Below are 68,282 nucleotides of genomic sequence, written 5' to 3'. Positions count from 1 at the left end.
TCATTGATCAAGCTTGACTTTTCTTGTCATTTTCTGCCTAAGTAGTCCGAGATTCTACTACGTGTATTCTTCCTTTAGTTAAATGAATCGGATTCTTATTTCACATACCCTTTCATTACTAAATCATTCTTTTCTGAATAAACCAATTCTCACTTGGCTTCTTAACCAGGTACTACTAAGTTAATGATTTATTCTTTTAATCAACTAATTAATGTTGATTGTTAACTTATTAATCTTTATTGAGCCATAAATCATGTCTAGAATGCTTTGGAAAGAGATGAGAATAAAAATGCGAACTAAATGCAATTTTTCCAAAATATGCTGAAAATAGGGTCTTCGTTCGAGCGCCACTTTGGTCGTTTGAGCGGACTGTAAAATTTGAAAAACTTCTGGGAGCTCGATTTTCACACTCAAGCGAGACTTTCCTCGCTCGAGTGGACAGTGTGAATTCTGGAATTTTCCAAAATTATAATTGAAGTTCAGATTTGATATTTAAAGCCTCAAAACATGTATTTTTGGTACACAAGTATGGAGAACCAATGTATAATTTAGTAAACACTCTCAATTAGAAATCATTTATTCAAAATCATGCTCCAATTGTCCAAATTTAGTTCTAACTCATTTTCTCCGTATCAAGCCAAATTCCAGATCCAAAGTGATTAATCTCTCAATTAATCTCCATAAATTGAACATGGTTCCAATTTCTCATTTTTTTTTTTTAGTTACATAAAATTGACTTCAAGCTCTTTCTATTTTCCTTCAAAATATGAAATTAAAGTCGTAAACTCCTTATAAAATCATTCACATGTATGAAATTGACATCAAAATTACCAATTTTATATTCTTATAAATTTTCCAACTAATTTCCATAATCTTAAACTTAACTTAATTTGTAACCTCAACTTAATTCATAATTATAGATGTACCAAAATATGTTTAATTTAAATAAAATCTTAAATTACATTACATGCATGGATTAAAAATCTAATTATAAAATCAAAACTTTATCTAACATTAGGATTAATTCTAAATTTCCATAAACTTAATGTTTATAAAACATTTCCCTTTTCTCTTCAAAATGTGAACTTAAATGGCTCAATTTCTTCAAAATCCATGATGCATGTAAATATAGATTCAAATACTCATAGAATTCCCTCATGCATGTAACAATGGAACTTAATCTCATGCAAGATTACAAAAATTAAACTCAAAATAATTAATTTCTGCAAACATGAGCCTAGCTTAATTTTCTCCATCTTCTTGCAAATTCCTTCCAAATGATATGAAATTGAACCCAAATCCTTTTTTATTTTAGTTGCTAGATGATTTATCTACAAGATTTAAGTTTCAATACTTTACTTGGAGTCTTGATTTGTTGAATTTCTTGATCAAGCTTTGAGTTTCTTCCTTGGTCTTCAATTTCTTGAGTTTCCTTCAAACCCATCAACACAAAGCTTCCTCTCTCTCTCTCGGCCTAATTCTCTCTTCCAGCAGAGTGAAGGCCTTATTGAGTGAGTTCATTCATCTTCCTTTTATTATTTTATTCTATTCAATTAGTGGGGCACTTGGCCTTTTTATATAAACCATGTGGTGGTGTATTGATCATTTCTTTAACTAATTAATCTTGCATAAAATATTTAATTGAGATTGAACTTTCATTATAATTAGCTTAATTAACCATTTCTTAATTTTAATTAGTTATGTAAAATCTTAACCCAATTAATTATGACTAAGTACAATTCTCATTTAATTTAATTAGTCTAATTTGACTTCTTTTAGAGCCCAATTAATTATATTTAAATTTATCAATCTGAATCAGATTTCTAATCAAACTCCAAAAAGGCTCCAAATATTAAATTAAACCTATTTTCATCATAAATTTTGATTTCCCAAATCATTTAGGCCTTCAATTTCTGATCAGACTCTAAATTTCGTCAATTGAACTACATATTCAAATTAGACACTCCATAAATAAATTTAATTCATAATAATCTTAATTCCTAATTTGTATAACTTAATTAACTCCAATTCGGAGCCAATTAATCAAATTTTAGTTTTATAGATCTGAATCAAATATTTAATTAAACTTCCCATATGGTCCGATACTCGAAATTACAATAATTCAATTCACTATTTATACTTTCTTGAGCCATTTAGGCTTTCAATTTCTAATTCCAAAATAAATACTTAATAGAACCACAAATGAATCAATCTCCATAATTTTCGTAAAACCCACATTAAATTGGAATAATTGGCAATTAAATTTCAAATCTCCTTAATTAATTAAGTGTTAATCATTATACGCGAAGGGGTCGTTACAAGTTATCGCTGGGTTCTTCTTGCAACAATTGCATCACCTGGGCTGCGTCGGACTCAATGAGCACTTTGTTCAATCCTTTTTGCAAGATGACAGTGAGGCTCTTGTAGATAGCCCACAGTTCAGCTTCCAAGCTTGTTCCACTTTGCAAGTTGCCATAGTAGCCACACACCCAAGCACCTTTTTCATCTCTAATTAGCCCTCCGAATCCTCCAGCCCTTCCAATTTGCCTGCTGCCATCAGTATTTAGTTTTAGGCTGCCTGCAAGTAGGGGTGTGCGTGGTGCGGGTCGGTGCGGTTTGAGAGAAAAATAGAAACTGTATGGCGGGTGGCGGATTGATAAAAGTGTCACTAGAATTTGCCATTTTCCTTATCAAAAACCGGCGGTTTGGTTGGCAAATAATGACAGATTTGCCTTGGCGGTTCGGGCGAATTGGCGGTTTATAAAAAATATAATTCAAATTACAAAACTTAAATCAAAGAGTAAAAAAAAGACGAGAGATATCGTGATGTTAAGCATCTTGCGAAGTTTTCTTCTGATGCAGCAAATGTAGCAACAACATGATAATATCAACGACTATGCCATCAGTTCATTACAAGCATCTGTGGAAGCTACAATAATGAAATACAATACATAAAATTCCTCTCGAGCAGTAATATAATACTATATTCTAAGTTATAGAACAACAAGCAAACTTAAGTAAAAAAGAATTTTTAAAATCCTATAAAACATGATTTAATAGCGGTGCGGGTCGGTGCGGTTTGGAAGAAAAATAGAAACCGGCGGATTGATAAAAGTGTCACTAGAATTTACCATTTTTCTTATAAAAAACCGGCGGTTCGATTGACAAATAATAACGAATTTGCCTTGGCGGTGCGGTTCGGTGCGGTTTTAGCGGTTTCGGCGGTTTCGGCGGTATTATGCACACCCCTACCTGCAAGTGGTAAACACCAACTAATTAGTCTAAAGGAATGTTTAGGATTAGATGTGGAATGGAGAAATGCCTTGTTGATCTCTCTAGGGTAATCCAAGATAAATTTAACACTCTCTTGGATGGGGATAGATTTTTTCTCAAAAATCTTAGAGTTTCTGTTTTTCCAAATTTTCCATAGAGTAATGACAAAAATAGTTTGACAAGAGGTGTGTACATTAAAGTGTTTTTGTTTTGAAAATTACTCTTAAGCCATTCAAACCAAGATTTCCACATCATATCTAGGTACCAGTGTTTGTTAAACACGGCTAACCACACTTCCTTAGCCTTATAACAACCCCAAAAGAGATGAGAGATATCCTCAATCCCACAGTAGCTAGGGCATTGAGGGTCATCAGTCAAACCTCTCTTGAGTCTTATTTGGTTTGTGAGAAGTTTCCCATGGAAGACAGTCCATAAGAAGCCTTTGAGCTTCTAAGGCAATCTGAGTTTCCAAAGCCAGGCCCAATCCTCCTCCTGGTCATAAGTCTCATGGAGGAGATTGTAGACAGAGGATACAGTGAAAGACCCATCAGGTGAGCCTCTCTACTCAAGACTATCCCTCTCAAAAAAGGAGGGTGAGGGTTATCCCAGAATCACAGAAGCAAAACAAGTTAGGAGATTTCTTTATATGACATCTTCATCCCAGTTGCCATCAACTGTTAACAGGTCACAAACCCTGCTAAGGTTGGTAGATACAGGGGAATTAGGTTGGTTAATGGCAACCACAAGATCCTCGAAGGACTTGGCTCCACACCACCAATCTTTCCACACATCCACAAGCATACCATTTCCAACCTTCCATTTTACACATTTCCTCAAGATATTTCTGGTAGCCATGATACCTCTCCATAAATGAGAGGCTTTCATCCCTTTCTGCCAAGCATGAAAGGGGATGTTTTTTAAGTATTTATCTTTCAAAACATCATACCACATGCCTTCTTTATTGCTAAGTAGGTGCCAGCCCAACTTAGTCAACAAAGCCAAATTCTGAACCTTGGCCTTTTTAATGCCCAAGCCACCATGCCTTTTTCCTTTGCACACAACATCCCAATTTACCATATGAGTTCTTTTCCTTTCCTAGGTATCATTCCATAGGAAATTTTGATTCAGTTTGTCAATGACATCACCCACCTGTTTGGGTAGTAACATGGTTTGCATAGTATAAGAAAGAATGGCAGAGCTAACAGATTGAATGAAAGTGGCTCTGCATGACGTAGATAAGGTACTGGCTTTCCACCCAGCCAATCTTTTTTGCATTTTCTCCAAAATTTCATTGAAACTCCTTCTACTCACTCTACCATGAATGAGTGGAACCCCCAGGTATTTCCCTAAGTCAGCAGTTAAGAGAATACCACATTTGGTACTTAACTCTCTTGCCTGCCTTCTCTCAATATTAGGGGAAACATACAGTTTTGATTTGTGGGAATTGAGTCTCAAGCTAGAGATGGCACAAAACTCCTCTATGACTTCCATGAATACATTACAAGTATTCATAGAGGCTTGGCCAAAAAGCATGAGGTAATCCGCAAAGAACAAATGAGTAATGCTAGGCCCACCTCTGGTAAGCTGAATCCTTTTCCAACTCTTGTTGTCAACTTTAAGACTTATCATATTAGAAAGTCTCTCCATGCATAAAATGAACAGGTAAGGGGATAGGGGGTCAATCTGTCTCAGACCTCTCTTGGGTTTAAATTCCTCAAGAGGCTCCTCATTCCAAATAATAGCAGTAGTCACATTAGTAACACAGCACATAATAAGATCAATCAAATTATAAGATCAATCAAATTGTAGTCAAAGTTGAATTCTTCAAGAGTTTGTTTTAAAAAAATCCCAAGAGATTTTATCATAGGCCTTTTTCAAATCAATTTTCAAGATCATGCCCCCCTTTTTTCCCTTTTTTGATGCGCAAAGAGTGAATGATTTCTTGAGAAATAATGATATTATCACTAGTATTCCTACTAGGAATAAAACTACATTGATTAGGCCTAACAATTTTCCTCAATAAAGGTCTAATCCTACTCACAATAATTTTGGAAATGATTTTATAGGTCACATTGCAAAGGCTAATGGGCCGAAACTGTTTAAGATTCTCAAGGTTCTCAATCTTAGAAATTAAGGCAACAAGAGTTCTATTAACTTTAGGAGGAATATTTCTAGTAAGAAAGCAGGTTTTCACAAAGTCACACACAGAATGTCCAATGGTAGACCAGTAGATATGATAGAAGAGAGCATGAAATCCATCTCTACCAAGGGTTTTAAAGGCATAGATATGCTTCACAGCCCCCCAAATTTCCTCATCAGTGATAGTGCTAGTAAGCTGGGCATTATCATCACCAGTAATTTTGCATCTCACCAGATTATTCCAATGCTCAAGAAAGACAGGAGGGGAATAACTGAACAGGTTAATAAAGTAATTAGTAATCATAGACTTAAGTATGTTGGGTTGCTCAACCCAAACACCATCATCATTCTTAAGAATCTCAATCCTCTTCTTCCTTTTTATGGCCAGGGTTGTGAGATGGAAGAACTTAGTATTTCTTTCACCCTGAGTGATCTAGTTGGAGCGAAATTTTTGGAACCACAAAAGTTCTTCCTGGTATAAAACTTTGTTGTATTGATTAACAAGATCCAATTCAAGATTATGGAGATTATGGGAATAGAGTGTTGCTTGTGATTTTTGTATGCCCTCAATCCTCTCAAGTAGCCACCTCTTCTTACAAAAATATGTTACCAAAAACATCATTGTTCTAAGTACTAGCATCATGGGCTAAGGTGTCCAGTTTACTGCTCAATAATGGGTTGGTTTTAGACCAACTATTATCCACCATTGATTTGAAGCCCGCATGAGAAATCCAAGCAGCAAGAAATTTAAAAGGCTTGCAAGTAGGCTTAAAGAGAGACATACCTTGAGTGAACACCATCATAGGAGAGTGATCTGAATATGTGCAGGGCAAGTTGCAAATAGATCCTTCAGGAAAGCTAGTTCGCCACTCATTGTTGCACATAGCTCTATCTAATCTAACCATAGTGTTAGCCCATCCCTTTTTGTTGTTAGACCAAGTCAGTCTAGGTCCTGAACATCCCAGGTCCATGAGGTTACAGTTTTTTTTATCTTTTTAGTGAATTTCCTGCTCATCCTTTGATCCTGACTCTGATTATTCTTTGGATTACCAGATAGATTGCGTTTCTCATTAGTGTTGAAGAAATCATTGAAATCCCCAGCCACTAGCCAAGGTTAGATCATGTTTTGAGAAATAGCTTCCAGGTGCTCCCATTGATCTTCCCTCTTGTTGCTTTGTGGGCTTGCATAATCTTGTCTAGATATAGTTGTCACGATTAGTTGGGAATTGGCCTTTACTACTCGAACATTAATAACGTTAGGGTTCCATATCATCCATATACCTCCATTGCGCCCAGTTGGATCCACATGTGCAGAGGTAGTAAATCCCATGCAGTTGAAAAACATTCCCATAGACTAAAAGTCTACCTTAGTCTCCATAAGGATAAGCAGTTCTGGTTGATGGATTCAAACTAATTCCCGCATATTTCTTTTGAACCTTTTGTTACCTGCACCTCTTGTAACAACCCTCGTCACTGTTTACCGATTAACCACTGATTACTGCTAAACTGAGACTAATTATAATTGCTAACTGAATTGATTGAAGTACTGAACTAATTGACTGAAATCTGAAACTGAATTAATTAAGTATATCTGTTTAATTGTATGTCTATCTGTTGACTGTTTGATTATCTGTTCATGCATTTGTGTTTAAATTGCGAATTGAAGGCCTTATCGGCGGCCGAATCTGAAATTGATTAATGATTTGTGATCCTTAGAATTAATGTGATTTTATGGCATATTCAATTAAAATGTGATTTGGTGTGATTAAATTAGGTTAAGTTAAGCCAAATTGCATGAGTTGACTTAATTACCATTTTGCCACCATTGAGTGGGCCACTTAGCCAACATACTTGAGCCTTGTTATACATGTAAACAAAACATTTTATCAGCCATTTCCTTTGTTATTGCCGACCAAGAGGGAGAGAGGGAGAGAAATGAGTGTTCTTGAGAGTTGGCTTAGAGAACTTGAAGAATTGAAGGACAATTGTCTAATTAAGCTTCTAGTCTTGTGATTGAAGACTTAGGTAAGGAAATTCAACCTCTTATTGTTGTGTTTAAGTTGATTCTTGCATGGTTCATGTCTAATTGAGGAGCCAAGTCATGATTTAGTTCTAACATGTTGGATTATAGCTCATTCCATGCATGCATGTTTATATTAAAGAGTTTTAAGGTTGTAAGTTCATCATTCCCCACATGCATGTTCATCTTTTGATCATAAACCATGATTTCATCTTGTCTTTGAAGAATTGGCTCATTAGAGCATGAAATTGAAGCTTTGAAATGGTTTAAATTCATTCATGTTATGTTTGAATTATGTTCATGAAAATAGGTTTCAAATTGAGTTGAATTGATCTTCCTTTTGGGCCTTGATTTTACAAATTGAGCTTTGAATCATGTTATTCTATGTGTTTACAAATGTTTTCCAGGGAAACGGGCCCAAAGGAATTGATTTTAATGCATTTGAACTTGGAAGTTCAAATCTGGAAATTCCAGATTTTGAACTCACGCTCAAGCGGGGTGACTGGAGCTCGAGCGTGAAATTTGTGCTCCCAGTACTTTGTACTGTTTTGATGTCTGCTCGAGCGGAATAATTGACGCTCGAGCGGGACATTGTGTTTCATGCTCGAGCGGGTGTCGAGCGCCCAATCAAGCGTGATTTTCACCTATCCAGCACTTTTGACTGTTTTGCATAACGCTCGAGCGGGTAAGTCTACGCTCGAGCAGAGACCTTTGTCTACATGTCCGCTCGAGCGGAGTAACCTACGCTCGAGCGTGACCCCTGTTTTCTGAAAATTCTGAAAATGCTTTTAAAGTGCATCTTTGCATCCTCATCTCATCCTAGGCATTATTAGGCCTAGTTTAAGGCATCTTAATGAGGATATAGATGTAAAACACACCGAGGCAAATTAGAGATTAAGTTATTATCTTTCCCAACTGTGTAGCTTAGCGTGTGTTCAATCTGTAATTGTGTAGGGTTGGCGACTGGGGATGCGCTCTAGCTTTATTGTAGCCCAGAACTCTGTGAGTAACAACTGTGTAAAGATATGTTCAAAATGATTATCTTCTGAACAATTGAACTGTACCGCTTTCTGAACTGATACTGTTAATTGAATGAATGTATGTCCTATATTCTGAACGGTACTGTGGCATCCTTAGCAACTACTGTTTACTGTTACTGTTGCGGAGATCTCTGTCGGTTCCCTTGTTGGAACCACTACTGTTACTGATTGATGGCCATCATTTACTGTTCGGTCTTTTAAGACCTACTGTTTACTGTACTGTTTAATAGGGATTAGGTCCCTGAACTGAATGATTGTATATATGTACATACTGTTCTGTATTGTTCATGTATATGTGTATGAAAGTCTTTTTGGCATATAGACTGTCACAGCTCATTGGACATTGTTTATTTACTGTATTGGCTTCCGCCAGCCCCTGTACTCTGTATTCTTGTTTTACTGTTAAGCAGGCCTTTGGTAATCTCGGATTACTAGCCGGTTACGGTGCTAAACCCATAGGGGCGGGTTTGGGTCGTGACACCTCTACAATTCCAAATTAGCAAGTCCATGGAAGGTATATCTTGGTTAGGGAGTGGGTTTTGGTCCTCAAGAGCCATATATCCCCGTACTGTTTTGAAGTTGCCGTCCATCGATTTCAGAGGGGATATCGAGATATAATGTTGGTCTTGATTTGCATCTACTTGCCTCCATGGTTGTATGCTTACCTTTACTTGCTCGTTCCACCATTCGGAGGCGATGAGGTGATATACTTCTTTCCCTGGTGTTAGATACACCAAAACTCTGTTCTGACTTAGCCTGTGTTGTATCGTTGGGAAGTTCTACTCTACCTCTTCCATTTTTTTCTGGTGGGTCTCTGTGTTTGGTCCTGGTTGTTCTAGGTTGGGGTTATTTTGGTGGAGTTTGGTTAGTGGTGGTGCACAGTTAGTTTTCTGGTAGTTGGTGGTTGGTGAAGGTTGAGTGATTTGATGGTATGTGAGTAGGGTAGCTAGAATAGATCACAAGTTCACCTTTCTCCAGACTTGCGAGATGATTCTGAATCTTTATGTCAGCCATTTGTTGCTTGCCCTTTGTTGCTTGCCCAGTCTAATTTCCTTTCGTTTTTTATCTGTAGCCATGTCAGTGCTATTTCTCTTATCTTTTGACTTCATAGTTGGCCTAGTCTTGTACTTAAAGCCTATTTATGTGTGGGCTTTGCCTCTTATATGTTCCTCCTTCCCATCATGGACTTGGTTGCCCTTGGCGTGCTCTTCATTTTCTGTGAGAACTTCAAATCTGTTATTATTTTGGGTACTTGCCCACTTGGTCACATTTGGGCTCTTAGGCTTTCTTTGTTTATTAGACACAATCATCCAAGGCCCATATCTTACATTGTGTGCATCCTTCGGTTGTGCCTTGTTCGTTGGGTTTGACCTAGTGTTGGGGTTTGTATTTAATTTCTCACTGTCTTCTCTGGTTGAAGTTTGGCCTATCACAGCCGGTGTGCCTCTGGGTTGGTCACTGCAAGTTTCCCGTCGATGCCCAATCCTGCCACAAGAAAAACATAGTGAGTGTAGGTGCTCATATTCGATTCTATATGTATATTTACCTATAGAGAAATGTGAAATCAAGGGTTTTCAGAGACCCATCTCCATACAAACTCGAGCATATTTCCCCCTTGCCGTATTGATGTCGATCTTTAGGGAAACACCTAACACTTTTGCGATATGGTATAGAACTTTCTCATTTTAGTATTCGATGGGTAGATTAAGGAATCTCACCCAGATCACAGTGGTGTCCTCTTCGGCTTCATCAGGCTTGAAGTCCTGCTACCATTTTCTTACCGTTACGTAGTGATCCATCATAATCCAAGGACCACCAGTGAAGACTTTCATGTAATCATCTGCCATATCAAACTTAACTATGAAAATCCATTGCCTATGTCCAGAGCTTCAAAATCAACCTGCAAATCCCAAAGTTTCGTCATTTTCGTCATAAACAACTTATAACCTATTGTTTTCCCCAACAATCTCACAATCAGACATTTCCTCCATGGTCCTTTGATCTTCTTGAGAAGGGCTAGAGGGAGTTTTGCTTTTGGAATTCCTTCTTTGTCTTCCTCCATGGCCTCTTCTTTCTTTGATTTTTCCTCAGTAGGGGCTTCATCCCCATTAGATGACAAATCTTCCACATCACTAACAAAGTTTTTCTTATTTTCACTCTCATTAAACCATGATCGGAGGAGTGCTTGCTTGAAAGATTTTACTGGCTTTTTATTACCTCCATTGATTTCCATTTGATCTGTGGTTGTGCTTGCTTCAATTTCAGTCGGGCATCTTTTGTTCAGTTGATTGGCACTGTTGTTAGATACCCCTGTTTCAATTTCCACCAATAGAGGGTCATTCATGGTTTCATCATCTTGAACGATGGTGCTCTTGATCTTTTTTGTGCTTCAGATGAGATAGTCTTTCTCTTCACTGAGCACCTATGTTCATCCCATCGATCCCCCAAGCTCAAAGCTTCTTCAACTATCATTTTTCAGAGTTTTCTTCGCTCGCTTTTTTCATAATAAGACCACCATATTTACCCCCCTTGTGCCTAAGAGTATGAATCAACTCTTGTGTAATGATAATATTATCATGAATGCTCTACTTGGAATGAAGCTGTTTTGATTAGGGCTAACAAGATCATTAGGGGCTGTGTTTGGTCGACCAAGATTTAGACAAAATTTTGTAAGAGACATTACAAAGACTAATAGGACGAAACTGCTTAATATTCTCAGGGACAAAACTCCTTAAACTTTTAAAAATGATAATAATAAATCTTTATTTCTCCTCTCTCCAACTTCTCAAATCACCAAACAAGTAGGAGAATATTTTAGCTTTGAAAAATTATAATAATGAATATTTAAATGAAATTAAAAAAAAAAATTAGGAAAACGTAGCATGCGTTTGATTCTCTTTTGAAATCGTGATTCCAATTAAAAATTTTCAAAACTCATAACCAAACACACAACTCAAAATTAAAATACTATTTTTAAAACACGTAACTAAACACATAACTCACAACTCAATTCAAAACTCACAACCCAAACCAAACTCTTTTCAAAACTCTATTTTAAATATTTTATTTTATTTTCAAAACTCTATTTTTTTATTTTAAATATTTTATTTTATTTAATAAATATTTTTTTAAATATTTAATTTTAAAAAAATTTTAAAAAAAAATTGAATCGCCATATATATTTAAATCATAACAAATTATTTGGTCAATACTTAAAAAAATAATAAAAATATTTTTTTGAAAAATAAAAAAAATATTTTTTCTCCAAAAATAAAAATAAACAAAATATTTTTTGGAAAAAAATATAAAATATAAAATAATTTTAAAGGACAAAATAAAAAAATTTGAAATTTTTTTTAATAGAATTTTGAAAAGAGTTTGATTATAAGTTTTGAATTGAGTTTTGAGTTATGTATTTGGTTATAAATTTTGAAAATAGTTTTTCAATTGAATTTTGAATTATGTGTTTAGTTACGATTTGAATATAGAGTTATGTTTTGAGTTTAAAATATTTACAAAATAAAATAAAATATTTAAATAAAAAATTACTTAAACATTTACAAATAATTTAAAAAATAAATCTAAAAAATTTCAAAATACAACTCAAAGTACAATTTAAAACTCTTTTCAAAATTCAAACACTCTTTTGAAAACTCATAATGTACGGGGAGCAAATATTCCGCGGAGCCCGTACTCCTTTCGTCCAAGCTCCTTGTCTATCCGATCAACCTACGAGCACAACGACGGTGAGCTACCCGACGGTGTGTGGCCGGAAAACCCCTCCGACAGTCAAGTTAACACACACACTCAGAGAGAGAGAGAGAGGAAAAGAGTTTCTCTCACCAGATGAAGTTCCATACCCAGCATGGGGGCGCAGTCACACTTATATACTTTTTGCGCTCAACTCTGCACCCATTAGTCTCTTGACACGTGGAGCTGCTCTCCCATCTGTCAACACAAACCTAGCGAACACCACCTAACCAAACCGCCAGACAACATCAGCGGGAACTCGGTAGCCCGACGGCATCTCCTCGGCCTTTCACGACCGTGCTGCGTAACGAGTCTGAGTGCTCCACTAGCCGAGCTCGGTAGCATTTTGGCAGAACCGAGTTCAAGACAGGTCGAGCCGGCGAGCAAAAGGCCTTTCCCGCCGAGCTACACGTGCGAACCATGGAAACTAGGTTGGCAGGCAGTCATCTCGTCCAAGTAAGCTCGGTCTAAACACGGGACCTCGTCCTTGGGGCTAGGACTCGACCAAGCAAGACCAGCTCCAGGGAAGTCCCAGTTAGCTCGGCCTAAACAGGTTGCCTGAGCCTCGACCGAGCAAAACCCACTCTGGTATGGTCCAACTAGCTTGGCCCAAACATGTTCGGCCCTGTCGTGTCCGGCTTCTACCACGACCCAAAGCCAAATTATGAAATCTCCCTCATAATTGCCCCTTAATTCTGTCCGCATTTGCGTGACCGGAATTACATTACAAGACCGGGCTAGACTTTTCGCTCGGTAGTCACTTTGCTCGGTCGGCGAGCAAGGTCAGCTCGGCGACTTTCTTCTTGGCGAGCAAGATCAGCTCGGTAAGGAACTCCAAGGTCGGCGGGCAAGGTCCACTCCGCGACTTGCTTCTTGGCGAGCAAGATCAGCTCGGCAAGGAAATCCATGGTCGACGAGCAAGGTCCGCTCCGCGACTTGCTTCTTGGCGAGCAAGATCAGCTTGGCAAAGAACTCTATAGTCGACGAGCAAGGTCCTCTCGGCTACTTACTTCTTGGCGAACAAGATCAGCTCGGCAAGGAACTCAAAGGTCGGCGAGCAAGGTCAGCTTGGCGACTTTCTTCTTGGAGAGCAAGACCAACTCGGCAAGGAACTCCAAGGTCAGCGAGCAAGGTCCGCTCGGCGACTTACCTCTTGGCGAGCAAGATCAGCTCAGCAAGGAACTCCAAGGTCGGCGAGCAAGGTCCGCTCGGCAACTTACTTTTTAGCGAGCAAGATCAGCTCGGCAAGGAACTCCAAGGTTGGAGAGCAAGGTCAGCTCGGCGACTTTCTTCTTGGCGAGCAAGACTAGCTCGGCAAGGAACTCCAAGGTCGGCGAGCAAGGTTCGCTCGGTGACTTACCTCTTGGCGACCAAGATCAGCTCGGCAAGGAACTCCAAGGTCAGAGAGCAAGGTCAACTCGGCAACTTTCTTCTTGGCGAGCAAGATCAGCTCTGTAAGGAACTCCAAGGTCGATGGGCAAGGTCCGCTCCGCGACTTTCTTTTTGGCGAGCAAGATCAACTCGGCAAGGAACTCCAAGATCGGCAAGCAAGGTCCGCTCGGCGACTTCCTTCTTGGCGAGCAAGATCAGCTCGGCAAGGAACTCCAAGGTTGACGAGCAAGGTCCGCTCGACGAATTCCTTACTTCTTGGCGAGCAAGGTCCACTCGGCGACTTACCTCTTGGCAAGCAAGATCAGCTTGGCAAGGAACTCAAAGGTAGGTGAGCAAGGTCAGCTCGGTGACTTTCTTCTTGGCAAGCAAGATCAGCTCGACAAGGAATTCTAAAGTTGATTAAAACCATCAACAAACCTCTTGCCGAGTAAAATCCATCCAGCAAGGAATTCTAAAGTTAATAAAATCCTCAACAGACCTCTTGCCGAGTAAAACCCGTCCGGCAAGGAATTTCAAAGTTGATAAAATCATCAACAGACCTCCTGCCGAGTAAAACCCATCCGGCAAGGAATTCCAAAGTTGATCTTTCCATCCAAATGATTGTTAGTTGCTCCTTGGACTGCACTAAATCCGCTTACCGAGGCACAAATACAACAACTTTTAGGAAAATGGTCTACTTGTTTCATTGCGCCATTGGCAAAAAGGGTTACAAAAACACAACTAGGAACAAAACTTTAGATTGCCAAAGTTTGATGTTCTGGAAATGGATCGGCCATTTACATTCCGCGAGTTTTATGCCCCTTTTCCTCGGCTTTCTTATAGACATCTTCCAAAAACCAAACACCCTATATCTCTTCCATAGCAGTTTGCATGGCCATCATCTTCTCCGACTGCGTGAACCTTTCGCACTACTCTCTTATTCTCTACTACCGGACTTGTCATCACAGTAGCTGCGGCTGCATCGTCTTCGACTCGGATGTGCTCATTGATGCGCTGCATTAGTTGGCCCATATATGTCGGCTGATTCATGGTAAGCGAGTCCCGCAGCCTATGTTCGACCAAGAGACCGCGCTTATATTGGTTGATTGCCAGGTTGATCGGGCAATCTAAAATCTCATTGAAGGTTCCCCAGTACCTGGAGTTGTATGCCTTGAGTGTGTCGCTCGACTCCATTTTGACACTGAGAAGGTGGTCCACCTCCTTTGGCATTTTAGTGTTGGTCTTGAAACGAGTCACAAAGGCTTCCGCCAACTGCTGCCACCTTTCGATGCTTCCCTCCGGCAGCCTCTCAAACCATTTCAAGCCTAGCTCGCCCAAACTTGACGGGAAGATAAGGCACATAAGAGCGTCATTGCACCTATGTCCGGCCATGACCTGGGGGAAGTGGCTTATATGCATGTATGGATCGGTATTTCCATCGTAGAGCGTAAACTTAGGCTGGTGAAAGCCCGCGGGAAGCGGTGTGGTTTCTATCTCAAGAGAGAAGGGGGTGGCGTTCAGCCTTGCCAAATCAGTGTCTAGAGAGAGAAGCACGATTAGGTGGAGTGGCGGCATTACGACCTCCTCGCTGGCATGACCCCCGTAAATAGCCGCTGGAGCACCGGCACCTTTTCGGCCTCGTGTCGGCGAGCTCCCTCCTTCAGGACATCCCTTAAGTCCTCGGAACGGACGGAGTAAGAATATCCCGAAGTGGTCGCCGAACGTGAGGGACAGTAGGTACTATCTTGCGTGCTAGACTTCTCTGCAGGCATGTCTAGGTCTTCACCCCTATAGCTTCTGGTGATAGATAAGGAAGGAGTGCGCCGCTGGCTTTAGCTGCCTGAATGGCGGGGTTGGGTGCGGTCATTGTGGTCTCCCACTCCAGCAACACCTTTCTCCTTGACCTGGCATTTGAAAGCCTCCATCTCTGCCACCATCCTCTAGATGACAGTGTCTTGGTCCCTTAACTTGTGCTCCAAACGTCTGGCGTGCGATTCTCTTCGTCGCCGGTGTCCGTCTGGGCTCCATGAATGACCAAAACTTCTAGCGCGCTTATCTCGCGCATCTCTTGAATGTCTTCTTGGGGAAGTCTCCAGGTCCGCCATGTTCTAAACGACGGGGAGTCCGTCTCTCTGTCTGGCTGATTCTGGGGTAACACCGTCGATGGCGGACAACGGTATTTCATCATTGTTTGCCATGGAAGACGATTAGATGAACTTGGAAGACAAGGTTTTGTCTATCAAGTTTCCCACAGACGGCGCCAATTGTACGGGGAGCAAATATTCCGCGGAGCTCGTATTCCTTTCGTCCAAGCTCCTTGTCTATCCGATCGACCTGCGAGCACAACGGCGATGAGCTACCCAGCGGTGTGTGGCCGAAAAACCCCTTCGACGGTCAAGTTAGCACACACACTCAGAGATAAAGAGAGAGAGAGAGAGAGAGAGAGAGAGAGAGAGGAAAAGAGTTTCTCTCACCAGATGAAGTTCCATACCCAGCATGGGGGGTGCAGTCACGCTTATATACTTTCTGCGCTCAACTCTGCACCCATTAGTCTCTTGACACATGGAGCTGCTCTCCCATCTGTTAGCATAAATCTAGCGAACACCACCTAACCAAATCGCCAGACAACATCAGCGGGAACTCGACAGCCCGGCGGCATCTCCTTGGCCTTCCACGACCGTGCTGCGTAACGAGTCCGAGTGCTCCACTCGCCAAGCTCCTTCACAGCTGAGCTCGGTAGCATTTCGGCAGAACCGAGTTCAAGACAGGTCGAGCCGGTGAACAAAAGGCCTTTCTCGCCGAGCTACATGTGCGAACCATGGAACCTGGGTTGGCAGGCGGTCATCTCGGCCAAGTAAGCTCAGTTTAAACACGGGACCTCGTCCTTGGGGCTGAGACTCGACCGAGCAAGACCAGCTCCAGGGAAGTCCCAATTAGCTCAGCCTAAATAGGTTGCCTGAGCCTCGACCGAGCAAAACCCACTCTGGTCTGGCCCAACTAGCTCGGCCCAAACATGTTCGGCCCTGTCGTGTCCGGCTTCTACCACGGCCCAAAGCCAGATTATAAAATCTCCCTCACACATAACTAAACAAATTTTCTCTTTTCAAAACTCAACTCTTAACTCCGCACTTAAATCACAACTGCATATTCAAATTATAATTTTAAAATTAAATTAAATGGAGCCATGGTTCGAAAAGATGTTATTCATCCCTTACAAGATAAGTTATAAAATGTAGAAATTTTTCTATCACTTGAATTGTGAATTTATGAATGAAATCAATAAAAAGTATTTCACTAATTATGGAATTCATTTTTTAAATTTTGAAAAAATATTATATATCAAGTATTATTGGAAATGCATTAAATGTTTTTTTAACAAATTAACATATACACTGACAAAAACTAAATGATATACTATTACACTTCACATTTCTTAGAGTCTATATTTGCTACATTGACCTCCCTTAATAAGAAAAACTGCATAAATAATTTTTTTTTTAAATAAGGAATTAATCCGTATAATAAATTAAAATTTTAATTATCAATTATTTTAATTTAAACCATGGTACACTCATTAAAACTAATCACAAACAACCATCATTCTTGTGGATTAGAACCATATAACTACTATGGGTTTGACTTTTCTTAAGTTGATTATCTTGATTTAAGAGAGCGTTTGAGTTTAGTATGCCAATTTTTGGATTGATTTCGATAATCTGAACCGTTCACTTTTTAGAACTCTTTGAATAGAATATTTATGAAAAAAATAAAGATGATCAGATATCGGTAACTATAATTTGAACCAAATTTCTATTATAAAAAAAGGATGCCTATTTTTAAAATTATATTGTCGTCCATTTTTTAATAACAAATATTATTCAAGCATATAGTTACCGATATCAAATTATTTTAATTTTTTGTATAAATATTCTACTTAATGAATCATAAAAAAATAAACGATTTGGATCATCGAAATTGATCTCCAAATAGACCTAAGATGACAATTTGAAAAAAACCACACTTAACTACGATTGCCACCACCTCCTAAACCATGAATCATCGTCACCACCAACCCTCACTACCACCCCCACAACCTTCACACTCTCCAACTCCTTGTTAACCACTATCATGCCACCCCCACAACCATCCAACTACCCCAACCCCCTTCGACTACCATTCTGCCAATTTCCACCACTACTTCACTCTCTATCGCCATTTAACCACCATTTCACCACCCTTATCACCATCCAACCACATCCATTTTTTGCTTGCAAAGTAGTTATCATTTCATATGATTGTTATTAGGAATGGCAATGTGAAATCAGCTCGACGGAAACTCGAGCCACCCCACCTCGATAAGCCAGGTTTTTCCCAAAAATTACCCTTCATAGGACCGGGACTGGTATTAAAAAATAGAAAATTTACCCTTCATAGGGCCGGGACTGGTATTAAAAAATGGATCCCCAACGATTTTCGAACCGGAGACGGTGATAGGTTACCTCTGCCCCGCCTCCGCCCCAAATTATCCCCGAACCATCCCTATATATATATATATATATTCCTCACACTCACTTCACTTCTCTCACAAATCTCAACTCTCTCTCTCTCTCTCTCTCCGTTTCTACCATTCCGCCGCCTAGTTAGAACAATAGCGTCGAATCATCGAGCTACATGTCACGGATCATCAACGTTCCTTTACCCCCTTGCCTCAGATTTGCTCCGATCTGCCCCCTTCGCCTCAGATCTGCTCCGATCTCCTCTGTTGTTTGATCGCGTTGTTCATTGTTCTCATCGAGCTACTGTTTCAGAGGATGAAACCCTAGGTGAAGCTGCAATCCAAGCGTTAACAGGAAAGACTGACAAAGACGTGCCAATGAAAAATGATAATTAATATTACCAAAATTGTGATGCTCATAGTGCTTGTTATTGTTGTGGTAGATTTGGATCTATGGAGAAGATTTCTATTTTTTTTAGTTATTGTTAGATTATTGTTGTGGTAGATCTGTTGCTGCTATTTTGTTTTTTGTTTTTCATTTTTTTTTTCTTTTTTGGCCAGGGAATTTTCGGGATGGGGGAAACCCAATCCCTGTTAAGAAGCGAGGACATGGACGGTGATGGGTTTTCCCGTCGGAGATCAAGGTCAGCGACAGAGAAATTTTCACCATCGAGGATTGGGGACAGGAAGTGTTATCCCCAACCCCACCCCGGCCCATTGCCATCCCTAATTGTCATCGTTGCATTTTTCATCGAATTCCCCTTCCCCATTGCCATGCCACGCCAAACCCATCCTCGAGAGAAAAAAAATTATTCTGTCTCTTTAATTTAGAAAAAACAAAACAATGCTACAACAGTTCCAGCAATCAAATAAAACCATATCTTGCTTCACATTCATTTACCATTTACAAGGCTGCCGTCTGTAACCGAGTTTTGTCATTTGAGTTGAGAGCATCTCCAATGATTCAATATCTAAATAACTAGCTATAATTAGACTTTAACAATGAATAGTGATAAAAGACTACAATTTAACAACGTCGCTCTGCAAAATGTTATTTCTTCTATTTCTATTATGCAATGCCAAATTTAAATGTTGTGTCAAATACCAAGACTTATCAAAATTTATCTAGCAGCTCATATAGCCAGCTATTCGAGAAGAAAAAGTTTAACTTCCTGTCATATTTTAGTAATAGCAAGTTCGCAACCCATATAACTAGCTCTAAGAGAATGCCTATAGCAAACACACTTCTCAAAAAGTTCAAAAAAAAAAAAAAAAAAAAAAATTAAAATCCACTTGTACATATTGACAACTGTCACAAACATGGCTTATCCCTGAGGCACTTATCAGGTGCATTGGGCAACATCTCTCGCTCCATTGTAGCAACAAGGCAAGAGTTGGGATGGTCCTTTTCCCTGTTTCCTGTCACATAGGATACCATTTTTACTCGCTTTCTTCGTCACTTTCCTCCAAGTCTAAATGATTAAAATTCTTTTCAAGTGGTGGAAGGCCATCTTCAGAATCATCACAAGAGCCCTCATCTTCACTTCGAGATGCTACGTCTGCTCCTGTTGCAGTAAGAAAAATGAAAATATTTTCAGTTAACACGATTAGCAACCATATCAGATTAGCGAGTGAAACCTTTATGGGTTATGGAAATTTATTTTACTGGATAAATAAACATATAATGAAGCCATGTCTACTGTGAAAATACTTAGAGAAGTGAAAGGTTAATTTCCAATTACAGTATGCCTATGCCATTGACCAAGAACAAGCCTATATTCCAAAGAATGGGTGAACGGATCAAAGTCATGTAAGGAAATGCCAAACAATTTATCATATTAGCTGATAATATAGTTACAATTAACAAAACCATAAGGTCAAGCTAGTTGCACTTGACAATATCAAAAATGGTAGGCCATCAAGAAGAAAATGCTCCTTATATGCAACTACTTCAGATGATGAGGACGACAAGGAAAGAAAAAAGCTATATGATGCATAACGCAATCACAAGAAAGTCCAAAATGATAAAATTCACTTTTAATAAACAAAAACCAACAGCTCTGATAAGGAACAACAATGCAGTGCTGCAAAAATAATATAAGTAAAAAGGACTGGACTGAGAGTGACTAACGATATTTTGATCAAAACTTTAGCAGAAAATATGGCACTTGATAAAAGAAATTGGGAAAAGGTTGATTATCTGGAACAGGTAATTTTGTGCAGCTTCTGCTTATGGTTTAAAATGCAAAAATAGTTTAAATAAGTCAAAAAAAAGTTGATTATCTGGAAGAGGTAATTTTGACTTCTATTTCTAATTATTTTCAGCTTAAAATATACTGAACCAAACATGCCTGACTTTGGTAGAGTCCTATCTGCCCTTAAGTGTATTAAATACATTGGTTAGGGGTAACAGAGGACTAAAAAGCAAATCACTATTCACCAATATTAATTAATCTATGGGAGATGCTAAATGCACCCAAGAATTTCTCTCTACATCAATCATACAAGAATTTCCCTCGTCAGGTACAATGGTGTCAATGCATGTGGTGGGTGTAACGATAACTTATGTGGGTGTATTTAGAAGCTAAAGTACAAGAATTTCTTTCATAATGTACAAGGGTCTCAAAGCTTGTGGTGGGTGAAACACTTAATTATATGAGTGTATTTAGAAGCTCCCTTAATCTATCTCCACCCCAAAAACTCAACTATCAGTCACGAAAAACTGGAGCTGACAGAAAAGAAATTCTTTTGTGATGTGTAAATGGAGAATTTTTCTTGAAAACAACAAAGAAGTACCTTCAGCAGCTGAAGGAACCTTTGCAACCGATTGACTTTGTTGGGATAGCCAAGCATTCTGAACTGAAATCATATCAGCACTGTTTTCACATTCAGAGTATGCCTTCAGAATTTCCCTGCAATGGTCAAAAGTTAATACAGTGAAAAAGATACAAAAGCAGCATGCATATAATACTTCTGTTAGGAAGCATTTGGACCTCATGTCGAAACAAATCATACATCAAGTTCAAATATTGTTCCAAATAGTCCATCTTGTCTTTAACTTTATTCAAAATTAATATATTCCAACTAAATAAAATCATCAAACTCTGCACCTTCAAAAAAAGTGGGGATATTCCACCCTGGCGTTTTCACTCTGCTCAATGGTTGAGACATGTTTTAAAGAATTCCATGTCTGTACTTGTGCACATGCACAGAAAAGTCACACACGCATGCACGATGAATAGGTGAAAGAAACACAGACAGTAAGATTAATGGTTAAGAAGAAAGTACAAAATACCTGTTCAGGGACAAGAAAGCATGACCCCACTTGAACTTACTTAGCAACAAGTTCGCTGTTTCCTCCTCCCCACTGTTGAAACGTATGAAAGCAATGTATCACTAATATGTTACTAACAAGTTCCACATAGTATGCTACAACTTAATAGTTAGTGAGATGAAGCATCCGATAGTGATGACCCACACAAACTAGATGTACTATCAATATTGGATATTATTTAAGCATTCCCTAGACCTTGATTTAGCGGGAGCCTTGTGCACTGATCGCCCCATTAGTTTTTCTTGCTAGAGGTTTAATAAATAAAAAATAAAATGGGAGTATATATTTAGAAATAATACCACAAGAGAATGCAAAATACACATCCATGCTGATATATGGATCGATGCAAGCAAGTTTTTTTTGAGCAGGATGCAAGCAAGTTTTTTTTGAGCAGGATGCAAGCAAGTAGAACATGCATATGAATTGATACACAGAATTGCACATCAAGTAAAGTTAGTGGCTGGTGTCAAATTTGTCTATCCTCCAAATGTCAAGACAAAGGGAAATTACTAAATTGTCAAAAACAAAGGGACATTACTAAGTCATTAAAGCTTCACAATTCCTTCTTCCACATCTTGGAGTTGAATGACATATTTATGCAATATTACATGTTTCACTTTGTCCAAAATATTAATGTAACACAACTACACAACCGAGGCTACTTCTCTTGCTTTTGTAAGACTAGGGGATGGAGCGGACACCTGTCAATTAGTGCATCAAGCAAATAATATAACCAACCCAGGCCATGGTTTGTGATTTCATGTCCAGCAAGGACACCTCACATATTTGAGGTGTCCGCGTGATATGGTCCACCATCTGACTGATTGCCCTGCTAATGAAGGGTCACAAGTGCTAAGCCAGCATAGTATGCATCTTTATTTTCCCAACAATCACAGATTACTTCTAACTACTACATAAGAGTCTATTCAGTACCCAGTGAGCACCCAAATAAAGAAAACTCGCACAAAAACGGATAAAAAGGGGTAAATTCTGGTACCATATTATTAATGCTGCAGATAATGCCTCAACACAAGACAGCTGACATGGTCGACCGTAGTTGACTGGATTCGCCGCTACCAACCATGGTACTGCAATCCCAAATGATTTGTCAACTTTCAAGAGACAGTCTAGGGGAAAAAAAAACAACTCAAAATAACAGTTCTGTACCAGATCATGGTTCTAAGAATAATATCTTGTTTATGTATAATCTTAGGAAGCACAATGTGACAAGAAAAATCCAAAGTTTATGCTTTGTGTAATTACTGTAGTATCTTAGTAGCATTTTTGTATATGTACCCAGGCTTCTCTGACAAACAAAATCACAAATGTAATCCTCCGGCAATGGTATGAAACAAAGCAAGGAAGGCATATAGTGTTTGAACTTAACCAAGTTGTTCCAGAAGTGTGTCAACATTTTACGTGGACGTGGGATATGGAGTTCAACTGCATTTTCTTGAACAGAGTTTGAAAACATTGTTTTTTGAAGGAGTCAATTTGTCTTGCCAGATACTGCAAAATACATCACAATTAGTTGGGCTTACATTTTGTCAACTAATTGTGAATTTGTGATGGGCCAAACTGCTCTCCTTTTTTTAGTCTCCATTTTCTGGCAATTATATCTTAAGGTGCTTGATGGGAATCAGCCTCGAAAAGTGTATGCTACAAAACCAAAAAGGGTTTTTGATTTTTTCAGGGGTATTTAGTAATTTTTAGATCAGGGGTACCTCCTCATTTTCAGATATGGGGGTAATTTGTTGTTTTGGGATCAGATTAGGTAGCTATTTTTTAGGAGATTTCTTAAGTCCTTTTCTTAGTTGGATTGAGTTTGAATCCCAATTAGTTTTGGAAGGAAATGGAAATCTCAAGTTAAATAACAGGCTAACATAGTTTTATGCTTTTATAAACTAGCCTTGTGAAGACAATTTTAAAAGTTTTTATAAGTGAAATTTCTACAAGTTCTGCTTTCTTCAAATGATGAGATCCCATTTAATCATTCTAGGTGAGACTCCTAGAAAACATTAGTGATGTTCTAAGGTTTAACCCCCCTCCTTTGTCTCTTCACTCAGATCTAACCAGTTTCCAGCAAGTGTCTATGCCAACAATCAGCCACATCCAACCTTTTTTCTTCAAACAATAACACTGAACCTAAAGGTTAACCCAGGTACCTTTTAGTATTTAAAGCCCTAAAAAATTACTAAACGCCCCGATGCACAGATATTCCCAAAATTCCCCTGCATATCCAGAAATAACCCGCAAGCTAAACCTTTTATGCCCTACAAGTACTTATGAAACCTTCTCAATCCTAAGTGTCACTCACATCCCTATTCTGGCACAGTTTACCCTAATTCACATTCCGAAATCTACCCTACCAAACCTCATTGTGGTTGCTGCTTAATATAACTAGTTGAAGGTTCTGTCTAGCATCAGTGCTACAACATATAAAACTTGGACTGCCAGGTGGGAAGGAACGCTTTGAGTATGAGAGCAGTAAGTTCTGGAAATAACACCGAACGGTGTACCCCACCCACAGCTCCCAACACCACCACTGCGCAATGGCCTTTTCCTTTCCATTCTTGTGCATCGTACCTTAATGAACTTAACTATCTATGCTTTCTTATGCAAAACCCACATGAAAAAGGACATCACCTAGTGTTGGTTCCCACATAGGTGCTAGGAGGTGTAATATTGGATGACCTAACCTTTTTATTATTTGCAAGAAGTTGCTACTCTTAATACAAGGGATACCAAGTGGATAGAGTTTTTATAAGTGGTGGGTGATCTTAATCGCTACATAGAGATATTCAATGAAGGATGTGAGGGATGTGAAAGAGTAGATGGAGGTTTTGGATTTGGCGAGAAATTATGAAGGTAGTTCTATCCTAGAGTTTGCAATGTCATACGACTTTGTAATAGCAAACACGTGCTTCAAGAAGAGAGACGACCACTAACATTTAAAGATTGTAAAGGAAATTGTAAAGATCGTAAAGAAGAAAGAGTCTTGCTTTGCTACACAATACAGATTACAAGTATATGTATTAGGAAAGTGAAGACTAGCTAAATAGACTTGATAAAGGAAATTGTAAAGATTGTAAAGTAATAGTAGGAGAAAGAGTCTTGCTACACAATATAGATTATAGGTCTATGTATTAGGAAAGTGAAGAGGAAGAGAAGGGCAAGTAGGCATCTGCGAATTAGATGGTGGGATTTAAAAGGTGAAAATTTAGCACTATTTAAGAACATAATGATTAGTAAGAACGAACAAAATTGAATGAAGAAATTAATTCTATGTGGTGTGTGTAAGATGGCTAGTTGTATGAAAAAAAGTAGCAAAAGAGGTTCTCGGCACCACCATTTTGATTAAAGCATCTCAATCTATAACTCATTGTTCAATTTTTACATGACTAAGAATTTAATAAAAGCATAGACAATTTATTAATCCAATACCATGTAAGACAAAGTATGGATGCATACAGTTGAGCTAACAAAATACATAGAAAAGCATAGCCATGTGAGAATAAAATAAGACTAATTCTATGAGTAAATTGAAATTCATACAGAGTCGAGGAGCAGCACAACGCAACTTTGTGAAAGGTACATCATCCAAGCGTGCCCATGAGCAATCCACAACAGCTAACCCTTTCCGCTTAATTAGGATATAATCTTCTTTTGAGACACATTGACTCCCAGCAGGACTGACATCATGATTTTAAAAGAGAAATTAAATATCAATAAGAATATGTGTGTTATATAAAAGCTATGGACTTAACAAAGCACCACACAAAGATATCAGTATCTCTCCATATGTGCATTGTAGCAATTATCAATCTATTTTTCTCAATTATCTTGGTCAATCTAGGAAGATTTAAAGATTGACACAGTCAGATGTTAAGTCAGATGTTAAGTAGCACAGACATGGACACATGACACAAGTAGCACATACATACACAGACACATAAATTTTCATAAAATGCACAATATAAGACATGGGGGACACTACACATATACAAGATATATAATTATATATATTTGTTATATGTCATATATAAGGATAGATAACTATTACTCCCTCCATCCCAAAATAATAGTCCCTTTTGGAAATTCCAACTTTTTTGGTAGTACAATTATTGCACTTTAAAACTATTGATTTTCAAAAATTACCCTTTGATAGTACATTTTTGGGGAATATCAATTGCCATAATTGTACATTTTGTGTTGTTAATGAATTTAAAATAAGGGCAAAATAGGAAATTCATATTATTTTAGTCCTTGATTTTTGAAAATTGACTAATATTTTGGGACAATGAAAAATGGAACAAGGAACTAATATTTTGGGACGGAGGGAGTATATATCATATATGTAAATATTTAAGTCCAAGATAATAATTTTTTATAAATATGAATTGCTTTCATTTTCTCATTGGATTCCAAGCTATTTTACTAAAACTTGTAATATGTTTCATGCATGTCTAACTGCTGGGAAGTGTTCAACAAGTGTCGTGTCGTGTCGTGTTGTGTTGGTGTCCGACATGGTATCCGACACGACACGTTTCCTTCTTAGAAGTGTTTGTAATTCTTATTAGATGCTTTCAACTACAAATCAATAGATTGTTTTCAGCAAAGATATGATAAGATGGTAAATAGGTTGAAACATTCCAGTTTTCTTGAAGCTCTTAGAATGCAGGTGTCATCAAGACATAGGACTATAGAGCCCATTATCATTGGTACATATCCAACTGTTGGTAGAAGTCATTACATGAAAAGACATGCCGGGGACTTAACTTACAGAAGAGAAACAGTTCTTTTCTATCCAAATTTTCCCCAGAACACATGTTTTATGTTTGAGAACTACATAGATCTAGGATTCTCCACATAACAACAATCACATGATACATTACTGTACAAGAGGACCACAAACATAATAAGGGAAGCTGAGATAACTCTGATAAAAATACCTCAACACAATGCCTCCAAAACCATTGTTGACACGCAACTCCTGCAAGATATTATTAAATTCATCATTCAGCAAAACTAATAATTTGCAGAAAAATAAAAATAAAAATAAAAATCTGATCTCTCTGAATGTCATCACTTGATTAGTGGCAGGGGTCATTAAAGAATTCAAAAACTCTCAAATATAGCAGAGGAGGCCATAAGACAATACCAATATTCTCAAAAAGGCCTTTCATCTTTTAAGGGAATGCGTCATAAAACTTATTCATGATATCACCAAATTTGTTCGCCCAATTCTCTTCATACTTTTAAAGTTTCTTTAAGGACTCTATGTTTGGACTCCCCAATCACTATTCTAAACAGACTTTTTGGCACTTTGTTAGGAAATCATTTCACCTTTTTTGCAATGGTTGCTATTCTAAACTGATTAAAAAGAAAACAAAGACCAGAAGAAGAAGAAGAAGAAGAAGAAGAAGAAGAAGAAGAAGAAGAAGAAGAAAGTATTAAGTCTACATCTTGGCTATCAGAAAACAACAATTATAGGCGTCATGAACAATTTGTTCACACTCTTTTTTAGTTTGCAAAAAAAAGCATGAAGGACCCAATGGTCGAGCCAAACTACGTTCCCCAAACAATTTTAGCTCTCAAGTTATCGACAACTATGAAGCTTGAACAATTCATTAAGTCGTCATACCCAAAGTCACAAAATCGTGGTGCGGGAGCAAAAGAAAGTGAGTGTGTGTCAATTTTTAAAATTTGTAGAGTTGAGCATGCCTTGAGAGCATCTATATTATATCAATTTTAAATTTTAATATAATTAAATATTTATATTTTAAAATAACATAGCGTGTTATTGTTGGCATTTATTATATTTTTATGTTATAGGCATCTAAATTTTACTATTTTTGATAACAAAAATATAAAGTGTATACATAATATTGTAGGAACATATTATAATGCATGAGTTGTTAGTTCAGTGGTAAAATTATTCTTCACTGACAGATCTCAGGTTCTACCCTTGGACCAAGCATTTTGCTCAGCGCACCAAGTGAGAAAGGTGGTTCAACATATGCGGCGTGCAACAAAGCGTGTATATATGTCACATTTTCATTGGTGTATTATGAGTTTATGGATCTAATTATATGAATTTGCAAATTACAACAATTAAATCCGCGAATATAGCAAGAATTTGTGCTCAATTCACAAATTCGCAAACTAATCTATGATCTGCCACCCTAGGTAGATAGATTAGGCGACCTAGGTCACACTTGTGTCCGACGCATGTCAAACACAAACACAACAAAATACGTATTGGGCATGCCACATGGTATGTCCATTTCTTTTTCTTTTTTTTTTCATTGGACACATACGAGGACACTAAGAAAACATGTGTGTCTCATGTCTAGACATGCCACAGGACACTTTAGGTTTATTATATTTTCATAAAGATTGTTTGGTGGTCAATCTATAGTATTTGGAAACAATATGGGGGAAATTGAAAGAATGAGAAAGAGCAAAAAAATAAAAAAAAATTAAAATAATCTCTCTCATATGTTTTATCTTTGATAATATATATAAAAGTAAAAAATATATATAAATTAACTTTTCAAGCCTCCTAGCACATCATTCTTCTTCATCACCTTTGATCAAATCTTCCAAAAGTAACTTTGATTACTAGCTCCACACTCCCCTTTCACTGCAAATTAACATGGGCCAAAAGATTCCTACCTTTTGGACAGATCATTACCAAGGGGCGGCATGAGCCTAAAGAAAGCACACCGCCATCCCTTGAATCACCATTGTTTGAGAGCAAGACAACCTCACCAAGTTCATTCCCCACGCTCTCCACACCTCTTGCAAGGACTAAGCCTCCCATACCCTCCACTACAAACTCATCACAATCACTTTCAATTAAAGCCCACACCATCTATTCATCCCTCTATAACCTTCCTCTAACTTCACCCCTAATTCTGACTCGGCCCCCTCACAATCAAAGCCATCATGTCAAACTCAGACAATTCAACTTACATCCTCAAGTTCCCACACAACAAGGGGTGTAAGAAAAATTGATTAGAACCGAACCAATAGCTCAAGACAGACCGAACTTTCAATTTTCGATCTGTTTTGGTTTTGAAAATTTAACATCGATACAAAACGAATTGACCAAAATATTATATATAAATACTTTGATATTTTAATCGTTTAAATATTAGAAGATAAGTGACCAATAATACACGTTTTATAAAAAAAGTTAGGGAGGTGAGGCATTTATAGAGCAACTTTCACCCTTTTTCTTCATTTATTCCCAATGTAAAATTTTGGGACAATTTGAAAAAAAACAAACAAACAAACAAACAAAAAAACCAAGGTTTGAGCCTTGTAACAAAATAAACCCAGACTTTTTTAATTTTATCAATTTAAATCCTAATATTTTGATTTGTTTTCAATTTAAACCATTTACCTATTTTTGTTAAGAAAAACTGCCAGAAAAATGTATTTTAGTCTTTAAAATCAATGTAGGTATACATAAAATGGTTAAAATACCATTTTCATTCAATTTAATGACTAAAATACCCATTTTTCCATTGATTTTACTTAACGAAAATAGACACATCGTTTAGATTGAAAACAAATCAAACGTTTGGGGTTTAAATTGACAAAATTAAAAACTTAGGGCTTATTTTGTTACAAGGCTCAAACCTTAGGAGTTTTTTTTTTGTAGTATTCCGTAAAATTTTACAAGTTTTTATAAAATATTTTAAACACATTATATGAATTCCTCCTCTATACCAGTCTATTCCTCCTCAACATAACCTCTAGTTCCCTTTCTAATCCGAGTAGGAGGAAAAAGAAGCCCAAGACTATATAGTTGGTCCTTGGTTTTGGAGGAAATGTGATTCGAAGAAAAATTAGAAAATGAATTAGGCCCAAAACTATTCATGTCAATAGGACAAGTCTTGAACTTGGCTAGGTTGCCATAAATCTTTGGGCACCTCATTTCCAACCATATGGTTCACCACACGCATCTTCTTCATATCTCTATTTGCACTTTTAGGGATGAACCCAACATCACTTGTTGAAATTAGGCCTTGTCTTGACTCAAGCCTAGCCGTATCATCAATTATCCATTTCTCTGAACTAACCAACTCTAATTCTCTAAAAAACACATCCCTCTTTTGTCATACCAAATTGACGGAGTAGTGTTGTGGCCATGCCTTAGGGCTTATTTTAACTTGCAGATAGTAAGCCGAGCAACCATACTTTGCGCCGCTAGTCACATAAGCCCCAACGAATACTAGTAGATGTCATGGTACCCCTAACAGTCTACCACGTGGAGGGTAAGAATTTTAACGTAAAAGATGACCTGGCTCCCACAGGCTGACCACGTAGCAACGATGACCCATATACCCACAGTTGCAACAAGAACTAGAGTTCAAGTCTTAATTTCAATTCTTCTGGATGAAAAATACAAAAAACAAAAAGAATCAAAGCATGGCAATAAAATTAGGATATGCAGATGCCTCCTCAAAAAGTTATTAAGCTTTTGTAAAAGAGGACTGATTAAGACCCCCTCAAAACTCCCACCCCCACCACCCCCACACACACGTGGGGGTTGGGGATTGGGAGAGAAGAAAAAAAAGAAAAAAGAAAAATGGACCAATCAAAAGCAAAGGGGGTCAAAGGGAGTGGAGGGAAAGAGGGTCTTAAACATTTTTGTTTGTAAAATGTAAATATAAAACAACCCTACGTTGATTTTGACCATAGTTGTTAAATTGGGATTCGAATCATGAATCGAAATAGACTTGTACCAAATTGCAAATCGAATCGAATCGAATCGTGAATCGTAAATATTCAGTCACTTTTTAAATTTCATAGAAAAATATATCTACGTGTTTAGATATTAAATATATATAATAAATATGAAATATTTAGACTTAAATCAATGATAATATTATTTTGAATGATGATCACGTTGGCTTAAGTAAAAAGTTAAATCAATGAAAATGTTATTTTGCATGATGATAACGTGGTCTAGGTAAAAAGTTAACACGGGTTCCCATGTTCACCACTTTACCTTTTCCCTTTTAAATATTATTTCTTATCAACCATTCTTAATAAAAAAAAGCAAACAAAGACAAACTTTTAATTTCCAAGTAACAATAACTCAACAACAATATGGGTGTTTGGGAAGTTACTATTTTAGTAAGTTTTTTGTGTTTAGAAAGATGATTAGATTTTTTTGTAATTGGATGTGATGTTTGTGAGAGAAAAAGTAAAGTGATTATGGGTTTGATGTGACATTTTGTCTTATTAGCTATTTTAGTATATATTGTCTTTTTGTAAATTTTAGCCAAAAAATACCCCAAACCCAACTTGCCAAACAGCCCTAATGTTTTTAACCTTTTACAAGGTTAAGAAACCAAAATATTGAAACTTAATCAAAAATCTCACTTGATGCTTTAAAAAAATTCCTTTTGTAAATGCAAGCACTTGGATAAATTGAATATTTGAGAGTAAATTGGGAGGGAGAAAGTCAAAAGATGGCATATAGTAATCCTAAAAATCTTTAAAAGGTTGTGTGAACCCTTTTCCAACAATAAAAAACCAAAAAAGAAAGCCAAATATTGATTTTAGCAAATCGATTCACGATTCACTGATTCAGTTCAACAATTCATAGCTATTTGCGATTCATGCAACCTGTTCATATTGATTACCCACTGAATCAAATCAAATTGAATTGTACAATTCTAATAACAGAGATTTTGACCCATCAGATTGCTACTTATCTAGCAGCAAAATACATCCCAAAAGCAGCCAAATGTGAGCCTTATTTTAGATCCTTCCATGTTTGGAACAACTTGTATTTCCAATTTCTAAACCCATCTTCAATTACCACTTTTGAATAAAACTCGAGCCATCAATCTAAACACTAAACTGATGGTAGCTACGAATCCTTCAAAAACAACAGTAAACCAGCAGCTAAAACCAACCTAATCATGGCATAACTAACTTACTCAGTTTTACCAATTTGTGGCATCTAAAATATTCCTGCTACTAACCTTAGGGATTCAACTCTGCAGCTCTGCGAGCTATATGAAATCATTCAAGCCCAACCAGCACCAATTTTCAACCTAAATTAAACCAGCAACATCAACCATTCCAAGTCACTATTGTTTTCTTAACATTTTGAGCCTTGATTACCTTATAGCTCCATCCCTAACTTTGGATATGCAGTTCCAGAACTCGGGAATCATGGAAAATAAACCTAACATTATCTAGCATCACGACAACAAATTATAGACAATAGTTGCCCATATGAAAAGCCCACACTAGCCAGTGTACGGAGAAATAAATAAAAAATATCAACTTTTCTCCATACAAAACCTCTCCTTGTCTCTCCCAACACCCTCTCTTGCACTGTCAGCGTACTTTATCTGGCTTTTGAGTTCACTTTCTTCCCCTTCAATTACAAACTCAATAACAATTTTTGGCCTAGACAATACCTTAGTGCAATTCTCCAAGCTTGCTCCTCAAACCTGAGCAGACTTAACCAATAGGCAACCAGAGTCTGACACATTGCAGACCAAAATCAACCTTAACATACATCTAGTTGTTTGGGATCATTGAACACCCAGTATCACATAAACAATAATTCAATTTATGATGTCCTCTTGCTCATTGCACCATGGCAATTTGTCATAAACAAAATGGATTGCTCTTGTGTGGAAGCTTGTAAGGCAATTGCAGCATTCCTGTTGAGTGCTATCCTTACAAGACAAATCAAGAACTTTCTTTTTTTTTGCTCTTTTCTGGAAAACCCACTCCAGTCCAGCAGTACTACTATATAAAATCTGGAAAAGCCCGTTAATTATGTACATGCATAAACAAAATACAATTAAAAAAAAAAAGGAGTTAAACTGAAACATTTTTGGTGGGTTAGTGTTTTAAACAGATACTTTCTTTCAACAAACCGAATCTTGAAAGCTTGCGTCCTGTGCACCTTTTTGCATCGCATTGCCCAAAATCCTGAATCAACAAGGACATGCCAATTAGATTCATAAATGTGAATGAACCTTAATTATAAATGACAGTTCACACAGTTCAAGATCTCAACATTAATTATTCCAGCCTTAAATTGAAATAAACCTTTCGATCAAAATACTTGTTTAAGGCAAACAACATGTAATCTGTCATGCTTTAGTGATAGATCTGATGAAATTTGCCAAGACCAGTAAATTCTTTTAATATGTGCCCGGAGTCTGGAGTCTAAATCTTAGCACGCAGGTAAAACAGAGGAAGAAGAATGAAGGTAAAAAACATCATCGTTATTAAAGAACAATTTATTTACATATAAACCATTGTTAGAATCTGAAAGGCAATAATAACACAATGTTTTTGCAATATAAATACAGGACTTGTAAATTTCAAAGTGTCATATTAAATTGGGTAAATTACACTGACCACCCCTAATGTTTATAAAAAGTACAATAAACCCCACAATTTTTACACCAACATTCTTTTTAGTATGGCTAGAGCAACGTGAGCTGATGCAGATGATGTGTAGACACAGGATATCCATACCACTAGTGAATTAATGGTGAAAATGGGTAAAAATTATAACTTTAAGGAGCACGATGTAATTATGCAACAAATTGTATGGCTCAGTGTATTTTTCAAATCACAGAGAGGTCACTATAATCCACCCTATTACATTTTACATCCCCAAGCCAAATACACCAAAAAAATCAAATACATACCCACATTGCAAGCTGAATTTTGGGAACCATTGCCTCCTCTTCAGTCGCTGTAACAATAAGAAACTTGTTCAATGCCGCATAAATTTTTTTATAAAAAATCAAAAAATAAATACACTAATTGCCACTGCAACAATTTATCAAACACCTGGAATGCCATGTATGTATATGCATGAATCCTATCGATGTGAGTGATTTGTGATGATTTCTTTACCTGGTTCAGTTGGGAGAGACTCCACATCGTCCCTGGAAAAGTACATGAGTGGTTAGTGAGTAGTGAAAGAGCAATCTTCTCAAGAGTAGACCATGTGGGTCGGTGTGAATTGAGAAGGAAAATAAGAATTTACCGTGGAAGTTCACGGGTGCGACTAGATTGTCCTCGATGTGACTGGTTGTTTCTGAATCGCTTTGGCTTGTTGTGACCCATTTTTAGGGAAAACACTCCAGGGTAGTTATGTCGATTAAGAACAACGCAGTGAGACTCGGAATAACGCTGCAAATTACACGGCAAATTGGAGAGACGGTGGCTTCATATGAACTTGGCGTATTGTAATTATGGCAAATTATACTGACGCCCCTTGGAATTGGTATATTAGCAACCCTCGCCTGTTGAATATTATATTTGCTATTTGGCATTAATTATCACATTACACGTTGCCCCTTCTCTTACTTTACTTTTTTTTATTGTTATTCATTTTTAAGAGGAGTTCCTAATAAGTAAACTTATCGTCTAATAGGTCTTAATATTTGTTTCTTGGGTATGGCTTCTGTCCAGTTTGATCCAGTCCGTGCTGTTGGGCCCGTGGAGGCTCACCACAGGTCCCGTTTTGATAATCTGAACCGTTCAATATGTAGAACTCGTTGAGTACTATATCCTTGTAAAAAATTACGTTGATTGGATATCGATAACTATATGATCAAATCAGTTTCGTATTAAAAAATTTGGACGGTGAACAAATTAACGGTTGACAAAAAACTGTTTTGATCACATAGCTATCGATATCCGATCAACGTGATTTTTCATGATATATAGTACTCGATGAGTTTTACACATTGAACGGTTCAGATTATTAAAACGGAATCCGTGGTGCGCCCCCATGGACCCAACAGTACGATCCAGTCCGATCCCGGACTGGACAGAAGCCATACCCTTGTTTCTTATATCTCTCTAGAAAACCATCTAGCTATCTCATTTATTTCTTGATCATCCTAAATCCATTGGGATTTTGATCCCAATATAATCATTGAAAATAGATAGCTCGTCAAGGGTTACGTTATGTGCGGTGGATATTAGGTTTTAACGCTATTGATTTTGAAGTTTTTCCTATATTTTCTCTTCGAAACTTGAGGTAAAGAGTTTCTTTGAGTTATATATGTGGTGTTACCATATCTTTACTTATTTTGGTATGCTTTTAAGCAGAGGGTTTGAGATTTGAAGTGTTGGGCTTTGGAAATGTGAAAAAGTTATTTTTTTTAATGATTTTATTCAAATAAATTTGTCTTGTGAGCTTATAAGACTCTTAGGAGTGAATGAAATAGAATATTTTGAAAATGAGATAAAAACCCTATTTGTGATCAAATCTTAGATTTTGGAAAAATTTTGAGAAAAGTGAATTTTGTTAAAAGGTTTATGCAATTGATGGAAAATTCTTCGAGAACGTGATGAATTTTCACATGGTGTTGTGTTGATTAGGGTATCTGTGGAATTGATGAGTTTTGTGTTAAGAAACTTATATGGATAGCATGATTCTATATATGTTTGAACTAAGAAAGAAAAATAAATATTGATTGTGAATATGGAAATATATTGTATGTCACATGGATATGGATTTTTAATATGATTTGAGAAATATTGAATATTGCATCTTACTTTGAGCAAATGTTGAGTATTGTGAAAATTTGTACAATAAACCTATATAATTACATCTCACTTCATTCGTTTGTATATCTTTGAGTATTGTTTATTACGACTGTGTTTTGGAAATTGATTTTTTTTTTTTTTTTGTGAGAGAATGATTGTTGACTTTAAAATGTTTTGGAGTAAATACATTTGGTAAGTCCAGATAAAGGATGCAATTGGTATTGTTAAAATTGGCCGGAGTGTCTATAGTGAAATACTAAAAACACGCACAGAGTAGGTATCGCGTGCCTTTCAGTTAGGAGTCGATAAAGTGGGGATTGGTGTGGCTTGATATGTCTACTTGTAGATACCAGCATAGGGATTATCTGCCGCGTATGTTATATTTGAAATTCATTAAGACAATGAGCTTTTTGAAATGAACATTACATATAATTTTCAGAAAGAACAAGAAAACTGCTTCGGACCACTAATAGACAACTAATGACATGGCACTAGGCGTGGGCGTGGGTCGGTTGTGACCATGGAACCTTCAATCCGCAATCCGTCCGCCAGATTGGCGGATTGGAGAAAATCAATCCGCATCCGTTCGCTAATCCGGCGGATGTGGATTGAACGGATTGGCGGTTTGGCGGGTGGATGCGAATCGGTTTGGCGGTTTAAAATTTTATAAATTTTCAACATAATTCACCTTGTGCACTTCCTAAAAAAAAATAAAAAATATTACAGTCAATGACTTAAAAAAATATTACAATTATTGCATGCCTCATCCAAAGCAAAAAAATTTGAAACTTTAGAATATCACAATCACAGCATGCCTCATCTACATAAAGTATTACAATTTGTGATTCTTAAAATATAAAAACAATTCAAACCACCAAAACCATGAACAAAACAGTAGTAGAGATTGTATGTCTCTGTATTGTTACATCTATATCTATTTTTGAAAACAAAAACCAACCAACATATATCATATTTGCTATTTATTATTTTTAGAGATAGATTTAAAAATCAAAAAATATAGATAAATAATACGTTTATTTTTTTCAATCAAAAATAAAGATTTTCAAGTTGATTTTTTTTTTCAAAATAATATTTAAATTGTTTTTTAATTGAAAACATAAACATAATATTTAAACAAAACTAAAACACACAAAGTCTTATAAATTACTAGGGGTACACGCGGTTTGGCGGTTCGGTTGCGGCCAAAAGAATCTCAAATCCGCCATCCGTCCGCTAGATTGGTGGATTGGAGAAAATCAATCCGCAACCGTCCGCTCGTCATCGTGCATCCGTCAAAAAATGCGGCGAATCGGATCGGATCGGTCGTTTTTTGCGGATCGGTATATCTGCTGCTCACCCCTATGTGGCACCATGTGGACCCCACTACTGATGTGATAGTTTGGTCTTTTTTTTTTTTTTTTTTTGTTCTTTGCACTGTCAACTCATTAGAGCTGAATTAGTGCTACAAACTAAAAGAACAATTATATGGATTTTGGGAACATGGCATTGTACGACATATATATTGCAAGACTGCTTAAACACATACACTCTATTAAGATCTCTTTACTGGGTTTTGTACTCACCTCTCGTGGATTTGTGCACAAAATGATGTGATGATCCCGTCTAGCCAAAGGCGTGTGAAGTACCCTTTAGAGCATGAGGTTTTTTTTTTTTTTTTTTTTTTTGTTTATTTTGACAAGCCAAGGTTTTACTTGTATGGGTTTGATAACCATCTTTTGTGTAACTGAGTTTAAGATTGGAATCGTAGCCTTAGGGCATTCTTTTGTGTTGTTTCTTTGTACTAATCGTCTCGCATGCTATAGATTCAAACTTTTAGAAGATTGAATATGTATTGTACGTGGACTTGTTTTGTAAATCTCTTATGTGATATCAAATACAAAAATAGAGACTTGACCAATTGAATTGAGATTGTTCTGAATATCTAGGATAATTATTATGTCTGTTATTTGGGAACGTTACATGCAATATTGAAGCTCAACTCTACCATGGCTTTCTCTTTCTTAGGTCATGTATTTTTCTCTAACTCCATCTTTATATTCTTTATCATCTCTCTAACTCCATCTTCATAACCCACTCAAATTCATAGTTTAACGTTGGCGCCTACGTCGTCACTTTTGCTGTCGACGGCCTCAACGTCATCAACGACATTGCTGGAGCTTATAGTGAGAATCTTCCTATTATCTGTATTGTTAGCGGTTCAAATTTGAATGATTATGGAACCAATGCTCCACCACACCATCGAATTTATTGATTTAGTCAATATATAAATCCATGTTATTTTTTTCTATTTATCTATTTTTCTCTCGCTAGATCTCTTAAGTTCTTGAGTTGGGTTATTTGGTGATCTAGTGAAGAGGTAGTTCTTGAGGATTTTGGAATTTTGAGATTTTGTACTGACAGAGGATTTTGGGATTTTGTGTAGATAGATTTAAACAGGAAGGAGGAAAAAATTGAATAGATAATAAAATTTGGATAGATATTTCAATAGATAAGGGAACAAATTGAATAGATAGGGAAAAAATTGAACAAATAAATACAAATTAAATTAAAAAAAATTAAACAGATAAAAAGATTTCAACAGATAGGTTAAGGGATTAAATTAAAAACAAAATGTTCACTAAAATACCAAAATGTACTACTCACTATAATATTTTACAAAAAATGTACTATTCACAAAGAAAAAAACTCACGAGACTTGATGGCTTACACATTTTTTAAAATGGATCTTCCACCAAATATATATATTTTTGGGTTTGTTTTTTGGGTGAAAATAGAGCACCCATTTTGACATTAATAAAAGATGAATTACAATAACATCTTATAAGATTTTTAAAAAAATACATTTTTTTTGTAATTAATTAATTAATTTACAAATTTGATTACATTGATATGATTTTGATTCAAAAAATATTTAGTCTTATTACAGTAAGGAATTCAATAGTTATATAGGTAGATAAATGACATTATTATACATTTTACAATAAAATATATTTTAATTAACTTAATAATTGATTATGTAGTTAGAGAAATTTGAAAGAACAAACTATAATTTTTTTTATTTTTTTTTTAGAAAGGACAAACTATAATTTAATTATATGGAATTTGTAATTTAAATAAATTTTAGGGCAAATTACACTTCACTCCCCTCAACTATTACTATTTTTTACTTTACCCCTCAAAACAAAAAATTGGTACAATGTATCTCTTCAAAATTTCAATCAAATCCTTATGTTTATATTCTATTAACAAAACAGATAGAAAGTATATTTTCAATCAAATTCTTATATTTATATTTTATTAACAAAAACAGACAAAAATATGTACATATCGTATTTGTGATGAAAATACTATTTAAAAATCTATCATAAATATGAGATGTACACCTTATATTGTGTCAATTTTTTAGTTTAAGAGAATACATTATATTAATTTTTAAATTTTAAGGGTATATTTATAATTTGTCTAAAATATATTAAGAATGGGCAAAATTTATCATTTTGGCCGGGAGTCGCTGCAGGCAGGCTTCAAGGTTTTCAGGCAATACACCATCCATTTCTCGGCAAAGCTTTCTACACTTGTCTTCACTCTTCGCTCACCTCTTTTTACGAAGCAACTCTACAGAGAGAGAGAGAGAGAGAGAGAGAGAGAGAGATAATCCCCTTCACACTCACAACAACAATCACACTTCAATCGTCATTGAATTCTCATTACTCTCAACGCCAGAACAACATGTTGCGAAGGTACGCTATAATTACATACACAAATCAATGCATATACGTTCCTACATATGTATATCTGTATGTATGTGTGTAATTGTAAATAGCTGAATCATATGTATCTGTTTGAGGGTTGTTCTGTGATTCGGTCCATTAGGGTTTTGCATTCTCAATTGATCCCCATTCGTTGTGTGCTTGACCCATTGGAATTTTGTTTTGGCTTTCGCAGGTCTATTTTGGAGCTTTCGTCCCGTCAATCTTTTAGAAGGAACCCAACTTGGGTTTCAACTCAGGCATGCTATATTTCTTGCCTTATCACATATTTCAAAAGAAACCAAATTAACTAGCTTATTTGATTTTTTTCTTCTTAAAGTGGAGAAAAATGGGTTCAAAAGCTGATTTTGGGTTGATATATATTGTATAATATGTTAATGTTGAACACTCGCTTAACAATGTTACCTATCAATCATCATGTTCTTTTAGCTCAATTCATGATTCTCTCTCTTTTTATTTGTTTGCTTGTTTGTTTGTTTTTTCCCCAGTATGCATTATCTCAATTCATGATAATTGTGAAAGTTTATTGGGTTGATCACTTATCCGTTGATATATGTTGTGTTTAGACCATCTCCAATGGTTACTCAAACCTGTTATCAAATTTGAATTTGTTGAAACTTGAGTCATTTTGCTGCTCCAACAGTTGCACCAAATAAGTATCAAATTGAGGACTTTACTTTTCTGTCATCAAACTGAGGACCAATGTGCCTTTTATCAAATCACCGTTCATTACCGTTGCCGGACGCCCACCGGATGACCACCTCAAGGCAATTTTTATTTATTTATTTATTTATTTTTTTACACTGGCCGGTTGATTGGTCGATCGGCCGGTGTTCTGATAAAGTTCCAAAATCCTCCGTTGGAGCACTTGATATCAAAGGAAGCTTTTACTCAAATTTGATGAAAAAATTGATGCACTGTTGGAGATGCTCTTACAATCTTGTATTATATATATATATTATTTTTTATTTCATTTGTGTATTTATTATATTACGAAGACATGTGGGCAACTAGGGAGATATAATCATATAACTTCATAAAAACAAGGGTCTGGACAAAAAGTCTGTTTCTTATTGTTCTTATAGAAATGCAAATGCAATAGATAAGAGCGTCAAAATTGAACTGTTCACCTAGTTAGCAAGTATAAGGAATCCTTTCAGTATAATGCGACATCTATTTGTAACTACTAGATACCTGAGAGGAACATAAACTACCTGATCATAGGTCAAGACAATTGGCTGCAATACACGTGTGACTGTGGTAATGAACCAGAATGATCAAATGTAGTGGAACTCTAAGTTTTGGTATCAAAAGCTTGTGCAAGCATCAGAGGAGTAGTAATCATTTCGGTCATGTAGTACCTGATGGTAAATGTTGACCATTGTTCTCAGTCCAAAATCAGTAAACCGTGGAACAGAGGGCAGCTGCATTGATGGGTATTAGTTTAGATCTGCTGATTTTTTTTTTTTTTTTTGAAGTAAGTGAAAAAAAAGGTTGCCCATCAATGCAGTAAACTTTTTTGCTGCTGTTATTATTATTATATTTTTTATTTTTATGTTTTTTTCTTCCTCTGTTTTTGGTATATCAGGGGCATTTGAAATTATGAGCCAGATAAGATGGAAGCTATTCTATCAGTCGTGCAACTTCACCTTGTTATATTATATATTTATAGAATCAATATATTTCTTACATTGTCATTTTCTTCGCTTTTGGGGCAGATACCCTCACATCTTTCTTTTAGGAAGCCATATTCAGTTGCATCTGAGCAAAATGCGCCCCAAGGGTCTGGTTCAACAGGCAAGCCACCTGAGTCGGGGAGTTATTTCTCAAAAGTTATCATTGGAATTCTTGCATTTGGTGCTGCTGTGGCAGCTTATCGTTTAAATGAACAATCTGTTGAAGCACAGCGTCGTCGTCGTGCTCTTGAGTTAGTTAAAATAGATCCAGTGGACCTGTCAACAAATATTAAAGATTTGAAAGAAGATAAACCTTTGGGGGAGCAAAATGTGATGTCCAGCATTCAAGAGTCAAATGTGTCCAGTCCTAATACAGAGCCTGCTGAGAAAAACACTGAAACTCATTCAGATCTTCCTCACCTGGATGATTTGAGCAGAAGCGGAGGAGAAAGCCAATTTCAGGTAAAAGATGAAACTCAATTGACACCTGAAGAAGATATAACACCTATCCAAGAGAAAGAGTTGCCCAGCTCTTCTCCAAGCATCGTGACATCTGATGATGAAAGTAAAACTTCTGGAACATCACTTGACGAGAGGCTTGACGTGAAAAGCACAAACATGAAACCTAAGATAGAGCAGCATGAGGCAGTTGAAAGCAGAACGATACTTAAGGAGGCTAATGCAATTCCTGAAGAAAATGAGATGAAGTCAACATCACCTGGGCAGCAAACTGCTACAGACATGCCAGAGGTACAAGTTATTATTCTTACTAAGGTTAAATTGCATTGCATTGCATTTCATTTACAACTATTCTAGGGGTACTTTTTTGCAGGATGCACATGGTGGTGTGGTACAACCAAGTTCCCTTCTTGATGAATATTACTTGAGAGATATGGATCAGGCAACCATTTCCACTTTATCTGACAAACATAAGGTCAGTGCCTTCAGACATTTTTTGGGAAGATAAATAGGCTGTGTTGAGTACTTGTACCATAGTTTATGCACTCACTGTTTGCTAATTCATGCTTATTCTATTGGGGGGAAAGGATTTTTTATGTTTAATTATTGGTTTTCCAAAACTGAAGGATTTAGTTGGTGCAAGTGAAGATTCCAATGATGTTTACATATCCAAGGATGGAAAACTGGTTCTTGATTTCATACAAGCCATTCATGCAGCTGAGAAAAGGCAAGCGGAGTTAGATGCTCATATTTTTGCTGAAGAAAAGAGAAAGTTGAAGGTTTGATATTTGGTTTACTCTAGATTTTTTTTTTTTTTTTTTTAAAAAATTTAAAATTTCAATGACTTTATATATGGTTTATAGTTCAATTTATTTATTTTTTTTGGATTAATGATGTCGTGGTGCTGCATAAATTATGTTATAGTTTTAACAATATGGATATGGTGACCTCAATTCATATTGATTTTGCAACTTTCTTTGAAGAAAATAGCTGATAATTCAACAATTGCTGAGGACACTTCTAATGAAACTTTTGCTAGTGTTAATAGATACGCTTTTCTTCACCGTGGTTTAGCCAAAAAAAATGTAGTGCTCTCTTAAAGTTTGATTTGTGACACACAACTTTTGTGAGGGCAATACAAAAGCAACGGTTGTGGGGGAGGTGAGGGATTAGGTTGCAATGATGGGTATGGGGGAAGGGTTGTGCAAACGGGAGTGGGTGAAAGGGGCAACAATTTGGGGTGGACGGGGGATGGCATTGTGGTGGGGGAGGAGGGAGGACGAGGGTGGCACTTTGGTCGGGGAAAAGGGAGGAGGGTGGACGGGGTTTGGTGGGGGGAAGAGGGACAAATTACCGGGAGCTGCTACAATGGTGATGGTGTTGTTAACTAGGGTTTTGTGGTGGATGCTGATAGGGTCCAGGTGCTGGTGGCAGTTTTGGGTGGTGCTGATGGTTTTGGGTGGTAGAGATGGGTGATTATTGTGGTTTTGGGTGGTGGAGATTGTGACAGAACCCAACCAATTGAGAGAGAATAATTATATTGTATTATTTGTAGAAATTTAATGTATAAAGAGAAATGATTGTATTATTGATTGTTATAGATTGATCTATTGATACATATCCTGTCTATTACAAATGGTTCCTTATATAGATGTAGGTGTAGTGGATGGTGTGTAGTGGATGGTGATAGTGGTGTAGTGGGTTAGGTTTAGTGGAGTAGGTGAGGTGGTAGTGGTGGTAGGTGATGGTAAATTCTAACAGCCCCCCGCAAACTCAAGGAGGATAGAAACTAACCAACTTGAGTTTGAAAAGAGGAACAAAACAAGAAAATACATAAAAAAAGGATAGGAGACACTGTATGGTCGTGTCAGACCGTTGGTGAAGATACTGGATGGTGGTGTCATAACGTTGTAGAGGACACTGGATGGCGGTGTCAGACCGATGTAGAAGACAGTTTATGGGGTCATGTCGGACCGTTGTAGCAGACAGTTTATGGGGTCATGTCGGACCGATGTAGCAGGACACTGTGTGGTCGTGTCAGACCGATGTAGAAGACAGTTTATGGGGTCGTGTCGGACCGTTGTAGCAGACAGTTTACGGGGTCTTGCTGGACCCTTGTAGAAACTAACCGAAATCAATGTCGGGACAGTTTACAGAGTCTTGTCGGACCCTTGTAGAAACTAACCGGAATCTATGTCGGGACAGTTTACAGAGTCTTGTCGGACCCTTGTAGAAACTAACCGGAATCTATGTCGGGACAGTTTACAGAGTCTTGTCGGACCCATAAAGGAGCTAGCCGGAATCAATGTCGGGACAGTTTACAGAGTCTTGTCGGACCCCTTAAAAAGTCACACCCTCAAAAGGTGTGCCCAATTTTGTCAAAAGGCGTGCCATCAAAAGGCAGTGGAGAAAAATATTAAAAGAAAAAGAAAGGAAAAGAGAGGTCTGCACATGGCTTCTCTTGTTTCCAAGTTTTGAGGCTGTAAACAGATGTAGAGACGCTAGGGTTTTGGATTTTTCAATGGAATCCGTACAGAAGAAGACCAGCAGATTGTGTTAGATAACAAAAGCCCAGTTTTCTAAAAACAGTGGAGGATTGGGAACTGTGAGTCTTTGATAATAAACAAAGACAACACAATTTAGTTGAGTCCACGTCCAAATATTTTCGTCACATTCTCTCTCTTTTTTTTTTTTTTAATTTGTTTTTGGCTGTGCAAACCAGTGCAGCTTTTGAAAATAAAAAATAAAAAACATTCTAGGTAGTTGCACTGTTTAATATAGAGCAGAAGACTTTATTACCTGGACAAACAAGACAATGGGCAAACGAAAAACGCCAAATTCAGTGGGCGGTCTTAAATGAGGAAGAGCGATGGAGAGTTTGACCCAAAAAAAAAAGAGGATGAGGTCTGATAGTCCAACACCGGGTAGACGGATGGCAATCACTCTTGTTTTATCATCTTTGCAGGTGATACCGACCCAAGAGCTGCAGACAGAGATGTTAGAATTCCAGTTGAGTTTTCGGATATGCGGAACAGCAGAAGCAAAGTCCAGAAGGGACTGTCTATCAGAGTTCAGGTCACCAATAATCAGGGGAATGATAGGCAGTAGGATAAAGATGGAAGTAACCACTTGAAAGGATTGGAGCTTCATGAGGAGCTTCAGTGTGGGGTATTTGCTAATCATATCAATGATTCGAATATGACCTCAGCAAACTCTGCTTCTACCAATTGCAACTTCTCGATGTTAAATTCTTCTTCTGCGGAGATCTCTGTCAAGCGAGGGACTTGAAGTGAGTTGGGCGTGAAGGTGGTGGACCCGAAGAAATTTCAAGGTATGTGTAAAAAAAAAATTCTATCAGACTAGGTTGAGGTCCGGCGGACGGCCAAGGCGAGGTTGCCGCCCGCCGGTGAAGCGAAAAATACTAAATTCTTAACCTTGCTCTGATACCATGTAGAAATTTAATGTATAAAGAGAAATGATTGTATTATTGATTGTTATAGATTGATCTATTGATACATATCCTGTCTATTACAAATGGTTCCTTATATAGATGTAGGTGTAGTGGATGGTGTGTAGTGGATGGTGATAGTGGTGTAGTGGGTTAGGTTTAGTGGAGTAGGTGAGGTGGTAGTGGTGTAGTGGGTTAGGTTTAGTGGAGTAGGTGAGGTGGTAGTGGTGGTAGGTGATGGTAAATTCTAACATTATTCTAATAATTATCTATGTTACAACCTTGATTAATCTACACACTGAGGTGGTGTTTGATAAATTGAAAATCAAGTCCTGAATGCTAGATTTTTTAAGTTAAAAAAAGTGTAAATCTCTTCTTCATTACATAATTAATCTGCTCATTCATATGCACAGAGATATGTAGAAGAGGGATGCACTGTACCCAATGGTATATACAAAATTATGGAAGCACAACCACTCCGTCCCTTTAATTCATCTCCAAATGCAAATTTGAAAATGCAATTTTCCAGATTTTGAAAATTTTCATAATCTTTACTAAGAAAAAATTGGAAAATTTATGGGAAAATCTTTTCGATACATAAGGCAGTGTTGGAGACTCTGTATGGTGTGCTAGTGACAGGAGCGGAGTATGTGATGAGATGGGTTGCTGCCCTGCTCAGAGGGTTTTGGGGTAAAATCCTTCTAAAAACTGCTTGTTGATGCTTCGGATGATTGCTTCCATTGGAAAGGAATATGGTGTGTTAAGGTTCCACCTTTAGGGTTTATAATTTAGAATTTAGATCTAAGGGAGTAGATACCAACTTGAAGCATGAGATAGTTATATTTTCACTCGTGTTCAATGAAGTGTACAAACCCCCTTGGATTAATAATGCTGGAAATAGCTTCAAACATTTACTGGCTAAAATCTTGTAAAGAAAGGCTGATAGAAAGCCTTGAAACATGTGTTATATGGTTACATATTCAGAATTTTGTTGGTAAAGTGGGCTTCCAGTGAATTTCATTGGATGTATTGTTTTGTTTACAGGCATCTTCTTGTTATCATAATATTTGCTAAATATCTTGATATTGTATTACTTTAGCTAACCATTAAGATATTGTTTAACCACTTAACAATTTTCAGTATATTGACTCATATGTTGCCAGATTGATATATTTGCAATATTTTATGACTTTTAATACCATGGTGATTAGTAATTTATATTCTTTGATTCTTTGTATTCTTTCTCATGATATTATTTAAATAATTTAGGAGAAGTATGAAAAGGAATTGAAGGATACTAGGGCCAGGGAGCTTATGTATGCTGAAGAGGCGGCTATACTGGACAAGGTACAGATTTATTTTCTCTTCTGCTCTTATATTATTTTCTTGTATATGATCACCATGTTTTGCTTTTGCATTTAGTGAATGCATCCAGGTCTAGTAATAAGCAACTTTTTGTTGTATATGCATCCTAAGGTGCTTTCACTTCTTGTTACACAATGCAAGTTTTGTTTTTTGTAAGTTTTTTTTTTTTTAAATTTTTTATTTTTATTTTTATAACTAAAAGAGAAAGATGGTTACAATGAAGCTCAAAACATAGCCTAGACACACAAATGACACTCCTCAAGGATTAGGAAACACATAATCTAGCCTAAACAAAATGAACTCTTATAGTTCAAGAGAATGGAAGAAATCACACAGAAGCATCTATTGGATTGAGCAGCTAACATGGGCTTGTTCCTACCAATCCTACCTGATAAGACCAAACTAATGAAGAGACAACGGTGCAGCCAAACTAGTGAAGACCAAAATCATCTCACCAAAGACCTAGCATTCTCCATTCGCCACGAATCAATCGCCAACCACACAACTAAGCTAAGAAGCATGGACACGGACATGTGACACGACACGGATACGATATGGACACGTTGACACGCTAGTTTTTGAAAAATGTAGGATACGACACGTAGGGGACACACATGAATTATATAATTTTATATATTTATTATATGTTATATATATGAATATATCATTCAAAGGTAATAAAAAATGCGATATGACACTAATTCCTATAAATTTATACTCCCTCTGTCCCAAAATAATAGTCCCTTTTGGGGAATCCAACTTTTTTGGTAGTACAATTATAGCACTCTAAAAATATAAAATTTTCAAAATTACCCTTTGACAGTGCATTTTTTTGGCAATATCAATTGTCATAATAGGAAATTCATATTATTTTAGTCCTTGATTTTTGAAAAGGGACTAATATTTTGGGACAACGAAAAATGAAATAAGGGACTAATATTTTGGGACGGAGGGAGTATGATTTTTGTTTTATTATTATATCTTAAATTGTTTTGTTCAAAGTTATAATTAGTTTCACATGTGTCTAATCGATAGACGTGTGTCCCCCAAGTGCTCAAAGAGTGTCCGGGTTTTTAAAAAAATTTAAAAAATAGGATACATTTTGAAGAGTGTCGGACATGTGTCCTAAGAGTGTCCAAAGAGTGTCGGTGTCCGATACAGACACAACACAGATACATTACCTTCTTAGAAGTGTCCGTGCTTCTTAGCAACTAAGTAAAGGAAAAGCAAATACTAACTCATGCTTTAACTTTGATTGACTTGCCACACAGCGTCTTTTTTTGGAGTGGCTTGGTTTAGTAACATCCTAGAAAAGTCAAAAAGTCACTAACAAGCTAAAAAGCCAAAAAACCATACAAAAAAGTCAAAGATTCTTTTATCTCTCTATTTTTTGCACATTTTTTTTGTAAAAAGCCAAAAAATTATCCCAAACATATTAATTTTTTTCACATCATATTTTAGCCAAAAAGTCAAAAAGTTACTAAAATAGCCTATTCCCAAACCAACCAGTCAAGGAGTTAAGTGACTCTCGAAAGTTGTCTTTTGTTTTGTGTCATGTCCCACTTTGCCTTATAGCACTAACCTCTGAAAGCGATTAATGAGAGAATCAAGCACAATTCTGTTTGACAAATATGTCAATGCCTGTGATCTTTTCAGTATAGCGATTGATTTCATGGCTATCAATCAAATTGAATCAGGTACTAGCCTAAAGGTTACATTCCTGAGGAGAAGGTTCAGTAATTTACTCAAAAAAAGTGTGGAGAAAGGTCACTCAGCGAAAAAGAGAGGTGGCTCTAGCCAAGGATTGAGTCCTTTTTTTGGATCTGTAACGAGTAGTTGGATAAGATCCAGACGCAACTATTGCTTGGATGTGATATAGACTTCACCTGCTCCTACCCACCCCGAGGCCATTGGTTTTCTTTTGGGAGCTAATTCGAAGATCTCAGTGGTCTTGTGAGTGGTTGATAAACTTACTTACAAGAAGGATAATTCAATAAAACAACAGGGAACCATTTAAGGTCAAATAGAATGTTTCTTTCCATTCTTTGTGGGCCACTTATTTCTTCAACAAATTCACCGAACAGAAGGAAAAGGGTGCTAAAGGCCCCAATTGTTTATGTCTATAGGTCAATCAAAACCTTTTGAGGTTGTGAGAAGGAGTTGCATTCTTCTATCTGTTTGAATATCCTCATTTTCATGTCCTAATCTAAAAAATTATTCAATGCACTCTTAGTGAATCTGAGGGTGGGCTGACAATTTATGATTGAATGAGGCTTATTTATAAAGGCGCAAGCATTGTTGTCAAATCGTGAATCGAATCTTGAATCGTTTTGTTAAAATAGTGAATCGTGAATTGTAAGATTCATTTTATTTAATATGATATATAATTCTATGTATTTATATGTATATAATATTAAAAATATATACAATGTTTAAAATAAAGTAAATTATATATATGTATATACATATAAAATTATGTAAGTTAATATAACTAATTAATCTCTTCTATATATCTTCATAGTTTGGCAAAAACGCCATTGTTTCATGCGTTATGTAAACAAAATAGAAATAAAATTGAATCACAGTGAATCGTAGTTAATTGCAATGAATCATATCGGAAATTGTATTGTATGATTCACTCAATTTTTGATTCAACAGCACAGTTCGAATCATTTTTGTTGAAACTTGTATCGAATCGTATGAATCAAATTGTGAATCATACAATTCTAACAACCACGGGCACAAGTTTGATAGGGAATGAGTGGATGGCAGAGGGATGCAACTTGCAAGTGACTCGAGGGGCGAGGGAATTTTTTTTAGGTTGTATCCGCTTGGGCATCCATTGATTTTGAATCTTCTTAATGAACAATCGGCTCATGTTTGAGCATGATGAAATAACTAGCCCCATTCAAGTTATTCAATTGGTTTCTTTTATCTTGTTGCCCTAATGTGAATTTTAAAACTATGACACAATCAAAGTGTCATTCATGACTCTCGTATGCCCCTTTAATTTGGTACCTTTGCTGCACTTTCTCATTCAGGCTGATATGATTTTCAATTGAAAAAGAAGGACGGTCGGTTGTTTAAGGGTAAGAGGTTTTTGAATAAGGTGGTTAAGAGAAAAAGGTTAGCTTGGGTTGGGATTGGTAACAAACTTTTGTGGAATGCTGAATAGAGAAATATAATGGTTTGATAACACTAATGACTTCGATCACCTAAAGGCAATCACGGAATTGAACTATCAGCCGCTCACCCATTAAGCCATTTGTGCTAGTAATGAGGTCCCCATACTAGAATAAAAAAAGGGGCACTTAGTAGTTTCTCTTTCCTTCCAAATTAACCTTTCGCATTGAATGAAGCCCTCGACCATTTGGAGCATCAAAGATCTCCACAGTAACCTCTTTTCCCTCAATCATAGCCTCTGTTTAAGCAACACCTGATCTAAAGGGGGAACAATCTGCCACTCTAGACTAACTTTCAGCTCACACTTTGCAATAACCTTGCTATATCAAAGAGACTAAACTCCAATCACCATCAGCAGAAAATGGCGATCTTGGATCCCTCATGTGGCTCAAGGAAAGATGAAAAATTGAGAGGTGAGAGTACCGGAAACCATCACAGGGGTTCTCCAAGGAAGAAGATATGCATGGAAAACATGTTCTCTTCCCGACGATTGGATTTGCATTTGAACCGTGGGAAATCCTAGTTCAAGGTTAATTTTGGTTTATTGAATTAGCAATTAAGGTTGTTTTGCTTTTATGTTTTGTTTTGGGAAGTGTTATTAGCATTCCATTTCTTCACAACTGCACTCCAATTTTTCTCATTTAATGTGTATTGGGAATGGGGTCATTTGTAAATTTTGATACAAAAAACAATATGGAGTGTAATTTATAATAATGGGACCATGAATAGCACTACACTTATTTTTTCTTTCTTTCTTTCTTTCTTTCTTTTGTTTTTTTTTTTTTTTCATGTTCTTCTCTTCTTGGCTTAGTGAATTCAGAGACCTGTTGCTGGAACCTCTTAAACGAAGTGGAATTTCTAATTGTATATATTATAGCTCTCTAAAATAGTAATTTTTTCACTTTGTTGAAGGAGAAACTGATCTTGAAATTTGTGTAGCTACTATTGTAGGTTCTTGGGGCATTTGGTCATCTTTGTCTAGGATTTCTACCTATAAAAAAAAATAAAATAAAAATCTTCATCTTGGATTTGGGCAATTCTTCTACAGTTATACATTTAGCTACTTTTCTTCTGAATGGAATTGAATACATGTTGATGCCTCCACCAAAATGTCCACAACTCTATATGCAAATGTATGATTATTCCAATAGCTTGGGTATTTTATAATATTTCTACTGCCATTGAAGTTTACATTTTATCAATCCATTTTCAGGAATTAAATAGAGAAAGAGTTAAAGCTGCTGCTGCTCTCAAGTCACTTCAGGGAGAATTAGAAGAGAAACTTAGGATGGAACTTGAGCAGAAGGTGCAAGCTTAGTTCCATGTTAATATTTTTCTGGGTCAACAATTGGAGACTTGTATTTAAGTTGTTCTTGAAGCTGCAGGAAGCTGAAGCAGAATTGCAGCTGAAGAAAATCCAGGAGCTAGCAAAAGCCGAATTGGCTGCAGCAATTGCAAGTGAGAAGGCATTCCAGATAGAAAAGATGGCAGAAGCAAATCTACATGTATGACATCCATTGAAGTTACTTTAGCACATATAATTGCAACATTGCTGACTTGTAGGCCTTATATTCAGACGCAAACTTCAACTCCATTAGAATATGAATAGGGGTGTTCATAGGTCTAGTTGAGTCGGGGTCACTCCATACCCACCTTAATCGATTACCTTGGGTTTAGGATGAAGGCACCTGATTTTGACCAACTAGATGTTTGAAACTGGACATCTCTGGGTTGAATAATATTTGGTTAAGTGTCGAAACTGACCACTCTGCCATGTTGCATAGTCTAATTTAGTAACCAAAAATTAAAACAACATCAATTTCTAAGTCCCTAAAATTATTTTTGACGAGGGTGGTGAGAGACAGGGATTAAGGTTGAGGGTGAGAGAGAGTCATATTTGAGAAGGGGAAAGGTGAGAGACGTAGTGAGACTTGAGAGAGGGGGGGAATGAGAGACCGGTTTTAGAGAGAAGGGGCTTTGGGTGTGAGGAGGAGAGAGGGGGAGGGGTTAGAGACAAAAGGAAGGGCTCTGAGTTAGAGTGAAAGGGCTTTGGGATCCAAGGCAGAGAGAGGAGAAGAGGTGAGAGAGGGAGATCTAAGACTGAGAAGCGAAGTAATCTCCAAAGGGAAAGGCAAAGGCCTAAAGACATAGTTTTGAAATGTGAAGGGGCTTTGGTTTCTCTAGAGAGAGAGAGAGAGAGAGAGGTCTATAATCAACATTTGAATATAGAGCAATGATGATGTCTATGGTTAATCCGCAAGAGATGAGATAAGTTTGTAATATCTTTAGTCAAAAAGATAAGATTGTAATATTTTCAGCTAATAAAAAGAAGCCACATGGTTGGAAAAGTATTTTTCTTCAATATATCGATCGTGTCGGGTTGGGATTGTGGATTTTTGGTTGGGATGGGAATCTACCTGGTCCCTGCCTCTATTACATTTACTAAATATATTTATATGTATATAATATATAATTATTTTCTTAAATATGATAGATAAAATTGAAACACTAAAATATTACACTTACTTAACATTCATTTTAACTTCTTTATTTCTTATTTTTCATCTTTTTAACTCTCATCAGTTACAAAACATTATCAATAATATACCATATCATCTCATATTTATTAATATTGTCATTCATAAAGTTACAAAATTAACCCGTTCCTGCCTTGCCCCCCACCATCGCCTTGATTATCCCACCCCCAATATGATATGGGGTAGGGCACTACAAACCCGCCCCATCCTGCCCCGCTGCCTTTTTGGTTCCTAATTCAACACCCGATTGTGAAACCAAAAAAATTAGTAACATAAACCCATGGCCGACCGAAACTAGTGTTAAAAACTTGCATTGGTGGTCAGTCCGGGTTGAGTTGGGTGGGTTAGGTAGATATTTAAACAACCCTAATATGAATAGCAATTTTTACTTTGAGGGGAGAGATTTGAAAACTAAGGAAATTTGAAGTACAACTTGAAATGTTCCCTAATATAGGATTGCACAAAACATTGAATGTTACATAAAAATCTCTATGAACTAGTGTTACCAGAAAATGCTAATACCTAATGATTCACGTTTTGAAAAGCACGTTCCAAACATAGTACACTTTCATTCCAAAATGGTAAATTAAGCGGTCCGAAGTGATCCTAAAGTTTTTTGCAAAATATTTCTTTAAAGGTTTAAAAATATCAAATATAATGAACTAAAATCTGAGATGATTGAAGTTAATTGGACAAAATGTAAAAAAATGGGTTATGATGATCATATAGAAATGTGTTACTACATGATTGATTTGAAGAAAAACTGCATTTTATTGAATGTCTAATTGTTAAAATAAAATTATTCTAGAAGTACCTTGAATTATTATACTGTAATCTATACAAGCCTACTCTTATCGTACAATTTGTACCACATTTTAGAGCATGGCGTGTACCACGTTCTAGTTCCTGTCCCACATACCAGAATGATTTGTGTTACAGGTAACATAGCTATGAACAATGCTTACCAGTAAAAATAAAACCACTTGCCTAGAGCATAAGTTTCCAAAAAATATCCACAGAAATATCCATGGGCAAGTTCAATTTCTCAATACCATGCATCAATCATACATATCCAATAGCTAGCAGATTGTCTGTCAGATTTTATTTCATGCTTTTGAAAATTTGGGAGATAAGAGTACAAATCGGAAAGTTATTGTCATCAAGAAATATGACACGTATATATGTTTCTAATATATTTTAGTTACTTTATTTATTTTTAGATTGGATTAAATGCATCACATAAATATATGAAGAGCAAATTTTACATTTAATTTGGGACACAATCAACAATTTCGTGGTCAAGAGTATCTCATTGGTTCAGTAGAAGAATTTATAATCAAAGAATCAACACTGGCTGTGGAAGGCAGGGCAACCTGTAGCGAGAGATCCATAGCAACGACAATCATGCATAAATGTAAATTTGGAAAATATGTCGAACTTTATGGATTTCAAATATTAGAATTTAGTCAAACTTCACTAATTTAGCCAATGCTAGAAATGTATTTTCTATCATTTGGCACTACTAAATTATTCTCATACTATATGAACGACGCTAGGCACCTTTAGTAAATTTGGAGTATTGTTGCCTACAATAGGAATTACGGTGGGTTTTGGTTGTAGAAAGTGTGGTGCAGCCCTTGGATGGTTGGAACAAAGGAGGGACTTTGTGATGGTGGGTCTTCACAATGGCAAAGAAACAAGGGCTCTTGTTAAAGCTCATTGCCTTAGATGGACAAAATTAGGAACCACAGTTTCATAACGAAAAGAAAAGGGAGCTAAGACCTAAGGGGATCAATATGCTCTGATATCAAAATGATGCATACTAAGGCAGTATGTGGCAGGGAAAGAGAAGAGAAAAGAATTCACAAATTTGGCCACAACCTGTCTCATGTTATAAGCATATAAATGCTAAATGATACAAAATAAAGACTAGTATTTCTAGGCCCTAATAATTAGGAAAGTAGTTCCTAATGTTTTTTGGAAATGTAATCAAATATTCTAAATACTAAAAATAAAAATAGGAAACTACCAAAACCAATTACATTTATTGGACCAAAACCATTTATTCCCACACATTGGATCCTTGAGTTCTACTTGACGCTTCCAAAGAGGGTTGTTGTGTTCCAACCATCCATGCGCTGCGCCATTAGAAAGTGGGTTGTTGTGTTCCAACCATCCGTGAGTACAATACACAATGAACATTTTGTTTAAACGTCTTATTAATTTAGCACATTTGGTTTGATTTGCCACAGAAGTTGATGTAGTTGAGGTTCTTTTTGCAGATAAATGCCTTATGCATGGCATTCTATGCACGGTCTGAAGAGGCTCGCCATAGTCACTCTGTTCACAAGCTTGCTTTGGTAAGTTTTTGGTTATATTGTTGTAGATTTTAAGATGTAGAGAAGCTGGTGTAAATTTGATGATTTATAACAAATTCTCTAATCAATATATATATATATTTTTTTGATTTGCAACAAAATGAAATTTATTAATAAATGAGAAGAGGACAAGTTGTCTACTTCAAGTCCAACAGTCATTACACCAAAAACCCGAAAAGCTCCTATACATTTCCTTTGTGTTCATGGATTACACCCCTTGGTGTCTCTTTTTGATTCCATTCATTACTTTTCAAAAAAAGAGACTGTTGGGTTCTTTTAGGTGAGACTCTAGTTATTATTCGTGCTCAGTCTGTTTAGTTTCTAACTATACCAACAACTACAATAATCCCTTCTTAAACCCTAAATTCATCTCTAAACCATAGATCTAATTGTTACCTTACAATTCTAGCACAAAAAATTTAGAGTTCCCTTGTCTTCCAGAAAATCCATCATGTATTATTATTCAGTTTCATAATTTAATCAACCTTAACCATTTCAAGCCCAAATCCATTCTTGAACTTGCAGGGAGCACTTGCACTGGAAGATGCATTATCCAAAGGGCTACCAATTCAACAAGAAATAGAGGCTTTGCACACTTATCTTGAAGGCATTGATAAAGACCCACTTTTGGATTTGGTTCTATCATCCCTTCCTGAAGAAACACGGAGCACCGGCACAGATACTACATTGCAATTGAAGCATAAGGCAAGGTTTTTAGGCATTCCCATCATAATATAAACTTCATTGCTACTCCTTTTTTATCAGCCGTATTGTTTATTGATAAATTTTCATGTTCTTTGTCATTTTACATTACTTGTGTATTACTTTCACCGTCATTGTCAAAGATTATTGACTAGAGCCTTGCCTGCAAAGAGTGACAGTATAGAAGTCTATGCTTATGGAGGAGAGGAGGATATGGCGGTTATGACGAGTGGTTTTCTTTCTTTTTTTTTTTTTTTGGTGGTTTCTGTAATTTGTATTCTGTGGACAACTGCCTTCAATAAGTGGTTTTACAATGCAAATCAAATGTGATATGCTTTCATTGTCTTCTGTGGCCTTATAGTTGGTCCTTTGTTGGGGAATATGGAAAGGCTTTCTTGTCTATAGTTTATTTTAAATATTGTATCTATAGGTTAAGTATTATTAGTGATAGCATTATGGTTAAATATTTGTATATATAGGTTAAGTATTATTAGTGCCTGCATCATGTTTGGCCCAGTGATTCCCATGTCAATGAATTTTTGGGTACCCGGTAGTCTCAGGCTGCCACATTGATATGAGAACTAAGTTTATGGATGCCATGGAATGAGCTAGTCTATTGTTGTTACCTAAGGTCAGTGGAATCAAGTAAATTCTTCATCATGATGCCTTTTTGTATGTTCCTTGCAACTGGTGCCTAATAGGCCAACTCTTTTGTCTGGAGTGGCTTAGTTTATTGTTGTACATTATCTATTTGCAAAAGAAGGGGAAAAACAAATATTGTGGAGTTACTTTGAGGGTTTTCAGTCAATTTGTTGAAAGTTGAACTTGCATGCGACACACACATGCCTGCGTGGCCACACATTTGGTTGTGATATTGAAAACTGCATTTCTTCCTTTACCTCTGCAGCTATAAAATGGTGGACAAATGATGATGAATTGATGGAGAACTCTATTTTGTAGTATGGTTTTTTGACAAACTAAGCCCAACTCAAAAGTACTATTAGCCAATTATATATATATATATATATATTTGTGAGAGGCCATTTTGTGGTAGGAAGTTTGGGCTGCCATGCATGAGAATGTGGGTCCGAGTATGAGGACATCCACTTTATGCAAATCATGCCAAATGTTTGGTGTGAACTCTGTTTACCCTCTCGGCACCCTCGATTATTTGCGTCCAGCACTAGCAATTGCCTTTGTTTTGGGGTAAACAAAGTTCACTTAGTGTTGATGTTTTCAACACGGCAGATTCTTGACAATTTAAGAGATTGCTTTTGATTGTTGATTGAATGTTCTTGTTGTAGTATCAGTATTGAAGTGAATACCATTTTTTTTTTTTTTAAAAAAAAAAAAAAAACCAGAAAATAAGGAGATGGTTTTATTTTATCTGACCTTGGTTATTTGTACAGTTTGATGCTTTGAAAGGGACGTTACGGCACTTCAGCATGATCCCGCCAGGTGGTGGGGGCATTCTGGCACATTCTTTGGCTCATGTTGCATCCTTGTTGAAGGTACATATATTGTTCTTTCCTTAAGTTTCAGAATATTTTATTAGTAAAAATGACACTAATTGGATATATGTATATTTTTTAATTTTATAATTTCATAAGATCACATTGCCTGTAAGTTTGCAGGTTAAGGAGGCTGACCAATCTGGTGATGGGATCGAATCTCTTATTAATAGAGTTGAGAGCTTCCTAGCAGAGGGAAAACTCTCCGAAGCAGCGGATACTCTTGAGAATGGCGTCAAGGGCACCAAAGCTGCGGAAGTTATCAGTGATTGGCTGAGGCGAGCGAGGGATAGGGCCATTGCCGAGCAAGCTTTAACCATGCTCCAGTCCTACGCTACTTCCATCAGTGGTAGTTAAATTTCATGTTTGATTATCCAAGTTGTACCCCACTGATGATATGAAAATCAATGCAACAGTTTAGCATACAGAAGGGTCATGGTTTTCCCAATTGTATCCATGAGAACACCGCCATTCACAATCTCTGCCTTTTGAACAACTTGACACCTTAAAATTTTGTAAGCGATTGCAGCAGTATTTTGTTTTGCAATCTGCGAGGACTGTCCAAATGATGCTTAAATAAAATTCAGTTTCTTGCCTATTCTTCATGTGAACTCGTGTTTGGATTTATGGATTTGAAGTGAAAGGATTTGACACTCGTCATGCTTAGGGTCACGGTATTCTATCTCTTATTCTCTTTGAGAATTGTTTTCTATTAGAAAGTTGAAAAGCATGTTTTCTCACAAAATTATACTTGTCTTGTTAACACAAGTTGATAGGGTTGAATGATGTGTTACAAAAAGGGGTGAGCATGGTTCGGTATTAAAAGACCAAATCGCTACCCACGTTTCCGTAAAATTTAGAACTATACTGAACCATGAAAACATGGTTTGATTTGGTTTGAAATCACGATTTTTATGAACTTTATCATCATTCACAACGTAATCATAACTTGCTCAAAGATCAAATAATATATCATTATTTTATAAAAAAATAAAATAAAATTTAAATGATTGTTTAGAATTAATTCTACTATTATATAAGCATACACTTGTAAACAAAGAGTTAACACTTTATGATATATATATAAATATATAAAATATTTGAGTGTCTAACATAAATAATAAATTATATATATTGTGGGGACATTTTTGGGTAGTCCACGTGGCCGAGATTGTTAGCCGAGGTGCCACGTAGGCAGCGATAATATCGGAATCTGAGATATTTAGATAGAGGACTAGAGTCTTAGATGATATCAAACTACCTATTTGGATAGAGATGAGACTCTTGAAGAAGTTCATCTTAATTTGAATAGTGTGAGTTGTGATAAATATTATCCTTGAGTCCCATGAAGTAAGAAGAAGTTGGACACTGATTATTATAAAAGTAAGGCATTTCGGTATTATAAAAGTAAGGCATTTCGGTGGGTTTAAGGTATGCTTTTTATGTTCTTTGTTGTGAGTTAAGTACTATTTATTATCTTTGAGAGATATTTGTTTATTGAATTGATTGTCGAAGTGTCCCGGATGGACGAACCACCGCGGTATTCTCACATTCTTGTTAGTAGGTGATTGGCCCAATTTATTCTGCCGGTACTCTACAGTTTCCCCGTTTGGTTGTGTGGTTAGAAATCAACACCCACATATATGTATATATCTAAACGGTCCATATTGATTCTAAATTGGAATCATAATTATAAAATCATGGACCAAATCCTGCATTGAAAAAATTAAACCAAACAGTGTGATTTGGCCTGGATCGGACCAGTTTGCGATTTTTTTTTAAAATTTTTGTGCTCAGCCTTAGTTATAAAGGATTAAATGAAAATTACGAAAAAGAAAAACTATGACTTCACTGAAAATTTTCTCAAACTCTGCATTCTATATTGTGCTTAAATGTGCCTTTTTCTTTTTGGTTATGGTTTTCAAAAAGTCTACTGGCCCAGGAGGAAAACTACAAGAAAAGGTAGTGTGGCCTAGGAATTGTGGGGGTGGATTTGGAGTTGATGTTGTGCTTATTGCTGTGCAGTTAAATCTCATTTTGAAATCCATTTCGATAATTTGAATCGTTCATATTTTAGAGTATACCGAGTAGAATATATTTGAAAAAAATCAACTCGTTAATCCTTTCATCCACGCACATTTGTATTCATTTTAATATTTTAAATCATAATTGTCGTTTGTTTTGTAGATACAAAGATTAACGATATCTGATTAACTTCATTTTTTGTTGGTATGTTTTACTCGATGTAATCTGAAATGAATGATTTAGATTATCAAAATACGTTCAGAAATGAGCCTATTTAACTGTACAATAGTGACTGCTATGCTCCCAACACAGCAACCATTCTAAATCCTTATAGAGTTCATCGTTAGAGTGAATATGAATCGCACTATATACTTTAGCGAAATTTTGGATAAAAATGTTGGGTATGTTGAATTACTGGTTTGTTTTTGTCATATTTGACCCAAAAGTGATGGGTCACACAATGAGGTGGCCCTCCCTTGAATTAACCGCATTGTCATGTTTAGTGCAATTTACTTCAATTTTTTCTATTTTTTATTTTTTTATTTTGAGCATTTTGGTCAAATTTTACTTATTGTTTAGAAATAACTTGTTAAGTTGAAAAAAAGTTATTTATCTGAAAATTGAGAGGGGCGTTTTTTATTTTTGTTTTTTGATTATTAATTTTTAATTTGAAAAAATGTTGTACTAAACATACCTATAATCTTTATGAAGTCAAGATTCAACCCTAGGTCTTTAATAACCACAACGAGACACCTTACAAGCTATATATGTGGTGTTTTATGAAAATAACAAAATTGAAATAAAGGATTGTGCTTCCAAATGCCTATTAAGTTGTTTTTGGTAAAAAAAACTAAAAGACATTTTATTGTAGCAAGTTATTACTTCTTTTAAAAGTTTGCTACAACCATGATATTCCTTCATATCAAGTGATTAATTATTTAAGTTGTCTCATATTATAAACTTATAGTATGTTGATATTGTATTTTTAAACTAATAAAAATTTTAGTAATGAGATGAGTAGAATCAATTTTATCTAACTTGATTTGTTATATGAGAGACAATATCGATTTCATTAATCTTTTGTGCGATCGATCCCATTCACCTTCTTTTGTGCAATCTCATTAATCGAAAATATCACCTGAACATACCACAACGATACTATGGGTCTGTTTGGTACAACTTCTAGCAAGTTAAAAGTTGATAATAAAAAATATCAAAGTAAATCTCATTCATTTTCTTTTGTGCAATCTCATTAATCGAAAATATCATTTGAACATACCACAGTGATATTATGGTTATGTTTGGTACAACTTCTAGTAAGTTAACAGTTAATAATCAAAAATAAAAAAACTAAAGCATATCTCCCATTGTTTCTCAATACTAGACATTTTTCTGACTTATTTAAGCTATTTATGCTTTATGAGTCGTGAATAGAAATTACACTAAATTCTAAGATTACCACAAATTTTTTTTATAAAGTAGCACAATAAATTACACCAAACAACTACCTATGAGAGAATTGAATATTCTGGCTTGGATTCTAGTTTTGGGAGAATTGGTAGGGTTGTTGGTGGTTCAGCTTGATTGTCAAGGTTAGATCACCACATAGATGACAACTGACTAAGGCAAGCTAGCGAATGTATGATCTAAGATAGGGTGGCTTTGTTTGTTGCATTCTTTATAATTAATTGTAAACAAATTGTTAGTGGAGGAAGGCCAGTTGTATTTGTTGTGGCTTATTTATCATAATAATTACTTGTTCTAATGGTATCATTTTATGGTATGAAATTATGAGTTTAATTATTATGGAGAGAAATTTAATATCTTTTGGTGACTATTGAACCTTCTTATATTTATAATTACATGTTTACTAATTTAAAAAATATACATTTATATCTTTCTAGAATCAAATTGATTTGTTTCAAAGTCTTTAGTTTAGTAGATTTTATTAGGAGATGATAGAGACCATGGTTGGTCTCATAAACAAGGTGTTTTTTTTATTGGATGTGATGCATATTATCATAGTTGCTGATGTTATTTAAAAAATAAATAAATTAGAAGGTGATATATAAATAAATAAATTAAAAAAAAAAAAACAATTGTGACCCTTAAAACATGATCCCTAAATTTATTCATGTTATGAACTATTTTAGATCAATTATTGATGGACTTAAAAATCAATTAGTTAATACTCAACTCCACTGTCACATCAGTAAAAATGAATTTACATGATATTTTTAAAAATTGAACATTTCTCCTTATGCAAGTTGGTTTAGTTTATCATTGCCAAAGAATAGTTAACATTTCAAATGAAAATAGGAGATGTTTTCTGTTTGGAAAATATTGTTTTAGTTTTTAGTTTTTTTGTGGTCTTTAGCAAATTTATTCAAAAATTTTGTCAAAATGTTTTATTTATTAGGTCCCTTCAGACTCAAAGTCCCTAAATGTTTTTAGAAATTAGACCAAATTGAAAAAAATGTACACTAAAAATGAAATCAAATATATATATATATATATATATTTTTTTTTTGTGTGTTTCTTCTTTTCATTTTTTCTGTGTTTGGATAAGATTTATTTTGATGTCTTCTTTGTTTTGAGTAAATCCAATCCTTCTCATCAACTAAATCTATAGCTCATGCCCTTTCTAGTGAGTGGAGTTTGAAAATTGAATAGACAAATTACCCAATTTGGCCCCAATTTGAAAGAGTTCCTTTCACATGCAACATATATATAGATGCTTAAAACCAAAAATAGCTGTCAAATATTAGATTCTACTCATCTATCATACTAATTTCCCACCACCTCTTAGGGGTTTGCTTCATGGTTACACTCCCATTATTTGTTTTTTTTTTTTGGAACATTTTCATTTCATTCCTTCTAGTGACCAATAGAGGAAACATTACAAAAGAATGTTAGTCGAGATGGTGAAGATTGACATGATACACATTGCTAAACAAAAATAAAATTATAAAAGTGTAAGATAAAATATCATCCTAAAAATTCTAAAGTAGATATAGTCTATTAGAAGTAATTGTAATACATAGAAAAAAAAGAAAAGAAAAAAAGAGTAGAGGTGTTTTTGTCTAAATCTCCTTGCTCATCTTTTTTAAAGTCTTTCTTCACTACATGATAAGATAAAAGAGACTCATTGTGTAGTAGAAAGTAGCATTGCAACAGGATCATGGAAGGATCTTCTCTATATCTAGAATTCCTAATCTCTCATTCCTTTTCTTCTAAAGTCTTTTTTCACCGCATGATCAGATCAGAGAGACTCATCGCGTAGTGGAAAGGTACTCTTAAAACAGAGACCATGGAAGGATTTTTTTGTTCGGAATTCCTGCTTTCTTTTGAGGTTACTTTTACCACATAATCAAATCGAAGGTGTTTATTGAAACATGGACTATTGAAGGGGATCCTTTATTCGAAATTCTTGCTCTGTGTGGGTATGATTTGGGTGTAGAGTTATGCTTTGAGTTTTTGAATCATGATTTGAAAAGACAAAATTTGTTTGATTATGAGTTTTGAAAATAGTTTTGAAATGATTTGTAATTTTTTTTAATTTTTTTGATTGATTGATGTATAAAATATAAAAGAATGTGAGATGAGAGAGGAAAAATAATTGATTAATAATAATAAAAAAAAGAGAAGAAAAGAGTTTGAAAGTATTTTTGAATTATATTTTAAAAATTTATTTGATTATAAATTTTAATTCAAATTATAATTTAAAAATATAATTGAGTTTTAAAAATTAAATCGAACATTACTTTTTTTTTTTTTTACTGCACAACTAAGAAAGAGAGACCAAAGGTATAATAAAACAATATTTTTGGGATACAGAAAAATAAATATAGAAGATTTGGCATTTTAGAAAGGAGTAATGATTCGTCCCCTTTTTCCCCCCACCCCCTTTGACCCCCTCTCTCTCTCATTAGTTACTTTTTCTTTTTCTTTTTCTTTTTTTTCCTGCTCCTCCAATCACCACCTGCCACGTGACAAAGGGGGTGAGGGGTGACCCCAAAAGGGGTCCCAAGCATTATTCTTTAGAAAGTGACAACATGGACATTAAACTAATGGAGAATTGCACATGAAGAAAGTCAGGACATATGGCCTTTTAACTAACATAACCAAAGGTTTTTTTTAATATATTATATTTCATTGGACAGGAAAGTAATGCGGTGACTATCTCTTAATCATATATAGCCAGTGACATATCAACTTCCATGAACATTTATTAAGGATTAATATATGGAAAGAGAATACATGGCCCTACTACACTTGAGAGAGAGAGAGAAAATCAACCAATTATTGATGTTATTAATATTATATTTCTCAAATTGAAGATTTTGATAGCTGGTGAGTCTCAATCCATCCCCAGGGCTCCCATCAGACACTGATTAATAAATGGGGAATTTATTGAGAAGTTCTCTTTCAAATATTTATATTTTAATTAGTTTATAATATATTTTTATATTTTAATAAGTCTTGTTATTTAGATATTTGATTCATTAAATTTTAATTTTCATATTTAAGGTATTTTATAAATAATTTTACCCTTGTAAATATTTTTTGAACTCTTAGCAATTTGGTGATGTGAATATTCATATTTGACAATGTGAATATTCACATTGATGTGTGAATATTTACATTACGAAACATTCACATAGTTAATATGAATATTAATGCGCGTTTCACCCTATTATTATGAGAGATATTTTGGTAACTATGTCACTTATAGGACTTATTGGAACATAAAAAAATAAATCGCATTAAGTGGAACATAAGTAGACGATGAGAGATTTATGAATAAATGCCCCTTAATAGAAATCAATATGAGAAAGAAAAAAAGAACACAAAAAATTAATGAAAATAGCAAGCTTATTTTTTCCACTCATTTTTTGCCTTGGTTGAATTTATTTCAATTAGTCGATTCTAAAAAAAAATACTAACAACAAAATAAGTCAAATTTTATTAAAAAAGATTTTATTTTTGTTTTTCTAGACTTTTTCTTTTCCAAAACACTGTTTATTTTTATGATCTTCTAGTTAAGAATGGTGTAAAAAAAAAAAAAAAATTTGATGTAATTTTAAAAAATTTTGCTACAAACAAAAACAAACCAAACTAAAAAGCTATTTAAACCAAAAAAAAAAAACCAACCCCCAAAAGAATTTTGGGTTATGAAACACACTCATTTGTCATCTCTATATTTGGATTCACACAATTCCCATTGGCTTTTGTTTTTTTTTATAGATAGGACTCATTGGCTTTTGGTTATGGGATAGTGTTCTTTGTTTTCATTTTTTATGCTTTAAAAAATAAAAATAAAAATAAATAAAAAGACACTCATGATTTTCATTTTTGTGTAAAAAAAATAACTTCTAAAAAATTTAAAAGTATTTTTTTGGTGTTTCTCAAAAAGTGGTATTCGAAATAGTTCGTCAAATTTTTTTTTATGCGTTTTTCTGAAAAATAAAAACAAAAAACAAGAAACGAAAATAATGCCAAACATATCAACTATATAAGGTTATAGTTAAAGCTGTTTTTGTTTTTTTGTTTTGAAAAAGAGCTGTTTTGATTCCTTTGCAATTTCTATTTATTTATTTAAAAAAAAAAATTAAGTAGAAGATAATGTGTTCCAAAGTAGCTTGCATTTTGTTTGTATAATTGGAATCCCATTTGCATGTGGGAGCATTTTGGTCATTTTGGTCATTTTGACAAAACAACAATAGTTATAGTGAGCAAAAGAACATGATAGTCTTTCTAGAAATTTAATAAATTAAATTAAACATGCACCCCTATTAGGTGTATCTTACTGTATGTCTCAAGCTGTCTATTTGCCATCACAAATTATTTTATTTCATTTTTGTTGCCAACTAAGAGAGAGAGAGAGAACTTCAAGTCAGCTTGGTTTCTTGAGTTGGGCTTGGCTCAGCTTGAATCAGAGATTGAAGACAAAATTACAATAATTCCTTTTAAGATTTTGATAATTATAGAGACACCCTTCTTGTCTTTTTAAATTATAACACCACTCCCCCACAAAATTACAATGATTCCTTTTAAGATTTTGATAATTATAGAGACACCCTTCTTGTCTTTTTAAATTATATAACACCCCCCCCCCCCTTTTTTTTTTCTAGCAATATATACTATAGTACATTTCCATTAACCTTCTCTAATTAATTAGATGGAAAATAGTGGATGCCATTAATTTAAGATTTTAATATGATAGGTTTTCCCTCAATTTTTATAAAATTTGATTAAACATATATATAACACATTTACATCAAATTATTAATTAAAATTATTTTTTAAAGAAAAATTTAGCCAAAAGTTCCTCAAAGTAATTTGATAATGGGAAAAGGACACTCTGATTGATTATAATTAATAACATCCCATAGTTCCGTTTTTCTTAAGTTCAGTTCAGGTACACTTTTTTTTTTTTTTCTTGTTATAATTATGGAAAAATTATCATTTTATATATTTTCATTGTTCAAACGTTGAAACCCTTGTATTTCAACTTTTACAGAGAAAGAGAGAGTGACAAAGATAAAGATGACGAAACTTTTATATAAGAGGTCCTGTTGTTGTTGAAGATTTGAAAGAAGAGGTCACGATCACGAACATGAATTGTGATATTTCATGATTTGAATCTCCAATAGACTAGGTAGACACGATGACAATATGTTTGAAGGAAGTACATCTGAGTGTTTGGTGAGCAAGAAAGTCGACCATGGTTTTATGGACTATACGAGCTAGGTTATGCGTTTTGCATTGTATGTTAGTATTAGTAATTGATTTATGTAATGGGTACTGGTTTATGCAAAATATTTCATGATTTGTAGTGGATATATGTGATTTAGAAAGTTGGTTAAAAGTTAATTTTTTTGACTTTTTTATACTTTATTGTTTAAAAATATGAGAAGTAATGTGATCTAGAATGAGTTAAAAGCTAAAAGTTACTGTTTAACTAACTTCCCAAATTCCCCCTTAATATCTCTAGCTTTGAAAAGCAAAAATGACCACACATTGTTGAGTGGTCCAAAAGGCAATGCACAAGTTAATATTGGTGTTTGAATTTTACTTTTTAAATGTTAAATTTAGACAATAAAATTTTATTATACGAACCAATGTTAACACAATAAAATTTTAATGTGCTAATGTTATTATTTCACTGTATTAATATTTTGACAAGTGATGGTAATAATAATGAGTTTAGTGGTTCGTAAAGGCCATAGTGAAACTTTACTTTCTTGAATGCTATAGTCATACCATAAAATTTTACTGTTTAAGTCAACGTTAACATAGTAAAATTTCGATGTGTTAACATTTTATTTTTTATTATACTAGTGATGGTAAGTCAGATAAATGTGGGGGTGGTTGTGAAATTTCAATAATTTTATGAAAAATGAATACCTATATTAGAAGTTATAAAGATATAAAGTTTAAAAAGCAAATAAATGGCATTTCAGTCAATTTGTATGCCTTATGCGCATTTTATCCTTGCTAAGAGAAAAGGATTACAAGCTTATGCTTTTGAGGAAATTCTATTTCCATACCTCTATTTATCTTTGTGCACATCATTTTTTAGTACACACACTTATAAATTTAATTAGGTATTATTTGTCTCATTTCACAAACCACATATTCCAATTATACCCCTTAACTCAAATCTTGTACTTACACTTTTCACCCGAACATCTGTAAGAATGGTTTTGGAAAAAAAAAAAGATTTTTCTTGAACTTTGGTCTATTTTTTAAGTGGGACCCATGCGTTGAGGTTGGCGAGTATTGATGGTAACTTGTTTTATGCCACGTTGTGATTCACATAGTATATTTGGTTGCTCAAAACCATTATCGAGTGAATGAGAAATTAAAGCCAAAGCAAGCTCCATGAAAATGGTGTTTTGGTGGGTTTTCCAAATTTGAAAGAAGAAAAGCTTGTCCCACATTGCTTGGCTAGGCTAACATTGTTGGGTTTATAAGCCTTAGGTTTATAACTTGGGGAGGGCCCCAAAGGGTACCCAAGTTTTGTGGAAGGGTGAGGTTATGGGCAAAGTGGGCTAGACTCATTGGACCCAAAACAAACACACAAGCGTGCGCGCGACGCCGTCTGTCCGGTCGGGCGGGCTGGGCTAGGGCGCTGGTACGTGGTGTGAGGTTGGGTTGTGTAACGCCCTGCTATTTCATACATGAATCCATCGTAACCAATATAACAATTTACTCCAAAAGCCATCCTGTTCACTGAACTAAGATTTAAATTTACAATATCCATGTTTACATGTCCATGAAACCTTGTACCCAACTCCAAGTTCAACAAACAAAATGACAATTACAAAAGAAAAATCCTTTGGGTATACAAGACAACAACAAAATAGATCTAACAGTCATAGTACAAAACTATAAGTCTTTACAGCAAAATATTCTCAACTGTTAATCCCAACACAACTTACTTCAAGTCATCGTTGTAGTTGTACAACATTATTTCCTGAAAAATAAAATAGGTGTGAGCAACTTGCCCAGTAGGAATACATTTAACCAAGTATTTAATTATTTGAGCAAACTTATGGCATTATTGAGACAAAATAATCTAAGGAGTTTAGGTATACTCATAATCTTCATCAATTATGTAAATAACATGTCAATTGGACAATATCAATCACCTTTTAGTTCCTTACAACAAAACAATTAAACAATCACATCAATAGAAAACAAACCATGAGTCCTCGGTAAGAGTCCAACACCAGTTGCTTCTGTTTTGAAAACCATCCCCACATTTGCCAACTATTATACGGCAGGAAGTAGGCATCCAAGAAAACCATTCGTTTTTCCACTTTCGCCGACTACAATACGGCAGGACTGTGTAGACACCCAAAAACATTTTTCCTACATTCGTCTAGCGATAAACCTAGACAAGGCATTTGGGCACCTTTTAAACTCCCCTCGCGGGTACCAACACAACACCACATTTCCAAAACCGACTCTTACTCGGACTCATGCACAATTTACAATTCAATCACATTTTATTCCATCAACAAGCATGTAACATTACAAAAGAATAGAATACAACACAACATTCAAAGAAAAATAACATCCAAGCCACAATTCTTTTACCATATCAACATTCACTTCTTTCATCACTTTATTATTCACAATATTCCATGAATCAAAGCAAATTCCATTCAATTTAGTGTTTTTTACTCAAATTGAGAATTTAGGATTTACTAAATTTGGGGTTTTTTCTCCTTCATCATAGATATAGGTTTTAACAACATTTATATACATGTTTTAAAAAAAGAGTTAAGGAATTTCAAGCAAAAGTCAAGCAAAATGGTTTATTTATGTAAAACATGGGTTTAATCCAACAAGGTCCTCAAATTAGCTCATAAGTCAAAACAATACCATGAAATCTCTTCAAAATAAAGAAATAATATGGTAAAAGTATCCTTATCTCAAGTTGTGAAAAGATGAAACCATGAAACTCTTGGATCAAAAGAAAGCCCTCAACGAGATCTTCAATCTTTCTCAAAGGACCAAGGTGAAAAGATCACTCTAGTTGAGTAGATCTAAAGATCTGAGTGAAAAAGTTTGAGTTTAAAAAGAGAAGAGAAGCTCACGATGTAGAGAGAGAAAAGATGAGAAAAAGTGAAATGAACAAGTGTTTGGAGCCTATTTATAGTAGCAAGGTAATAATAGAATAATAGCCTCACGGTCAATGAAAAGAATAAGTCAAAACCCCCAAAAGTAGGGCTCAAAACCGAATAAAAAATCTATAAATTTACTCACAGGGGTCGATCCTTAAAACAGTGATGTCGACTCTCAAGAAGCAAAGTTGTGACACTTATGTTTGCTGTAGACGAGGGTCGACCCTTGGAATTCCTGGTGTCGGCTCTAAATTTCAACAGCTAATTCTAGATTCAATAGCACACAAGGGTCAGCCCTTGGAGCCAGTGGTGTTGACCCTAAAAACCAGTAAAGACACCAAGAATAGAGCAACAAGGTGGTGTCGACCCTAGGAACCCATGGTGTCAACACTAGAACAAAATTTCTAAGTTCCCAAAGAACTTTTCGATGAAACTAGTGCCAAAGAATAATCCCAACAAGTCTAAATCAAATTGTACCCCTCAAAAAATCAAGATACAGCAACTCTAAAGACTCCAAAAAAAAGAAAATAAAGGAATTAAATACACCCTCCAATAGATTAAAGGATACAAGTGTTACAGGC

General features: G+C 35.6%; 2 protein-coding genes and 1 long non-coding RNA gene across 3 annotated transcripts; 2 read left to right on the top strand and 1 right to left on the bottom strand.

The window, feature by feature from the left end:
• Window positions 1-18,177: 18,177 nt before the first annotated feature.
• On the top strand, window positions 18,178-18,984 carry LOC114294193 (uncharacterized). Its single transcript, XR_014341323.1, has 2 exons — window positions 18,178-18,416; window positions 18,650-18,984. It is a non-coding gene; the product is annotated as an uncharacterized LOC114294193 (long non-coding RNA).
• Window positions 18,985-19,128: 144 nt separating this feature from the next.
• Window positions 19,129-33,738, bottom strand: LOC114294192 (RNase L inhibitor protein-like protein). Its single transcript, XM_028238321.2, has 10 exons — window positions 33,475-33,738; window positions 33,342-33,373; window positions 33,131-33,177; window positions 32,334-32,399; window positions 26,375-26,415; window positions 24,978-25,114; window positions 22,420-22,510; window positions 21,384-21,455; window positions 20,885-21,000; window positions 19,129-19,653 (listed from the first exon to the last, which is right to left on the bottom strand). The coding sequence occupies exons 1-10, from the start codon at window positions 33,552-33,554 to the stop codon at window positions 19,529-19,531; spliced, it is 807 nt and encodes a 268-aa protein (XP_028094122.1). The 5' UTR covers window positions 33,555-33,738; the 3' UTR covers window positions 19,129-19,528.
• Window positions 33,739-38,402: 4,664 nt separating this feature from the next.
• LOC114294190 (MICOS complex subunit) lies at window positions 38,403-56,636 on the top strand. Its single transcript, XM_028238320.2, has 12 exons — window positions 38,403-38,749; window positions 38,955-39,018; window positions 40,498-41,205; window positions 41,288-41,389; window positions 41,541-41,693; window positions 45,632-45,709; window positions 50,124-50,216; window positions 50,296-50,415; window positions 53,730-53,807; window positions 54,351-54,530; window positions 55,937-56,038; window positions 56,162-56,636. Exons 1-12 carry the CDS (start codon window positions 38,739-38,741, stop codon window positions 56,393-56,395), a joined length of 1,923 nt encoding a protein of 640 aa, XP_028094121.2. The 5' UTR covers window positions 38,403-38,738; the 3' UTR covers window positions 56,396-56,636.
• The last annotated feature ends 11,646 nt before the right edge of the window (window positions 56,637-68,282 follow it).

Source organism: Camellia sinensis, chromosome 1 (assembly GCF_055761805.1).
Source record: "Camellia sinensis isolate YWXY chromosome 1, ASM5576180v1, whole genome shotgun sequence".
NCBI lineage: Eukaryota > Viridiplantae > Streptophyta > Magnoliopsida > Ericales > Theaceae > Camellia > Camellia sinensis.
This window is presented reverse-complemented; position numbering and strand designations above follow the sequence as displayed.

Excerpts from the sequence above, each read along its gene's own strand:
- LOC114294192 (XM_028238321.2), bottom strand. The coding sequence starts at position 33,554 with ATGGGTCACAACAAGCCAAAGCGATTCAGAAACAACCAGTCACATCGA. Across the intron at positions 25,115-26,374 it reads TTTGGAGGCATTGTGTTGAG|TCCTGCTGGGAGTCAATGTG; the intron begins GTATTTTTATCA and ends TCATGATGTCAG. Across the intron at positions 22,511-24,977 it reads TTGTGCTGCTCCTCGACTCT|TACCATGGTTGGTAGCGGCG; the intron begins GTATGAATTTCA and ends TTGGGATTGCAG.
- LOC114294190 (XM_028238320.2), top strand. Across the intron at positions 45,710-50,123 it reads AGGCGGCTATACTGGACAAG|GAATTAAATAGAGAAAGAGT; the intron begins GTACAGATTTAT and ends ATCCATTTTCAG. Across the intron at positions 50,416-53,729 it reads TGGCAGAAGCAAATCTACAT|ATAAATGCCTTATGCATGGC; the intron begins GTATGACATCCA and ends TTCTTTTTGCAG.